Source organism: Helianthus annuus, chromosome 3, assembly GCF_002127325.2.
Source record: "Helianthus annuus cultivar XRQ/B chromosome 3, HanXRQr2.0-SUNRISE, whole genome shotgun sequence".
Taxonomy (NCBI): domain Eukaryota; kingdom Viridiplantae; phylum Streptophyta; class Magnoliopsida; order Asterales; family Asteraceae; genus Helianthus; species Helianthus annuus.
In genome coordinates, this window is record NC_035435.2 from 124,252,927 (window position 1) to 124,324,335 (window position 71,409).

The window sequence follows — 71,409 nt, forward strand, 5'->3', positions numbered from 1 at the left end:
TATATATATATATATAGAGAGAGAGAGAGAGAGAGAGAGATAGAGTAGTTGGCTAGAAAGTGTGTTTTTCCTAGAAAGTCTAGGAAGCAATAAGAATGCGACATGTGGCATTGAAGAATTTTAACTAAAAGGGCAATTGTGTAATTTGACATTCTATTTTATATTTGGAATTTATCTTCATTAACTAACTATGCACGTCCAGGAATGTAACCGATTTCTCCATGATTTTCTGAATATTTGTTTCGAAATCATATCAGACGTAAATATCAATCAATCGCACATTCATTTGTTCACAGGCTTCATCAATATTTCATCGCAAATCATTTTTTTTTTACGTGAGAGAAAAATCATGTATTCAAACACAATTGTTGATTGCGGAGATGGTAAATACAACTCTGTTTTTGTTTACTATTATATGTTGTGTGTCGATTCTTAACTTTTCACTGGAAACCACCAGCATGTTCTTGGTGTTGTGTTTTAACAGTTAGAGGGTTAAAATCAATGTTTTATAGATCCCATACTATAAACGATGTTTTGTAATATGCATATTACTGTTTTTTTAGATGTTGGTTGTTGTGTTTTAACTTCCATTTTGTGTTTCTTCAAAATTTACTAGTTATAATTTTTTAGCACGTAGTTTTAGAATTTTGTGTTTGTGATGTGTTTTATAAGGTCATTAGTAGTTATCATGATCAGTATGTGTTTTATTATGGTGGTTTTATTTTTTTTACATGTGGGAACTCTTTTTGGTTTTTGTTGTGTTTTTTGACATTGTGTTTTATGCTCATTGTTTAAGTTAATTCAATGTGTTTGTAATGCTGGTGAACATGTTTTGTGGTTCAACACAATGTGTTTTATGCTCATTAAATCAGTTGTGTGTTAAGTGTTAAAAAATCTCTTAAGTTTTTTATGTTAGTATGTGTTTTGTTTGTATTTAGATCAATGCTCATTGTTGTAAGATAACACAATGTGTTATAATGTTGGCAACATGTTTATGCATTTATTTATCTTTTTTTTTAATAAGATTAGTGTGTTTCAGTGTTTAAAAATCAGTTTTGTCTTTGTGTTTTATGTTTGTTTAAAAACATATTTTGTTTTTCTATCTTTTAGATCCAATGTGTTTTAAGCATCACTTTTGTGTAGATTTCTTTTATGTGTGTGGTAAACCTTTTAGTATACGTTAATGATGTGTATGCATTTTTTGTCATGTTTGTAGATGTTCCCAATTACCAACCACGTGGCGTGGAACAAGTTTCTCCTAACTCGGGAACAAAGACATATATTCCAGATTCATCATCTTCTTTGACTCCAGCAAAGGGCATGTTATTTGACACAGTTGATGTTGCGTGTAACTTTTATAAAGCTTATGCAGATGCTGGAGGTTGGAAAGTTAGGAAGGGCACACAGCATGAAAATCATGGTATTATAATAAATAAGTATTTTTCTTTTGTTCAAAAGGGGGCCACAAAGAGTTTCGACCGGTCGATACTTTAGCCGAACAGCCTTCTGACAGGTGGGTACGTAGGGTACCATCCAAAAGGAATGGATGCCAAGTGATGATCAGAATAACGCTGAATGATGCCAAGAAGTATGAGCTATATCATTTCACAGAGGCGCACAACCATGATTTTATGCACGAAGAAGATTTACATCTTCTTAAGGAAAACAGAGGTGTTAATCGTGCGCACGAAGAGATGATAAATAAGTTGTCAAATCTTAACATTGGTCCTGTTCGAGCATTTAATATTATGAAGGAGGTGTGTGGCGATTTGTTCATCGAAGAGTTTGATGCTGAAAGGTTTGTCAAGCGACTAATGAGGAAAAAGAGTTTTTACCGAACTTTTCTTACGAATATCAAACGACGGACGAAGGTGTGTTGAAGTGTATTTTCTGGGCTGACGAGGACATGAAGAGGAACAAGTAACGATGAGATTCATTTTTCAATATGCATTGTGTTTTAGCCCTGCTGTGTTGTAAATACATTCTTATATTTTGTGATTAACTGATTATTTTTGTAGGTATAACATGATGTTTGTCCCTTTCATTGGGATTGATAATCACAACAGGAACGTCACACTTGGTGCTGCAATTCTTGGTTCTGAAACGACAAAGACGTATAGTTGGTTACTTAAGGTGATCAAGGACGCATATGGGTATGCGCCCCCCGTAATCGTTACTGACCAAGACCATGCGATAAAAAGGGCTATTGCGGATGTTTGGCCTGAGTCGAAGCATCGGTTATGTATGTGGCACATCATGGATAAACTTACCACAAAGGTCTGTTTTTTTTTTATGTTGGTGTTTTCTTGTAGATGTGTTTTTTTCCTGTTATTTAATTTTTTTGCCCTACACGCTAAAATGTTGCTCAGGTCGGGGCTACCCTATGTTCAAATACCGATTTCAGGAAAAGATTGTCTACAGTTGTTTGGACTGATTCTTTATTGCCCGAAGTGGTTGAGACTGAATGGGCAACTATCTTAAATGATACAGGCTTGGGATACATTAAATTATTACCGCTTGGTCGGGTATGGGATCATATGTCAGATTGTGACTACAAAATCTCCATGACCCGTTTTAGTTTGTTTTATCTGATAACTTAAACGACGAGGGTTAAGTGACCCTGTCCTGAATATCCTCGGCTCATTTAAGTTACTAATGGCCACGACCGAGCACGGGGTGTAGGCATACACCTGACAAATGCTAATGATATTATAAAATGTTTTTCTTACCCATATTGGGGATACCCCTTTGTGGGTTAAAGTGGCGTGTTGATTAATCATGTTATTTGGTTTCTGCATCGGACCCCATATGTATTGACATATATGTAAAACTGTATACAAGATCATTTTGAATTGTCCCAAGTTATTTATGAAAAATCATGTGCCTTGTGCACTTAAAATGATTTTTGAAATGTTTTCAAAATGAGTCGGTTATTTGTATTTATCAGTGTAAACTGACGTATTTTCAAAAGACTAAGTTACAGGTTGCAAGGTTACGTAATAGGCTGGAAGTTGACTGGTAATGCTAGAAGAGGAATTTGCAACTCATTTGCATAAAGCCGAGAGTCTGTTATCTCATTTATGTATATTTTCGATCCGCCTGTGGATCTTTTATTACAAGCAGTCTGTATTATTATTTTGAACACTCAGACAATTATGTTTGTAATAATATTTTAAATCCAAGACTTCCGTTGTGCTATCTGTGTTTGTGTATCTTGATATTAATCGTCACGTGCTCCCCAACCGGGCCCACCGGGCGATGTTGAAATATCGGGGTGTGACAACAAACAACAAGAAAAGACGTAGAACAAGCTTTTGGTGTACTAAAAACTCAGTGAGATATAGTTCGTTCCAACACAGGTGATGTATCCTTCCAAAATTAGAAGAAAAAAATAAAGAATGCTTTCCTTATATCACACAATATGATTTTGAAAGATGAGGGTGCAACGAAATCCTAAACATAAACTCGATCTTCAAACTAAAGAAGAAGTAGATTATCGTATTCTTATAGAATTGCATTGTTAAGATACCCACAATGGCATTTCGAGCTGATCTTGTCGAACATACTACAAACACCTATATACCCAATCTAGATGACTAGTTGTGTTTTCTAATTTTTTTGTATTTACTTTTGTAATTCTTATTAATTAATGAAATGTTTTTAGTTTTACATTAATTGTTGGATTAGTTTTTTATTATTAATATTATTTTTTGATTTTTTATTTATTGTATTTTAGTTTTTATATAGTTTAGTTAAAAGATTGATACCATAGGTTTTCAGATAAGTGAGAAAAGATGAAAAAAATTGATATGATGCTAATTTGAAGGAGAAAAAGTTTAGAGTAAACTACAACTTAAGTCCCTATCATTTACACAAATTGGCATGCTGAGCACCTAATTTTTTTTTATTTTTTTTATTTTTTATTTTTTTTTTTTGTAATTTGAGTCCTCATGGTTGCTGTTTTAGGTCATCTAAGTTCGTGGACTAATTTTTTGTTTGTTGACCGCTAGTTGAATGAGTAAGTGACCAAAATGCCCTCAGGAACTAGATGTGTAAACTCGAAAGTTCTTCTTTTTCCTTATGTGTCTTCTCCACAAATCTTTTTCAACCCTACTTCTCAGTCATCATCTTCAAAATCGTCTAAATTGTATAGCAAATCTACTATTCTATGCTCATGTGGTGCTCCTACTTGCATTCGCACCTCATGGACTGATGCAAACCCACGTCGATGTTTTCTTTGTTATGTAAGTCTTCTGCATATTCTTACCTCTCTTTGTTGTTGAAGTTTTAAACGATTCCATTTTTTTGTTCTTACACATTGTATTTCATCATCAGAAGGCAAATTGTGGATAGTTTAGGTGAGTCAAAGCTCCGACGTGTTCCAAGTGTGAAAGACTCATTCCTGGTTTGTTGAGGTCGATTAACTAGAAAAAGGAAATGGCTCGGAACAAAGGGTTGGAAGTGAGAAGATTGAAGGAAGTGTCATCCTCTTCTTCAAGACCTCGAAACTTCCAAAACCTTTTGGCCATTGTATTCATCGTCGGTGTATTTATTGGTGGGTCAATTGGAGGTAATTTGGGAGATGGGCAATTTAATCGATGTTATGTAATCTTGTAAAATTTAATAGATTTTAAATAAAGTTTATATGTTTTTATTTTCTTTTTTTTCTAAGAATTTAATAGATTTTAAGAAATTAAATAAAGTTTATATGTTTTATTTTCTTTTTTTTCTAAGAATTTAATAGATTTTAAGAAATTATATGCATCTAGAAATATAAAAATTTGTAACGTGGAAATTATATTATAATTATAATATAATAAATGAAAAACAAATTAATTGAATAATAGAGATATTGGTGACGACTGACGTGACATGATATTAGGTGCAGGAAGAAGCATATGATTGCTAGTGCATACACGACACCAAATTAACGTTCCAAACGTATTAAAATGGTTTGATTCATTTATTTTATGATAAGCGTGTTTCAGGTTTATTTTGCTAAGACAAGATTAGGAAACTATTAATTTAATTAAATCAGGCCGGTTTCCACATTTCTTTTATGGTTGTTTGTAACTTTGTATTAACAATTTGCAGGCTACAAAATAAATTATTAATCTATGATTTATTAATTAATAAACTGATAAACAGCCAATAAGTAGAAGGTTTATGCGTTATCGTCTTATGGTACAGTAATGTCTTTTGGGAATATGGAAGCTACTGCCATCACAACAATTGCTTTCATATTTGCTGCCTCGGCAGTCACAGTGGTGATCACCCTATGTTATAAAGGCGGCAACGGCACCGGAAGCCGCTACCAAAAGAGACACCATGGGAAAGTAGTTGTTACAAGTAGAGAGAAAATCAGTTGTGACATAGAAACCGCGGATGGTGTGGGCCCTGATATAGCGGTCGCGCCTGTGGAGGCTTCTATTATCGTGTGTGGTGGTGGCGGCAGCGGTGGCGGTAGAGGTGGTGGTGGTGGAGGTGAAGCAGTTGGAAGAGGTGGTGGTGGTTGAGATGATAAGTTAAATAAATAATGTTGATTCTCTTTCTGTTTTGTTTGGTTGGTGAGGAGTCCATGTCTCGTCTTTGTTGGTTATATTGTTTCTTTCCACAAAATATTATTTGGATATATTGTAGTTTGGGCACAAAGTTTAAACAAACTTACAAATCTCTCATTTTCAAGTACCTTATGTACATAGGTTTATTCGGTATATATTTCGTGCGTTGTAGGGTTGTAAACGAACCGAACGAACACGAACAAGGCCTTGTTTGTGTTCGTTCGTTAAGGAAATAAACGTGTTTATGAACGGTTCATGAACACTTACCGAACGAGATTTTATGTTCGTGTTCGTTCATTAAGGAAATGAGAGTGTTCACGAACGGTTCACGAACACAAATAACTTTGGCCAACGCGACGAAGGATAAAGGTGGATAGCCCGTAGAGTAGCACTGGAACTTGAATCCCTTATTGTGGAACAGAGGTCGATCATATTCGTCGATGTAAATAATGAGAAAGGAAAAGAAAATAGTACATAAACAAAGTGAAATAAGGTTTCCTAATTTAATTGTTCAAACCCGAAACCTAACCACCCAAAAAGCTAAACTAAATATATGTTCAAATATACCGGAATGAAAGATAAGAAAATTTATGATCTTATGGGCAATTTTTTTATAAACAATAACATATGAAGAATATAGAAACGTTTGAATATATATATATATATATATATATATATATATATATATATATATATATATATATATATATATATATATATATATATATATATTTTCTAATTTACCCCTCTTTCACTAAAACTCATCTCACTTTTCTCTCTAATCTCTCATCTGAATCATCATGATGGGTCTGGTGTTCAAAGACCCCATCGCCGAAGACCCCCATCTCCTCTATGTGTTTTTTCATGTACGTATATATGTTTATGTCATTTTATGAGATTTTGACTTTTCAATGGGTTGGTTGGTTGTTGAGGTGTGTGTATTGTGGAAGAGTACGTGATGAAGAAAGGTGGAACGAAGCTCAATTTAGTAACTTCAGTGGAATTGGTAACTTGAAAAAAACCTAATGCTGTTTTGGATGTTTTGATTAATAATGATGAGTTAAAACGTGTAGTAACTAATTTAGTTGTTTGTTTTAGACTATACGGTATGGGAGGGCATGAAGAGGGGCATTAAGCGTCATGTGGTAGCCACGTCAGGGCGTGGTAAAAAAAGCACGGGGTGGGAGGAGCGTGAAAGTAGCGCTTTAATAAAAAAAATAAACATCAACCAATTAAAACCAACGCAAACAACACCCACCAATCAAGTGCCACCACGTCATCAAGTATTCCCCTTCCACGCCGGTGAAATTTCTACCGCCCCTATCACCACGCTAAGCCACGGGGTGGTGTGCCGGCGTGGTGGAGCCTTCCACGTCACTATAACGCTCACCACTATGTGTGGTCTTAGGAATTTTAGATAAGGCTTGTGATTGAACGCATTCTTTAGGGATTATACTTTGATACAATTTATTGAAATCATCGTATTTGATTACATGTACTTATAGGAGAACAAAGTATTATGATGGACTTGGATGGTTGCGATGCCTGACGATGGTCTTGATGGTGGTCAAAAGTTGGAGGTTGAAGGAGATGATCAGGGATGTCTCCGAAACTTTGGGGGCGCTCAGGGTCCTGTGCAAGTAAAAACAAATGGGCCTCTTGAAAGCCCTTTGCGAGTAGGAAAAATGAGCCCTAAACTTATTAGGGAAATTGGATTCTAATAACACCCAGTAGACACTATTGGCCATTGGCAGTTTCACTTTTTCTTATTCCCACTAGCAATCTCACCTTTCAAATATTTTCTCATAATTGCGTAAAAATGTGCGTTTTTGTGTAATCTATCGTTTATGAAAATAATTTTTATAAACAAATTAACGAGTTTTATTTTTATAGACTTGGATGTAGCATCCGTCAAAAATGGGTCATAGAAAGATTCGACTCATTTGCAAATCGGATCCTGAGTGAATAAAATAAAAATGTGAAAATTGATTGTTAATTATTTTAATGTGAACATGGAACGTCAACTAAATTCGGGATTTAAAAATATTAAGCTATACGCCTCGTGGTATAACCCCGTTAGTGGAATTTGAGGGTGTGACAAAAACCATACCTGGTGTACCCGGGTTCAGGTTTTCTATACCCAGGTATAAAAATACCCTATTTTTTATATAAAAAACCCGTTTTTGGCATTTTAATACCCTATACGGGTATTGGAAAACCTGGTGCGGGTATGGGAATACCTGGTTTTAAAGTTGTGAGTTTCTATGCAATTTTTTGTTATATATTGGTTTCCAACTTCATTTTTTTACAGAAACTTTAATTCTAATAACATAAAGGGGAATTGGCCTGTAATAATCTCAACTAGAGGTCATTGGCCATTGACATTCCCACCTTTGAATATTCTCCCTACCAGTCCCACCTTTCACCTATTTTTCCTACATCGGTCCCCCCTTAAAAAAACTTGACGGAGTTAAGTTTTTTTTCCAAATTACAAACAGATCTTTTAGGGCTTGTGATCAGAACGGCGATACAAGTCCATTGATGTAAAACTTAACTTGAAATGGTGCTCCAAATGACTTGATTTATTTTAATTGGAAATTTAAACACTCGAATTGAAGCGTCGTTTTCATCGTTTGGAGCACCGTTTTGAGGTAAGTTCTATACCAATAGACTCGTATCGTCGTTCTGATCAAAACCGTAAAAATTGTTTGTAATTTGGAAAAAAAAAATATAACTCCGTTAAGTTTTTTTTTAACGGGTGACCAGTATAGGAAAAATAGATGAAAGGTGCGACTGGTGGAGGGAAATATTTAAAGGTGGGACTATCAATGGCTAAATACCTTTAGTTGGGATTATTACTGGCCAATTCCCTTATTATTATTATTATTATTATTATTATTATTATTATTATTATTATTATTATTATTATTATTATTGTTATTGTTGTTGTTGTTGTTATTATTATTATTATTATTATTATTATTATTATTATTATTATTATTATTATTATTATTTAATATGATCATAATAAAAACAAACTTTTATCCTTATCTAAATATTTATTCTATCTAATCTTTTGTTTAAAATTATTATTATTTAATATGAGAAAGCACCAGAAAGCGACACGTGTCCAAAAAAGATTTTCATTTATTAGTGTAGGAAGATGACTGCCAAACTATACTCCAAACATACAGTAAAGTGCAGACGTACAACTGTGTAAGTATCATTATAAGTGAGTAGGTTGTTTAACATCGCTATTTGCACATCACTGGTGTAGGATTGTCAGTCTCCACCTAAATAGGTATGACACAACTTATATACATATCATTTAAAAAAAGAGTATGCTTTATAAAGAAGTTCTTCTAAGATAATTTATATTGGAATCTTTATATTAGTAAATTCTATATAATGTAGAAGAAGAAATAGAGAAAACAATAAAAACACCACTACATCGGAATCTCTATAATAGAGAAAGTTTTATAGATATTAAGGTAAACTTCAATATTTAAAGGCTCATGTCCATGCCTCTATATTTCTATTGTGAGTGTACAGGAAAGAGAAAGAAATAATAAAATAAGTGACTGTGAGTATTATAGAGAAACAGATAAAGAGTTGAATGTGAGAGGTTTTTGAAAAGTAAACTTAATTTAGAGAAAAATGTGTTGTTTTGATTAATTGATATAGATGGAAATAGAGACCCCAATATGAATGCTCTAAGGCATTAGCTACTTTACATAACTCATATGTTAGTTAAACTATTATTTAATAGAAAAAAGAAATCAAAAAATAAGATAAAAATAAAAATAAAAATAAAATAAGAAGGCATCATAGATTGACATGTGTCAAAAAAGATTTTCATTTGTTAATATTGAAAAATATTTGTTAAGAAGATAAAATCAAATAAATATATTGTTATTCTTATCATTCAGTTGGTTTTGTTCTTCACTTCACTAAAATAGGCATAGAATCTTCCTAACCAATGGCAGAGTTTAAACGAAAACTCGATAGAGACCAGACTGTCAAAATTCAAATTGATGACAGCCGAACTCTTAAAAATCAAATATTTTACACTATTTTTTGGGTAGATTACTTTTTAAGTCCCTGTGTTTTATAGGTTTTAACTAGTTGAGTCCAAAAACAAAAAGTTTAACGACCTGAGTCCCTATAAGCATTTTCTTTAATCATTTGAGTCCATATTTCTAACACTGTTATAATTTTTTGGTTAAGTATTGTTAAATGCCCAAAATACCCTTATAATTGAAAAATAAAAAAAAATCTCTGTCTCTCTTATATCCCCCTTATCTTTTTCTCTCTCTAAATTCTCACCTTCATCTCTCCCTCTCATCTTTCTTTCTCTTTCTAGACCACCATTAACACCACCATATAACCACCTTCATCTTCCTCACACTTTTCATCATCAATCTCCATTATCATCTTCATCTTCTTAATCATCATCAACCTTTCCGATCATGAAACTCACCGCAAAAATCAACCCTCAGAACCTCTTCAAATCCAAAAAACGCAACACACTTTCCAGATCTCAAACGTCGTCGTTCGATTCCTCCGTTACCACGTCGTCTGACTCGCCGGAGTCCAGTCACCGATTGAAATCCAAATCAAACAGAGCTGTCACTCCGACTAGCGTTTTACCGGAAAATTCACGTGAATTATCTTCGATAACTCTAACAAAACTAGCACAGTTTCCAGATCACAATCTTCATCGTTCGATTTGTCAAATACGACGTCGTCTGATTCGCCGGAGTCCAGTAACCACCACAAATTGGATTCAAAATCAAACGGAACTACAACCCCGACTAGCGTTTTACCAACGCAATCTCACAAAATATATTCCGACGAGTTACAGTACGAGTTAACTCAGGTGTTCCGTCTCATCGACACCGAAAACGATGGTAAAATAACCAAATCGGAGCTCGATTCTCTATTACTTCGTATCGGAGTAACTCAATCGAAACTTACAGGTGGTGATTGGTGGTTGACGGTCAACGAAAGGTGGTGATAGTGGTGGAGGTGCGATGGGGATGGTGGTGGTGTATAATAATATATATAATATATTTTATATATAATATTAAAATTTTTATGCATTAAAGACTTGTTCTCATACTCTTGTGCATATAAGACTTGTACTTTGTGTGTAAATAACCAAATTACCCTTGTAGTTAACAAACTTGGTGGATGGAGTTAGAAATTTGGACTCAAATGGTTATAAAATGCTTATGACTCAGATCGTTAAACTTTTTGCTTTTGAACTTTAATAGTTAAAACCCATAAAACACCGGAATTTACTTCTATTTTTTTTTTTTTCGAAAATTTTCGATAAAATAATTCTCACCGTAACAAAAAAATCAATTTATGTTCGTATTATCCCATTCTACTTCAAATCAAACCCTAAAAAAACCAAAATGATTCCTCGTTCAATCAGTACATTCACCATCAATCTTCGAACAATCCATCTGTTCTTCATTGAATCAACAGGGCATTATTGTTATCATTCAATAGCTCCACTTAATTCTTGCAAAAAACCAGATCCTCTCGACTTACGCAACCACAAAGACTGGTTAAGCCCAACCGAAGCAATCAAGATTTTCGAAACCCTAAAAGACCCCAATTCAACCCTCAACGTTCTCGATCAACTCTCCAAACGAAAAGATTACAAACCCACTGAAACCCTTTACACAACCGTCATAAACAACCTTTCAAAAGTCAAAAACTTTGATGGTGTTGAACAAGTAATGAAGAGGATCAAATTTGAAAAAAGTTGTAGACTTTCTGATGAGTTTTTCTACAATGTGATGAGGGTTTATGGGTTGGGTGCTGGGAGAATTAACAGAGTGATTGAAACGCTTTTGGGTATGCCGGGTTATGGCTGTTGGCCGACTGCAAAAACGTTTAATTTCGTGTTGAATTTGCTTGTGAATACTAGGAATTTTGATGTGATTCATGAGGTTTATGTGAGTGCTGGGAGGTTAGGTGTTGAGATTGATGTTTGTTGTTTGAATATTATGATTAAAGGGTTGTGTAAAAATGGGGATGTGGATGCTGCACGCCAAGTGTTTGATGAAATGCCTAAACAGGGGTGTCAGCCTAATGTGAGAACTTTTTCAGCTTTGCTTCATGGGTTATGTGAGAATAACCGCGTTGAAGAAGCGTTTTCGTTGTTGACGAAGATGGAATCAGAGGGAGTCGAGCCGGATACGATCTTGATGAATATACTGATTTCGGGTTTGAGGAAAAACGGTCGAGTTGAAGAGAGTATCGAGCTTTTCAAGACCATGTTGCTAAAAGGATGTGAACCCGTGACTAGTACCTACCAAGAGGTTTTGTATGCGTTGCTCGATAGCCGAAAGTACACCGAGGCTATGAAGTTGATACGAAAAATGTCATCCAAGAAGATGGTTCCAGGTTTTAACTCGTATAAGTCGATAATCAGCGGTCTTTGTGAAGAAAACCGCGCAGATGATATCGATTTGGTTTTGAAACAGATGATAGAAGACGGTTTTGTACCAAAATTAGCAATGTGGAAGCAGATGCTTCAGTGTATAATATCTGAGAACACATCTGTTGACAAACTAACATTAAAAATCAACAAAATTTGTTATTAACACTTCCCATTTACATATGTTTAAGAAAAAAGAAAGTACAACAAAGGGTAATCTTTTAATGTCAAGATTGAACTAATGGGCTTTCATGATTGTTATCAATAGGTGTTTCATTATCCCCTTGTAAACTGTTAACAAATTCCTCCATATCATCTTCATCTTCATCAACCGTCTCCTCAGTGACACGTGGACTCACTTCTCCGTAAACAGGGGATGGAATCGAACCATCAAACGAAGAATCCGATTCCACCGCCATGTCAGCGTCTCTCCTCATTCTAGACCCTTTACCCGAAAACACATGTTTCATACTTCGAGCTGAGTTTCCAGCGCGTTTCAGAATACGTTTCGCCACATCTTTCACTTTCCCGTTGTTCGCGCTTTCGGGCCCACTTTCATCCAGTTTCGGGTCCTGACCCGGTGACAACATGTTTTCTTCCATGACCAAGTTAACCGTGACCCCGTTTTCATTAACCGCCCTGACGTTTTGGCATGGAGATGGAGACTGCGATTCCCAGTTGTTATCGGTATCCGTTTTCTTAAAACCTTTAAGTCGATCATTATCCGTTTTAAGGGTTCGGTTCAATACTAACCCAATCTTACTCAACCCTCGCTTGACCCGGTTTCTTGCACTTGTTTTGTTACTACCTTCAAGGCTGTCGTCGGAGAAACTAAGATCATCTGGAAACGATCCCGATTTTGTGCTACTACCCACCGACTCGCTACCTTTTTGTACCCGCGTTTTCCCCTTTCGGGGCTCCCAAACTTGCGGGACTCCTGTGCCCGGATGGTGAACCCATATGCCAGTCGCTCGTTGACCTTCAACGTCAATGGGTTCAAAGTCATCCGCCACTGGACCAGGCCGGATTTCTTTCTGGGATGGGTCACTTGCGGGAGAATCTTCGTTCAACTCACTCGCCGATGCATCAGCGTCACATGGTTGTTCGGTTACCTTCGTGTCAACTTCGATTACTTGTATCGTGATATGTAATCTTCCTGTTTTGATGTTTTGAAGAGGTAACCACATGTCGTGTCTCTGGCCATCTCTAAGATCGTTGATCTTTATAGAACAGTCACTAACACATAAAAGGGAAGTTATATAAGCACCAAGATTAAATATGTGATACGAGTTTGATAAAGAAGATAACGAACCCTAGGATGTCATCAATAAAGTGATCTTTGTTACGGACTTGTATGATTAGAAGATTGGGTGATTCCCATGTAGTAATTGGGATCTTGAATTCTTCTTGCCATTTTGGAGATAGTGTTTTCCTTTGTGTTTTGGTTCGAAATCTGTAAGCACCAAGTTGACCCTTTACATAAGGGTCAGCTAGCCCTGCAAAGAGTTCACTTTTAGTCGGTTATTCAGTCATAGAAACACAATTAATTGCTTAAAAGTATGCAATATTGCAATGTATGTAAACTTCGTCAACTTACCATTCATGTCGGAAGGTTTCATGTCTGATGCGGCAACGATCTCCACTAAGGCGTAAGCCAGAGGCTCTTTCGCGTCAACAGAAAACCAAAATTCTGAAAATACAAGATTACTTAAAATGAAAGTAGACGTTTGGTGACTACAGGATGTTTGACCCATTCGACCCATTTGAAGGCGTATGGAATAAAATATAACCAAAATGGCGGACATGTTAACAAATAAATACGTCGAAATTGACAATCTAAATTCTCCATTGTTTATAAGTTGTGTATAAGTTACCTGGCTGAGGTGAAACAAGTTTTTCAACATCCACTACCAACATATTAGGCTGCAGAAACATTCAAAAGTTGAATAAGAATATACACACGTGAGCGCATAAGTCTTTACGTATATATATACACACATAACACATCAGAAAAGTCTATAACAAATCACCTCAACAAGCGTCTCCTCGAATGCAAGTGTAAGAAGTTTATCCTAAACAAGTAAAAAAGACATCAAACTCGGTCTCTGTGCATGTGAGATATATATATATATATATATATATATATATATATATATATATATATAGAGAGAGAGAGAGAGAGTTCCGGTGAATCTAGTATACTAACCAGCCATCCAGCAATCCCGGGTAGTTCAGTAACATCAAACCCGTGAGCAAATATAGGTTTGACGGTCACCTGAAAGTACGGTGGTTCAAGAAAGCACACCCTCAACCGCCCAAGAAAAGGCCATGTTGAAAGAAACTTAACTCCAACTAACACCTTTATGAATCACAAAACCAAAGTCCATAACAAACTGATTACTTCATATTTTAGTTTACGACAGCGTGTAACAAAATTTTAACTCGAGACTCACCTTTCCTTCAATATGCATTCCCGTCAAATGCATCTTCGTCCACATTCCAAACCCTAATCTTTTGGTCAATTTCACAGCAAGTATCGCGTTCATGTCATCTGCGGCCCGGAAATTCATCCCTAACTCGAGAACCTTAGAACAACATTAATTATTAGAAATAAATGGATTTTATTATCAAAATAGATGGATTTTTTATTAGAGATCCCATTTTTGAGACGAGATAATGTACCAAATGATCATCACCGGTGGATTGACGACAAACTCTCATTTCTGTAAACATCGGTGGAGATCTTCCAAGGTATAGATTCTGAAGCACAGCTTCTTTCTACAGTATTACAGTTACATATAAATACATTTTTACGAACGGGTCAAAACACATCATTTTTGTACTGATCAAAAAGGGTCTTGTTGACTTGACTTGAACATCAGTTTGACCCGAATAACTGCTAACCCAAATTGACCCATTCATAACCAAACGGGTCAAGAAAAAGCGCAACACAAATTCAAAAAAAAAAGGTAAAGAAAATCTAGAATCATACAACAGTCCATGGCTTATACTTCTGCAAGAACCAAGGTATAATTGGGGTCAGAATCTTCTGTGATAAAATATCTTCCATACATATAGGCCAGATCCTTTCAATAGCATGGTTCAACCACCGTACTGATTCGGAATCCGAAAGAACCCTCTTCTGGTTAGCCTGCTTTCTCTCCTCAAACTGCACCCTTCTTCTCAATCTCATACCACACCGATCATGAACCTTAAAATAATCAAATCAAACCCATGATCAAGAACCAACAAGAACATGTTCAAAATCAGACATTAATATCCGCTACCAACATTAGCGCTAACAATTCCTGACCTGTTTATGACACGATTAAACATGTTCAATAAAAAGTACACTGCGTAATTTTATATTATTTTTAAAGTAATTAAAATTAGACATTGGTATCCACTACCAACATTAGCGTTAGCAATTCCTGACCTGTTGACACGATTAAACATGTTTAATAAAAAGTACATTGCGTAAGTTTATATATTTTTTTAAAGTAATTTAAATTAGAACGCTAGCTCCATCATTTCTCCTTCTTGGTACATAAAAAATATAAACAAAACTATATACATGAGATATAAAGTACTTGTGTTAATCACGTCGTCTCCGACCTGTTTAACACGATTAGACCTGTTTTGTCAGCCCTAACCAACCTATTGGCGGATCTTTACTTGGGTCAGGGTGGGCCTCGGCCCCGCATGTTTTTTCGCATGTTTTTATCATATTTTTCTTTAAAAATTTCGGCCCCTTGTTTAAAAGTTCAAAATCCGCCACAATGACCTAAGCAACATAGAACTTACCATATACAGATAGATGAATGACAGGAAGTAAACCAATGGGTGACAGCAATCAAAAGAAGATAGCAACCAAATCAGAAACAAGACAATGCCCACATGATAAATAACTGAATCATGCTTCACATCCATCTGTTCTTGAACAAAGATTCAAACCTGAATTCAATCAAGAAAATCAAGATACAAACAATAAAGCATACCCACTTCATAAAGATCTGCAAAGATGCAATCTTTCTTGAAACCCAGATCACAAACACAAAATCCCAGTAAACAGGATCATAATCTTTGAAAAATGGCAAAGATAGATACACCGAGATAGAGACAGAGACAGAGGATTAGAATGTGGGTATTGTCAGTTGATTTTTGGGGGTTATTTATTAAAGAAAGTGAAAGGGATTGTTAAAGAAAGATTGATGAAACATGAAACAAAGAATGGAGTGGTTTAACTTTTTGATTATTTAATAATAATAATAATAGGATGTGGTGCCCTATGACAGATCTTCTTCTTCCTGCAACATTCGACGAGTCGGCAATTTTCAGTAATTGGACGTGTCATTCGTAGAATTAAAACGGTTACTTCAATTTGACGAAGTGCACTTTGCCTCCTTTCTTAAAATAGTTGGCATATTTAGGGTGTAAGGGGTGCTTACCTAAGAGGTGAGTCCCCTCTCTTACGCCCAACCAATCCTTGTGTGCCACGTCAACTTCCCTCTTAAAGTCCCCTAACACCCTAAATTGATAGCGGCACTCCCCTCTTAGGTGACTTGGTTTTTATTAAAAAAAAAAAGAAAGAAAGAAAAGCATTGATTGGACCGCCCCTCTCTCTCTCCTCCCCTCTCTTCGGTGAGCTGCCACCGGTTTCGTCCCCTCTCTGTTGGTCACCGATATGTTGGCGGTGTCTTACCGCTTGGTATTTTGAACCACCGAAGGGGGTTGCCGAAGGCACCCCGTATACCCTTATATTTAGTATAGATTATTTATTATTTCGTTGTTCCAAATAGTGGTCTTGAATTTGATCTCATGAAGATTATTATTAATTTGGAAATTAGCGTGTAGTAATCTCATATAGACTTTATTGCTCATTAATAACCCCACCTCAGATTACTCTCACCAGTCTCACCTTTCACCAATTTTTCCTACAATGTTCCCCCGTAAAAAAAACTTAAACGGTTAAGCTTTTTCCAAATTACAAACAGAATTTTTAGGGCTTTTGATTAAAACGACGATACAAGTCCATTAGTGTAAAACTTATCTCGAAACGGTGCTACAAACGATGAAAACGGTGCTTCAATTCGGGTGTTTAAATTTCCAATTAACCAAAATCAAGTCACTTGGAGCACCGTTTCGAGACAAGTTTTACATCAATGGACTCGTATCGTCGTTCTGATCAAAACCCCTAAAAAATCTGTTTGTGAAGGGGTATGGTCCCAAAAAGTCGCGCAAACCTCCACCCAGGTTGCGCGCGGAACCATACTCCTTATTCCAGAAAACTTAATAACAGTATCCGCGCGCGACTTACACGCGTTTGTAGTTGTCCCGCGCGAGGCAAGGCTCACAAGAGGCCCAGATATCAGCACTTAGCATAAAACAATGGAACAAATGAGCATGCTAACCCCGCGCGGGTTAGTTTGTTGTCCAACAAGAGCCACTCAGTAGGGAAGCGCACGGCTACCTACAGTGGTACATAAGGTACAAGTGGCAGTAAAAGGAGCCAATGAGCGTCTAGCAGGCTCTGGTCAATCGTGCGCCACGATCGCCTGACGAGAAGTACACAAGGACGCCTGCGTGGCACCAATCAGAGGACGGAGACAACTGTCCCACGATCTCCACTTGTCTGCTGATGACAGAAGGACAACGAGGCCGACAACAATGACACGTGGCTCCAATCAAGGTGCGCCAGCACCGACGAGCGTCTAGAAGCCACTAAGCGGTCGACGCCAGTGAGACAAAGAGCATATCCGTTTTGTTGTCCGCTTCTGGCCCAAGGCCCATCAGCCCATAACCCCTTACACCTCTCCGGCTATAAATAGAGACCTCATCCCACAGGTTAAACATTCTATTCCCTCGGCTCTCACTCTTTACACTTAATTACTCTCAAAGCAATCGCTTATTCTCACGCCGGAGCCTGGTTAAGAGGGAAACCCCCACATTCCCCTCTTAACGAGTAACGGTGTTCTGTTTTGCAGGATTGATTACCAAGTCGGAGCTCAAATATCCTTAAGAAGATTAACCATCATGAAAGGAACATAAACCAATCTAATTAACTCCCTAATTAGATCACTGTTTCTTCATTGGCGCCAACCGATTTTTTCTATAACCACCCTCATCTTCTTTTATTTGAGCCTTTGACACCTCTTTCTTCCTTCGACTATGACTGGTCAAGGAATCATCCCAGAGTTCGGTTTCGGAACCAACTCTAACACGGCGTTGGGCGAAGGAATCCAAAACTTCCAAGCCCAACAAATCGAAGAAATCGGCGAAGTTGAAATCAACAATACTGGGGGTCCGCGCGGGAGCTTCACCCGCATCACCCAAGTGGTCACCCCAGGGAACGGAGAAGGACCTTGGAACACAGCGCCACCTCAAAATGTATCTGCATTACTTGGCTTACCATAAGGCGAAACCCCAGCCTCGTGATATGCCAAGAACATCGCCACTATCAATGCAGCATACCAATCGCTCATCGCGCAGCAAGCAGTTTTGACGGCAGAACCGTCCTTGGTCACCCCTCAGAGTCAGGGGGTGCGCCAAATGCCCCCACCAGCCAATATACAAGGCAGAATCAACAGGCCTCCCCCTACAAGACGTTTAAGCGTACAAGACACGCGCGATACAAGAGGGGAAACGGATAGTTACTACGACTATCCGTCGAACCTTCAACGAGGCCCTGTTCACAGCCGGCTCACGCCGCGCAACATGAACAACGAATGGGAAGAAACGGACCCATATGATCCCACATGGGAAGGTGACGAAGAATCGTCAGTCTTTAATCGTTTACCAAAAAACCATGAGTACTACAAGCCAAGACAACACATTGGCTACACAGAAGAAGCTGAAAGAGATTTCCGCCTGGCATACAGACCAGCGGAAGCTGCGGAACACTCCAAGTTTATCCCGAAAATTGCACTCGCGCCGCTTTCACGAGAGAAGCTACCCCCAACTGTTGGGAAATTCAATGGGTTGACTGACCCAGACGATCACGTCAGAACATTCACGAGTGTGGGCTGCATGGGAGGTTGGAACATGCCCATGTGGTGCCACCTGTTCATTCAAACTCTTACCGGAGCGGCTCGCGCCTGGTTTGACAGCCTTCCGCCTGGGAAGATTAAATCATGGACAGATTTCAAGACGCAATTCTTAAGCTACTTTAGCCAACAACGTCGCTACCAACGTGACACAGCCGAAGTAGAAGATATTTGGCGAAGAGATGGTGAAGGTCTGGAGGACTTCATCACGCGTTTTAACAAAGAGTGTCTGGAAATAGGCGGCGTCAGTGAGCAACTCATGCGCTGTCACTTCAAAAAGGCTATACGCTGCGATAGTCTCATTAGAACCATCACAGGCAAAGATGGAATGCCAAAGGAGTGGGATAAACTAATGGAAGCCGCAAAAATCGTCGCGCAAACTGAGGAGTCCCTTGCTGGTGGAAAGGGCTACTACCCAGAAGATCGATTCTCAAGAGGAAGTACGCGCGATAACAACAACAAGCGTAACAAATATAAGAGTCATGACTGGAAGTCTGAGAGACCAAGAGGCCGTGACGACAGGCCGCGCTACAGAGAAGATGCGCGAGAAACGATTGACCGAATCGGTTACAAGAAGGCGGTCAGAGACGACAATTGTGACAAACACTGGACTCCGCTCACAAAAACTCCAAAGGAGGTATTGATGACGGAGAATGTCGATTTCAAGGCACCCAGACCAATGACAAACAAGAAAGGGCAAGACCCCAACTTGTACTGCGATTTTCACAAAGATTCAGGGCACCTGACCGACGACTGTTATAGCTTGCGCCAAGAAATCGAGAGAGCGCTCAAAAGCGGTAAGCTAAGCCATTTAGTGAAGAATGTACGCAAGGAAACCCGTCAACTCCAGCGCCACGATGAAGGGAACCACAAAAAGGTCCAACGACTAGAGACTCACATGGTCAACGGACCCAGGTATAGCGCGAAAGAGAAAGGCAAACGCCCTTATGAACCTTCTTGGCAAGAGCAGCAAGTTATATTTCCGGTAGTGCGCGGCGGACCTCGCGCCACACGTCCCGTGGTCATTACCGGCATAATCGGGCATTATGAAACTGACTACATATTCATAGACCCGGGAAGTACTGCCGACATCATTTACGAACAGTGTTTCAATCAGTTGGATGAAGAGGATAAAGCGCGACTCGAACCTGTCGATTATCCTTTGTCTGGATTTTGCAACGAGATGGTTTTTCCTCTCGGACAGATCAGTTTCCCCGTCACGCTCTCTGACGGGAAACACTCAAGAACAACAAATGTGAACTTCATGGTAATGCCAGTGAAATCGAGGCATGATGTGCTTATTGGTAGGGAAACACAAGGTGAGCTAAACATGGTGACTTCAACGCCTCATTCTGCGATAGGTTTCCCAACCAAGACAGGAGTAGCAATCATATATGCCAAGAAAGAAGCAATGTCAACTGAAGAGCTGCGCCCAACAAAGGCGGCAAAGGTCTCCACGACCGAGCCAGAGAAATGGGTTTTAAACCGAAAATACCCTGAGCAGACTGTGACAATTGGCCACGCCATTTCGTCAGACATCAGAACACGTCTAAAGCAACTGCTATTTCGAAACATGGATATATTTGCCTGGACACCGGCATACATGACCGGTGTCCCGCGCAACATCACCGAGCATTGCTTAAACACGTACCCATCTGTCGAGCCAAAGGTCCAAAGAAGGCGCAGCCTAGGGGCAGACAAGACAAAAGCAATGAACGAGCAGGTATGTGAGCTGCTCAAAGCCGGGATCTTGCGAGAAGTAAGATATCAGAGTTGGGTGGCGAACCCCGTGATGGTCGAAAAATCCAACGGCGGATGGCGCATGTGCGTAGACTACACTGATCTCAACAAGGCATGCCCAAAGGATTGTTATTCCTTGCCTGAGATCGATAAAAAAACAGATTCTCTCGCGCCATACCGATGGAAGTGCTTTCTGGATTGCTACAAAGGATACCATCAAGTGCAGATGAAGCTAGAAGATGAAGACAAGACAGCGTTCAGAACAGATCTTGGAATCTTCTGTTACACAAAGATGCCTTTTGGCCTGAAGAATGCAGGCACGACATATCAACGCTTGATGGACAAGACCTTTGCAGGTGACATCGGAAAGCATATTGAGGTTTATATCGATGATCTAGTGGTTAAAAGTCCGGAGGAGGACCAAATGTTGAAAGACATCGAGAAAACGTTCAACTCATTGCGCAGCGTAAACATGAAGCTAAATCCAGCCAAGTGTTCCTTTGGCATGGAAGAAGGGAAGTTTCTAGGCTTCATTGTCACAAACGGCGGTTTCAAGGTGAATCCAGAGAAAGTACAAGCTATTGAGCGAATGCCCTCACCGCGAAACATCAAAGAGATGTAACGACTGGCCGGCCGACTGGCCGCGCTTAATCGTTTTCTCTCCAATCACGCCGCAAAATCGTATCCCTTCATCAGCACATTGCGCAACTGCGTAAAGAAGCAAGAGTTCAAGTGGACACCGGAGGCAGAAACAGCTTTTCAACAAATGAAAGCATGTCTGATTGAACTGCCCACCCTAACGGCGCCATTTGAAAAAGAGCCCCTTGTGCTGTACTTGTCCTCCTCGGATAAGGCAGTAGGGTCAGTATTGTTGGTAGACAGGAACGGAGTGCAAACCCCGATCTATTACGTCAGCAAGGTACTCACAGACCCAGAAACAAGATATTCCACAATGGAAAAGCTGGTTCTTGCGCTACTACACGCCTCTCGAAGGCTGCGCCGATACTTCACAGGGCATGTGATAACTGTGTTGACAAACTTCCACATTGGTACTATATTACAGAAGCCTGAGACATCAGGAAGGTTGGCTAAGTGGGCCATCGAACTGGGAGGCCATAACATCTTGTATAGGCCACGCCCAGCCATCAAGGGTCAGGTCTTAGCCGACTTCATCACAGAAGTGCCGGCTGATAAAATCAAGGAATGCGAGATGATAGAGACTCCCAAGGAAAATACAACAGAGGAGACTTGGATGCTTTACACCGACGGGGCATCAAATGAAGATGGCGCGGGAGCAGGTTTACGCCTAGTGAGCCCAGAAAAGCACGAGTTTACTTACGCCATTAAGCTAGACTTCAAAAACACCAACAATGAAGCTGAGTACGAAGCTTTCCTGGCAGGCTTACGCCTCGCCATCAAGATGGGAGCAAAAAACTTGCGCGCACACGTTGACTCACTCCTGATAGCCAGTCAAGTAAATGGCATATACGACGCGAAGGGAGAAGTCATGGCTCTATATATGGAACAAGCGAAAGAATTGCTCCAACAATTCGAAACTCACAAGGTTATGCATATCAATCGCTCAGAAAACAAGCCTGCCGATGCCTTGAGCAAGCTTGCCTCGACTTCCTTTCAACATCTCGCCAAGGATGTAAGGATAGAGGTACTCAAGAATCCATCGGTATTACTGCGACAAGTGAACGTGATCGAAACAGGGCAACCATCGTGGATGACCCCAATCATCCAATACTTGCAAGAAGGGGTGCTCCCTGAAAACAAAGCGGAAGCAAGGAAGATCCAAAACAAAGCCCTACAATACGAAATGAACGGCGGTATTTTGTACCGAAAATCCTTCCTAGGGCCACTGCTACGCTGTGTGGACCCTCAGGATGCGAATTACCTGATAAGGGAGATCCACGAGGGGATCTGCGGCATTCACTCCGGACCACGGATGGTTGTCGCGAAGATCATGAGCGCCGGTTACTACTGGCCTGGTATGCATGTCGACGCAATGAAGGAGATCCGCAAATGTGACTCTTGCCAGAGGCATTCTCCAAAAACACTGCGCCCTAAAAATGATCTTATCCCTGTATCCACCGCATGGCCCTTTCAGCAATGGGGAATTGACATGGTGGGACCCTTCCCGGATGCTCCCGGCGCCGTAAAGTTTATCATAGTGGCTGTCGACTACTTCACCAAGTGGGTAGAGGCCAAAGCCCTTGCATCCACCACAGCTATGATTGTGCGCAAGTTCATCTGGGAGCACATCATATGCAGATTTGGCCTTCCGCTCAAGATCGTAACTGACAATGGCACCAACTTCGCATCAGATGATCTCAAGAAGTGGATGAAGGAGATGAACATTGAACACACTTTCACATCCGTTGCGCACCCCCAAGGCAACGGACAAGTGGAAAGCGTGAACAAATGCATCGTCGAGGGAATAAAGGCAAGATTGGGAACAAGGCGACGAGGATGGGTTGATGAGCTCCCAAGCATTTTATGGGCTCATCGAACCATGCCAAAGACGAGTACCGGCGAAACCCCCTTTAGCTTGGTATATGGCTCAGAGGCGGTTATCCCGGCGGAGATTGGCCTACCCTCACCACGCATGGCAGCGGTCAACTCAGTTGACAATGAAGCAGAAAGGCGCCTGGACTTGGACCTGTTAGAAGAAAGGCGCGAACTCGCGCGAATCAAAGAGGCCAAGTACAAAACCCAGCTGGAAAGGTACTACAACACAAAGGTCCGCATTTGTACCTTCACCCCAGGGGAATATGTCTTTCGCGACAATGAAGCGTCAAATGCGGAACGTCCAGGGAAGTTGGCACCTAAATGGGAAGGCCCATATCTGATACATGAGGTCTTGGGCAAAGGGGCCTACAAGTTACGCACCCTAGATGGCCACATCTTACCAAGGACATGGAATGCGCAGCAACTGCGCAAATGTTATATGTAATCTATTCCGGCCTTGCGCCCCATTTTAATTCCCTACGTCGGCTATAAGCCACTAGCAATTATGTACGAAGGCCTACGCGCCCACTTTTGACTTAATGAACGCATACGCCATGTTTTTCTATTACATTTTTTCGTTACAAATGCATGCTAAACTTCTGATTAGCGCGAAAACACTCCAGCATCTCAGAGTTTGTTCAAATCGCCTCCAAGGTCCTCCGCAAACAAAGCGCGAGACCGGGCGGTAACCTTTTATATAAAGGACACTTCCATTTATTCGAGCTAATTTAACCTAAGTTTTATAGCAATGCAATAATTGCAACGGAAAAAACGAAAATCTTTCATATCATTTAAAACTTGCGCAACAGCGCAGCATTGTACATTCAACTACCAAAAGAAAATTACAAGGGGCATAAAAGCCTATCAACAGCCCACCCTATTCAACATGACGGTCACCATCATCGTCGCCGTCATCATCGCCATCATCATCGCCATCATCATCATTGCCATCATCATCGCCATCGCCACCATCACCAGCTGGCTCTTCATCGGATAACTCGACAGTAACTGGTGGATCGAGGACCGCTTTAAGGCGCTGGCACCAGTCGTCTTTCTTCAAGGATTCCACAACCAGATCCATGATAGGCAAGGAAAGGTTGTCATACGAGTTTTCAGCTTGTGCAAGCGCAGCATCAGCACGATCAGTCACCGAGCAATGGCTTACATCAAATTCTTGCCCTAGTATCTGCTCAACGTGACTGGCACATTCTAAGTAACCACCTCGGTGACCCACCGCACGCGCCGCATCCGTAAGACCAGCAACGGCGCGATCTAGCTCACCAGCATTCAAGATGGAGTTGGCAACCTTCAACAAAAGAAAAGCGTTAAAGATAACCCTTAACAAGATAGAAGCATAAAAAGTACTCACCAGCACTACTCCACGAGTGCGCATCCATTCAGCTTCTGAGACAAGCGTATCGACGATGCCTTGAGCCTCGGAGTAGTTGGTTTGGGCCACATTCAGCGCAGCAGTGCTAACAGCACGCGCCTCATCAGCTGTAGCAGCCTTAACCCTCTCAGCTTCCAGGTCGATCTCCAACGACTCGCATCTGTCAATTTGCTCGTTTAAGCGACGTTTGAGCTCCGCAATCTCAGCGTCCTTGGCGTGGAGATCTCTGTCCTTGCTGGACAGCTGTAGTTTGACCTCAGACAATTCAACCTGAAGGCCGACAAAACAACTTAGGCCGATTTGTTAACAACACAGCAAGAATAAAGGAAAACAAATAAACTAACCTCCACCTGCTGTTTGGCAGCCTTCTCTCCCTGCGCCTCCTCTACCTTCGAGGTCAAGTCAGCAACTTTAGCCTCAAGATCAACTATCTTCTGTCGAGCCGCATAGGCGCGCTCGTTGTCTTGGGCACAAATACGTTTAAACTCGGCCTTCTCTTTGGCCAGTTGCTCTTCAACATTATGAAGTTTCTTTTGCAGGCCCTCGCGGCCCCATGCTTCGGCCTTCTTATCAGCTTCAAATTTGGCTCTCTCCTCACCAAGAGCAGCCTTAGACTTTTCAAACTCAGCAATACGTTTTAACGAGCGCTCACGATAAGCCTCCCAGTCGGCGCGCTCTCTAACCATCGTTCGCCATTCACGGACTATCTGGTGGTTGGCAGCACGAGCGTTGGCCTCTCCAAGTATAAAGGTGCGATATAACATTTCATGGGGTTTCGCCCTTTGCCGGTTAACTTCTGCAGGGGTAAACGAATTCAAGAACCACTCGCGGCAAGGGGCAAATTCATGAAATGTATCTTTCTGCTTTAAGCTCCAAGGGGCTTGGTGAGGAGCATCGCCGCGTTCTTCTTCATTATAAGTCTTATAATAGATATCGCCGACGGTATCCTTCGCCCCGATCACGTTCGGGTTAAAACCCCCTGCACCACCAGAGCTCGCGCTGCTTGAAGCATGTCGACCCGCACCCTTAGAAGTAATGACAGGAGCGGAGTGGGTAGGGTTTGTAACCTCAGGCCCTTGAACATTAACAGGCTGCTCCATAGCCTTCTTTTTTTCTAACTCCTCAAGGGCCCTCTTCTTCGCCGCTTCGGCCACCCTCTCCTCCTCCGCCTTCCTTTTCCTCTCCTCCTCTTTCTTTTTCTCCTCCTCCTCCTTCCTCTTCCTCTCTTCTTCATCCTTCCTCTTCTTCTCGGCAACCCTCTTCTTCTCTTCCTCTCTCTTCCGACCCTCCTCCACCTTTCGCTGTGCCTCAGCAACCTTCGCGGCATCCTGAGCAGCAGTGTCAGTGGACTTGATGGTGATCTTGGGCCTCTTCGCCGCAGCCTCACTGAACGTGACACCCTTCTCAGGGGTCTTCTTCTTGATTTCTGAAAAATAAAGCAAGTGCATTTAAACAAAGAGAAAAGTATTAAGAAGAGAAGCGAAGAACATACCAGGAGAAAATTTGTATAACGAGCGCAGCTTGCTCGTTTTCCCAACCGCGGGAATCACAACAGATGTAGGGGCAGAAGCCACACCAGTCGTGGCTTCGCTCCTACCCCTCTTCCGCCCAATAAGCTGGGCACCAGCATCTTCTTCTTCAGCTTCAGGGTTACGAGAACCCGCGCTCCCAGAGCTTTTCGACCCACCAGCACCAGTTTTTCCCTTAGCTACACGTGACAAGCCTTCAAATGAGTCACTGATGATCACATAATCATCTAAGTCACGTTGACGAAGGCGAAGAGTACCTTTGACAGCAGCAGTTGTCGCGCGACTAGGGCCAGTGCCCTTGCTGGTCACGTCAGGCTCCACCTTCTTCTTCTTCTTCACAGGTTTCTTTTTCTTCTCCTCAGGGTCAATCCCCAGGTCGCGCAACACACCTGCAAAGATTTTAGACCAGGAACTTAGCTCGCCGCTGGAAGAACCTACTGACTCCTCGCTGGAAAGATAGAGAGTCTGTTTCCCAGCGAAAGTCACAGAGCGCAAAGGACGAGGTTTAGGGTATTGCGCACCTTCAGTAGTGGTTGGCGGCGAAGCAAAGGCATCAGCAGCTGGGAACATGAAGTTGCCTCTAATCTGGTCATACCAGCTTTCCTCATCATCGCGCAACGGGCGAACGCCCATGGAGCCACCAAATGTCGAGAAGGCAGCTTGATAGAGTTGCGCTTCTACACATGGAAGTAAGTAAGTAACAATTAAAGCAAACTTACTTGGAAAAAGAACAAAGAAATAACTAACCTTGATCGCCAAGCTTCAACACCGGAACCTCCCTGCTGCTAGGTGACCACTGGTCACTCATCTTCGCTGCGACCAAAACGTTTTCCCCAAATACCCGATTCGGGGTTGGGGTTAACTGCTGGTACCACAGGGCGTTTTTGGGAATCGGTAGGTCTTCCTTCGGTATTGCCTCGGTCCAGTCCCTAAAGGGCATAGCAATCGGCAAAACCTCCTCCCGGATAAAGAAGAACTTAGGTTTCCAGTCGTGGAAACTCTTCGGTGGGTTTAACAAGATCTTCTTAGCCGCACCACGGCTCGCAAAGGAGAAGAAGCCCATCGTCCTTTGCAACTGATAAAAGGCCCGGAATTTATCCACCGACGGCTCAATGCCATGAGAATGGCACAAAAACTCGAAGTGTCGTATCCTAACCATCCCCGGTGGGCTCATCTGCGATAGATGGAAGTTGTAGTGATGGAGGATATTGCCCAGGAAGTTGGTCGCCGGCAGCCGGAAATTGCCCTGAAGAAAGAAGTCTTCATATAAAGTAATATATCCGGGTGGTGCATCAGCCGCGGTTTGGCCCTGAGCCGGATACCGGGCATCCCACTCCGACGGGAATCGAAAGCTTCGAACAATTTGCTCAAAAAGCCCTAGATCCCATCTGAGGACAGGAACTGGTCCTTCCTCAGTAACAACAGTTTCTTGATGTTCTTCACTCATATCTGAAAATTCTGGAAAAAATTTTGAAGATTTGAAGAAATCTTGAAGATATGAAGAACAGGTTTGAAGATTCAAAGAGAAGTTGAGAAGAAAATAGAGAAGAAACGAAAAGAAGTGTAGAGTCTCTCACCTCTCGTCGGATATATATACCCATCGCATTTAATGCGATGGGTAACCGTGCCGCGTTCGCCGCTAGGCTAACCAACGAGGGGCTGCCACGTCAAGCGGGAAACCAGGGGTGACGGTTACCACGCGCGCGTGGGCCTCACTCTCCTGACACGAAGTGCAACCGCCGCAGACGGCATGATGACACCCGTGCCAGAGGTCAACTCAAACGTCGCACTCAACGACTTACCCCACCAACTTGTCAGAAGTTCAAATTTCGAAGTTTCCCGCCATAAAAACTACAAGTAACTTCATGCAAAGGTTACATGAGCTGCGCAAGCTACATGTCACCTCCAATAAACCCGTGCGCCTGATCAGACAAACGACGAACCCTAAAGACCTGCATTGGTACTTGCGCAATTGAAAACAACATTTTCCACATGCGCCACACCAATCAGGATCAAAAGAACATTTCCCCTATTACACTTATTTCTCCTAATTTTATTAAGTCCAGAGCTCCAACCACTTGCGTTGCGCATGGTGCAGCACTGGACTGGGGGGACTTGAAGGGGTATGGTCCCAAAAAGTCGCGCAAACCTCCACCCAGGTTGCGCGCGGAACCATACTCCTTATTCCAGAAAACTTATTAACAGTATCCGCGCGCGACTTACACGCGTTTGTAGTTGTCCCGCGCGAGGCAAGGCTCACAAGAGGCCCAGATATCAGCACTTAGCATAAAACAATGGAACAAATGAGCATGCTAACCCCGCGTGGGTTAGTTTGTTGTCCAACAAGAGCCACTCAGTAGGGAAGCGCACGGCTACCTACAGTGGTACATAAGGTACAAGTGGCAGTAAAAGGAGCCAATGAGCGTCTAGCAGGCTCTGGTCAATCGTGCGCCACGATCGCCTGACGAGAAGTACACAAGGACGCCTGCGTGGCACCAATCAGAGGACGGAGACAACTGTCCCACGATCTCCACTTGTCTGCTGATGACAGAAGGACAACGAGGCCGACAACAATGACACGTGGCTCCAATCAAGGTGCGCCAGCACCGACGAGCGTCTAGAAGCCACTAAGCGGTCGACGCCAGTGAGACAAAGAGCATATCCGTTTTGTTGTCCGCTTCTGGCCCAAGGCCCATCAGCCCATAACCCCTTACACCTCTCCGGCTATAAATAGAGACCTCATCCCACAGGTTAAACATTCTATTCCCTCGGCTCTCACTCTTTACACTTAATTACTCTCAAAGCAATCGCTTATTCTCACGCCGGAGCCTGGTTAAGAGGGAAACCCCCACATTCCCCTCTTAACGAGTAACGGTGTTCTGTTTTGCAGGATTGATTACCAAGTCGGAGCTCAAATATCCTTAAGAAGATTAACCATCATGAAAGGAACATAAACCAATCTAATTAACTCCCTAATTAGATCACTGTTTCTTCAGTTTGTAATTTGGAAGTTCTGATCAAAAGCCCTAAAAAATCTGTTTGTAATCTGGAAAAAGCTTAACTCCGTTAAGTTTTTGTAACGGGGGACCATTGTAGGAAAAATAGGTGAAATGTGGGACTGGTGAGGGGAATATTCTGAGGTGAGATTATTAATGGCCAATAAGGTCTAGGTGGGATTATTACAGGCCAATTCCCCTTATTAATTTTGTCTAATTTAGAAGTGAGTAATAATATTTAATTTAATATAATTTAGGAGTGAATTTAGACTATCAAAAAATTGTTATTTATTGTGTTTTAGTGATGTTCACTCTGTTATTTGTGGGTTTTGAGTAGTTGGCTACAAAGTCTATTTTTCTTACACTCTATTATGCTATTGTGTTTTATTGATATTGATGAATAGGACAAATCAAACATGATGTCTCTTATGATAATCAAGAACTCTATAACATAAGTGATGTCACTAAAAGGTTATCCCAGATTAGGTCTTTCCTAAGACTAATCTATAATTGTGGAATAATCACTAGAACTCCTAAGATGCATGCCTTCATTTAAAATTATAAATTATAAAGCTAAGTGGTATATGTGAATACATAACAATGTACAATACCATGACTCACAAAGTTAAGGGCTTACACATGGAAATAAGTATATTTTTCCAGTACATTACATACTAAGATTTCCACTTGTACAATTTGATGCCTTATAAATCAACTATAACACTCAGAAATACCAAAGTATAACGAGTGTGTTGATAAGCAACATATGTACATAGAAATAAATGTTTGAAACTGGAAAATAGGATGTTATTCACCTTACAACCACTAAAACCTTAAGAGAGGATTGTTCTAAGGTCCATAGACAAATTACAAGTGCTAATCCCAACGTTAAGGTTCTTTAAGGGAAAATCTCACTGCATAATTATGTCATTAGACTAGGCATAAGCAACGAGACTATCCATTATTCTAAAGAACAGTTGGATAAATTAATTAGATAGTAACTTACTAATGATATTTAAGTCTGATAATTCTTTAATATTCCTATTAACACATGATTAGTTGACTCTAGTTTTAAACGTTTCCTTACCAGAAGTCAATAAATAACTAACATGAGAGTTAGTGACAAAATTAATTGTTAAGGCTATAAGAACCATAACAAGCAGTCTTCTAACAACGCCTTTCGATATCTTATATATTCTGAAGATTAATCAGAATATAGTATCATGATTAAGCAATGTTATGAAGGTTGTGAGGTTTGCATAGTCAACATAAAGTCACACTTATCTTAAACTCTCCTCTTATTTGTTCTAAATATCTGGATAGAAACATTACTAAGATGAAACTAGATGATACCTTACTTTTTCACAACTTTTGTCATCATGCAAATGAGAATTTGACAAAAGGAAAAGGAGACTTATAAATTTCATCCATTATAACCAAAATTCATGAGAAATCATAACATGGTTAATGAGGATGATTTTTTCATCTAATCTCATTTTAAGTGATTTTAAATCATGACGTTAAAGCCCTAAAATATGACTTGGCTTAAGAAATAAGCATGGGTCCATCATAAGTCATTCATTGACATTCGTGGAACTTATTCCAAACGGAATATTCAAACATAATTCATTTATCATTTAAAAGACTATCAACTTGTATCTAAATTTTGTCACATATGGCCCACTATCTTAGAAGAACTCTATTCATATATGTACTTAATAAGATTTCTATTAAATATGTCCCTAAAGTTTCTTATGATATCTGGACATTAAAGAAATCAAATAAAGTCTAACGTATATGTGATAGTTAATGAGGATGATTTTTTCATCTAATCTCATTTTAAGTGATTTTAAATCATGACGTTAAAGCCCTAAAATATGACTTGGCTTAAGAAATAAGCATGGGTCCATCATAAGTCATTCATTGACATTCGTGGAACTTATTCCAAACGGAATATTCAGACATAATTCATTTATCATTTAAAAGACTATCAACTTGTATCTAAATTTTGTCACATATGGCCGACTGTCTTAGAAGAACTCTATTCATATATGTACTTAATAAGATTTCTATTAAATATGTCCCTAAAGTTTCTTATGATATCTGGACATTAAAGAAATCAAATAAAGTCTAACATATATGTGATAGGTTCCCACATCACGTAGCTCATTGAAACTTCTCTTGTAGCATTCTAGAGATATTAAAGATCAGTGGGAGCATTAAGTGTCTTAGTAATAACTTGCAATAGTTGCAAGAGGTGGGGAGTGAAAATCTAACATTACCTAAATTTGCATCTCTTGTACAAGACACCGCTCCATCATGACACTGTTCCATCAATACTTGTCTCCTTAAAATCTAATGCTACTCTTACAAAAGTTTCATTGTTGCTTAATTGTGCGCACACTTAGATTTCTTACCTAAACTAACATAATCCTCAACAAGAGAAATCACAATGACTAACGTTATTAATTTGTTTTCTCTATTAGAATTTGTTGGTTGTTAAATATTGACCCTAAGCATGCTGAGTTCCTAAAGATTTCTAAGGTCAATGGGAGTAGTCAAAGTCCTTATCATGACTTGCAAGGAATACAAGAGGCGGGGGGAAGAGTGTCATTAAATTTCACTCCGAGTTTAACTCCGATTACACCTCTTGTACACCATACTGCACCAACTCTTACAAACTTAGACTGAAAATGATAGCAACCTAACCAAGAGCTAATCCATAAAACTGAAACTTCTAATGAACCCAATAATCAACTCAGGAGGTCATCTAGGTTTAAAAGCCTACTAACTTTGATGATTACATAACCTCCCTAATGAAGTTGAAATGGATTTTTGGAAATGTTTAATGATCCTATCTCTTAAAATCAAGCCGTTAGCGTAAATCAATCATTTGGATGGAATAAAACAGTTTTCTAGTAAAACAGATTTTATGTGTTCGTGTAACGTTTGGGATTTTTGAATTACCTAAGAGTGTTCATAACTAAACCAAATCCTGATATAAGCGTTAAGACACTAAGAAGCATGATTGATTGTCAAAGGTTATACTTAGGAAGAGATAAATTATCAAAGATTTCTTTGAGGATCATCACTGTTCTAGTAGCTTATAATGGTTTAAAGCTACATTAGATGAACATTAAAAACAAATTTCCCTAACAAATGGCTGACACATTTACATGTTCATCAGATAACAACCTAAAGTTTCAAACTGAAGGTTAAAGAACACTTTATTTGTAAGCCAATAATATCCATGTATGGGTTAATGCAAACATCATAATGTGATGAAAAGCTAACGTACTTATTTTCATCAAGAATCAAGTGGATTAATGAACCTACCTCAAAATGGGTAGGAGCAACTAAGATAAACTTGCCTATATAGATGATATTCTTTTGACAAGTATATGTTACATAAGTCAAAGCATTGTTAACACAAACTTTGATATAATAAATCTCAGAGATGTCTCTTATGTAATAGATATCATAACGTACCGAGATAGACCCAATGGGACATTAGTTTCGTTCCATAAATTTAACATTAAATGGGTCCTTACATATGTAACAAAATACTGCTCTCCTTTAAGAGGATAATATGATAAATGAGATTACTTTCCTTATGCTTCATTAATTGGAAGCCTTATGTAAGTTTAAGTCTATACTCGTTTAGATATTACTCACATTGCAACACACTAGATATGTCTAGATTAATGTGTAGCATCTAATGGAGTATTACAATATCTTTAAAAGAAACGAGAGACTACAATTTAAAGAAGAAGTGAGAATTAAAACCGGTTTATTACTCTAAATTGTGATATTTAAAGATGATAGAATGTAATTTTGGGTACATCTTTATGTCAGCAGACAAAACCTATCTCATGGAGGAGTCATAATGCACTGATATTAACAACCTAAGTTATAACGACATAATATAATCACTAAATGTTGTTGGAAATTTATCAGTGGACTCATAAGTTTATTAACTCCATATAATTAATGTTTTGAAGAATTAGTGTGATAAAGTCAGCTACCATGACTATTTGAACAGTAACAGTTCAAGAGGTGCTGCATTAAATTTCGATACGCAATTAATTATTCGTTTATGAACGAATTGAGGAAACTAAGTTTTGTATCAAATACATTCATGATATGCTTAAGGATCCTATAACTGAAGGGCTATTACCCATAAGTCTTATTAGGAGAGCTCATAGACGGGTATTAATTAATGGTCGTGCGTAATTGCATATCGTACTATGAATGACTAAGTATTAGTTAATTTTCCTCATCAGTTTGATTTTGTATGTCTCTAAGAATATGTCAAGCCGACATAAGGGCATATAGACAAATAAAGTTACAAATCAAACAAAGGGCTTATGCGTATTTTGATCATAACGATTAGGTTTTAAATTAAGGCTATAGTATGATTAATGGGGGTCCTTAGTCGCATAATGATTCAACGGCTGTATTTCTCTGCTATAGTACTTGTTTAAGGCTAAAATGAGTGTTAACTCCTCATCAGGCTTACCTAATACTCATAGTAAATGATTACTCGGCTAAGTGGGAGAATGTAAGATTAAATATATTTTTATATTATATTTAATCTAGTAGCCATTATAATCATTTACATTATATGGATCAAAATATATAACAATCCTATTAAATAATTAGTTGGTAATTGTTGATGGGCCTAATTACCCTTATTAACTAATTAGGGTTTCCTCCTGTGTGCATATATAAGGAGATAATTAGAGGGTTAAAGGGTTAGACTCTAATCACAATAACATCACTCATGAAATCGCCCCCTCTCTCCTAACCGATTCCCTTGTCGGTTTCTTATCATCACCATCATTAGATTGCACCCTAAGGAGGAACCAAACCAAGATGATAATCATGTCAAAACTTATTGCTGTGTCTCCATCTGGATTCTCTGTTGGCCTGTACTGCTGCAATCAGGTATGTTTTCATGTTTTCCATTATGCCTAAAACAGAAATGACCAAGTTTTGAGTGTGTTTTATAGCTGAAATTGTGGTGTTTTATGACTTTATACACTTTGTAGGAAAAATGGACTTTGTAGCCGAACCCCACCCATATATATATATATATGTGTGTGTGTGAGTGTGTGTGTGTGTGTGCGCGCGCGTATATATGTATGTATGTATTTTAAGAGAATTCGATGACATTAATTTAGATATACTTACACAACGGATCAAAACATGTTATCTTTGTAAAACTTGTTAACTTAAAAGTTAAAACAGTCTTAAATGGATTGGTACCACCCAAACTATACTGTATGTCCATTAGTTGCTCGTCATCACCACCATTGTCGTCACCACCACTCCCATTGCCACCGCTTACACCACCACAACCTGACGCCACCACGCTCTCTCTTGTCATGTTATATCTGTTATATATGTTTAACTTGTATGATAAAATTGGGAAGGACTTGAAGCTTTAATCAACCCGATATTGGGATAGATTTGTACTGTTTATGTTTATGACTAGATTATGAGCATATACCAAATTATTTTATTAGCTTCAAAATTTTATTAAAAGGAATAAGACAGAACGAGATAACATTACTAACCTACTCAGAAAAGCAACCTTCAAATGCAAATACATGACTAGAAAATATAAACACACGAAAACAAATCACGCAAACCAAAATAAAAAGGGGAAATGGACTGTATCACCCTTAACTATGCAAAATTGGTCAATATCACGCTCAACTTTCAAGTTGGCTCCCACCACCCTCTACTCAATAAGTTGGTGTCACTGTCACCCCTTCGTTAAATAATCATTAACTGAGTTAGTTTTTTAATCCTATGTGGCAATGAACTTGTGAGGTGGACACGCTACGTGGACTCACCATCATCTATCTCTGTAAACATAAATAAAAACCTTAAATCACTTGCCAGTTCAACCCAAACACAAATTGCAGAGAACCAACTCCGTCACCACCACTAACCATTCCCACAATCACCACCAACCACCATCACCTCCGCCAACATAGATCGAAGCACAAATCTCAACCACCATCCGAATTCGAATTCAAATCGCCATTGATGACTGCTTTTCGAGTCTTTTTCGGATCTTTTCTAAGCTCATAACCCAAATCATTCGAATTCGAAGACCCATTGATTACTACTTCTGTGTTGTTGACTGATGAAAGCTTCATCTTCTTCTGATGATGATTAACATGATGCTGGTCAGTTGAGTTGATCACGTGAGACCTAATGTGACCTCCCAAAGATCTACCACATGGGAAGCCCTTATTGCACAACTTGCAAACACAATCACCACCAACCACCACCGGCGAGGTCACAATTGACGTCGCCGGAGTCTTCCAACCGTAACCATACCGATCACCAAAAACACATCCTGATCCACCGAATCTCTTTAATTTGGCATCAAATCCGGCTCCCTTTCCTCTTCACATTGATATGTTTAAACAAGTTTTGATATAATTCGATACATTTCGATTCGATTTCAGTTTGTTCAGTTGATTTACCGTAGTGACAGATCTGACAAACGAGATGTGAACGCCGAGGCCGCTGTGCTTGCCGGAACATTATAGACACATGAAGATCTGGATCGACGCAAATTTTGTTGCCTGGTTGCGATTGGAGGTCCCGGAGCTGCCATGATTGGAGATTAAACTAATACAGAGGTATTGGGATATTAGTTCATCAATCAATTTGTGGAAAATTAAACTAATACAGATTCTTCGAGGAGGATGTGGACGTTAAGGGTCACGACTTCCGGCTACTGCCCTTTGGTGCTGGTAGACTTGTCTGCCCGGGTGCACAGCTTGCGATAAACCTGGTTACGTCTATGTTGGGCCATCTTTTGCACCATTTTGAGTGGACTCCACCGGCCGGTGTGAAGCCCGAAGAGGTGGATTTGACCGAGAACCCGGGAATGGTGACTTACATGAAGAACCCGCTACAGGCGGTGGCGACACCACGATTACCGAACAACTTGTACAAGCGGGTTCCAGTGTGATACTAAATCTGAACGTATTGAGATATTAGTTCATCAATCAATTTGTGGAAAATTAAACTAATACAGAGGTTATTTAATGGGTATTTAATGGGTGAGTCCACGTAGGCTGTCCATCTCATCATCCCCTTGCCACGTAGGATTAAAAACAAACAGAGTTAGTGATTATTTAACGAAGGGGTGACACTGCCACCTAAATGTCGAGTAGAGGGTGGTGGGAGCCAACTTGAAAGTTGAGCGTGGTATTGGCCAATTTTGCATAGTTTAGAGTGATACAGTCCATTTCCCCAAATAAAAAAGAAGATCTAAGGGGAACGAGACAAGAACAAACTCCCATGGATCTAAACACCTGTTGCACTATACCGTAGATGCAAAGCGACCAAACCCTCATCCCTCAACTTTAAACTCCATTGTAGTTTATCGATAGTAGAACCTTTTCTATCGATCCTAAACATCGATTAAAAGATTATTATTTTTTTGTTTTTAAATGCCATCTTTAAACCTATATGGAAGAATTCGATCCATTTACACAAATGAGTGAGAGAAAATGGGCCTTGAATTTTTCCCTAATGGATCTTTGTAAAGCCATTGATTTTCGGTTTCTAGAACATTATCTTTTGATGAACCAAAATAGTCTAGCGATGAAAAACTTGACTAAAATGTGTGTACGACCTTTAGAAATCATAGCCAATGAAGAATCACTATTACACCCGACAATGACTGACAAAAATTATACGTCCAACATCCTCAAATCATTCATTGTCATCGATTGAAAATGTAAATCAGTTATCAATAAGTAAGGCCAAGAGAATACACTTAGAATCATTGGCATGTTCGATCTGAGTATAATCCAATTGCTAAGTTATGGCTAGTCCTTTACTTAGGAGAGGATGCCCTATTGCCGATTAAAAGGGGAAAGAAAAAAACGTATCAAATAAGAAGTGTACTGTGAAAGAGGAGTTCTTTGAGTTGACTCGTCGGGCCAGAAAAAGATAAATCAATGCAACTGAAGTAAGTAATGGAAGCCCTTACATAACAACTACTGCAAGAGCCTTTACTTCCTATATAGATTGAGACTTTCACTATTGGCATTGGATTAGGTTGTATTAGTTGTTAGACCCGCTTAGGAATCAAGATGGTTAAATAAACTAGTCTAAAATGTGACTCTTTAATTAGCTGCTTTCATAAGAAGTATCGAAATCGAAAAAAAAGCTTCATCAAAAAAGAGAATGAACCTTATTAGGACATAGTAAGTATATTAGAAACAAAGTTCTACACATGGAATCTAAAGAACAACAACAAAAAGAACTATACATGACCAAAACTATTGTAGTAATAAGCTATCAATAAAAGACAATGGTTGAAAAGTATAATCATGCAGACTAAACGTTATAGAGACACGAATTCATGATGAAGGTAACATGCAAAGTCCCAAAAGTATAAGTAAAACTAAACCTCTAAGTTAAGGCTAAGAAAACTATGTGCCCTCCCCAATAATCATAAACAAGATGAAGGTAACATGCACAGTGACCTAAAATGTAAAATGAGTAAGTCACACACCCACTAATCCTACTATCAAATTTACATTTGTTTTTAATCTATTATGAGAGTGGATACCGGCTCAACCTCATGGAAGAGATATTTATTTTTCCAACACTTTTGTAATACTAGCTACTAAACCTTTTGCAAGAAAAACTTTTGATTAATGGTAAATTCAAAAGAAGTTGAGACAAATATGTACTGAATTCATATTTATATTTATATTTTGTCTTTAAAAAAGTTTGTACTGAACTGGACTTAAACAAAGCAAAAAGTTATCCATAACAAATATCAAAAATTAACTAAGTCACCTTGTTTTCTAAAACACTTGATCCTCTAGCTTTAGGCAATCATAGATTGTTAATCCCAACTGAAATTTATGGAACCCTAAAGATAGGGTTGTCCAAAGGGATGGAACCAAACCGACTCAGGCCCTCCAGAACAAAAAACCCTTTTATTCATGAAATTGGGAACCACAAATCGAACCTTAGAAGCTTATGTTGTTCCAGTCCTAAAGCCTAAAGGGTCTGATGGACTGGTTAAAGGGTCTGGTAGGTCAGAATTTTTTGTGTAATGGACCTCTGAAGGGCAAGTGGAACAAATCCAGAACCATACAAATATATATTCTTTTCTAGTTGAATAACCCTCTCTATCATATCATGTATGCTATTTAATTTATTTAATGGATAACAAGAGTTTAAAACTAAACAGAACACAAGGTCAGAAAGTAAACAAAGAACACAAGTTCAAAAACTAAATAGAACAATTCAAAAATCACTAAAACTAAACAAAGAAGGCGATTTGTTGGTTTATTGATCACACATGTACACACCGAGAAACTAAAGAAGACGAGTGGCAAACAATGACATACTTGGACGAAGAGTGGCAAACATGTACATAATAGGTTTACACATATTAGGTCCTGATTCATATGGTTTGTATAAATGCTGGGATATGCGACGTCGAAGTTGATGCTTATTGTTTGAATTTCAGTATTTCATGTTCAAAGACTTGTGCAAAAATGGAGATGTAATGCTGCACTCCAAGTGTTCGACAAAACTCCTAAACAACTGTAACCATAATATTAAAAAATTTTCAGCTTTAATGCATCGGGGTTGTGAATTTAACGCAACAGATTGCCATCCAAGAAGATCATTTCAAGTTTCAACTCATATATTTGTATACTACATAATCACCATACAATACTCACACACACAAAACACCAACACCTATATCTTTTGTAAAATTAATTGAGCACCAAATTGTGGTGGAAGACTGAACACTGCAGATGGAGAATGTTGGTAAGATGGAGACAACTCAAACGAGAACCGTTGCAAAATCTTAGCTATAGCTGTTTTAGCTTCTACCATGGCAAGGTTTTGCCCTATGCAAATCTTCGGACCACCACCAAATGGCATAAAACACACCGATCCTCTGCCCTTTGTTGCATTTCCTACTCCTTCCGAGAATCTTTCTGGTTTGAACTCTGTTGCATCTTCTCCCCATATTTCAGGGTCATGATGAACATTAATTATAGATATGATTATGTTCACACCCGATGGCAACATCATGTTTCCTAGCTTTGTTTCATTGGCAGTATTGCGTAGAATTTTGACTACTGTTGGGTATAGCCTAAGAACCTCGTTTAGTATCATTGTCACAATCTTGAGATGTTTCAGGCCTTCAAAATGTGGTTCTCCACCACCAAAAACTTGTGTAATCTCTTGTCGGGCTTTGTTTTGCCATTCTTGATGCATACTTAGACAAACCATGGTCCAAAGAATCAAATTTGAGGTTGTTTCGGATCCTGCAATGTAAAACAGTTTGCATTCTTCAATCACGTCTTCAATACTTAATCCAACTCCATTTTCTTTGATTTCCTTTGAATTTGATGCGAGCAAAATCCCTAGTAAGTCTTTGTTGCTATCAGCTCCCATCTCGATTGCTTTCTTCCTAGTTTCGACAATGTCCTTGGCAAGAACTTGTAGCTCCTTGCGGTTTTGTTTAAACTTCTTGTTTGCTTTTGTAGGTATAAGCCTACATATACAACAAACCATCTTAACAACTATAAACTAGCGGTGGCAAAATGGTATGTAGGGTGACAACATGAAATTTAAGTGCGAGCTAAGTCAAACTGAGACGGATAGGGTGAGTTGATTACCAATATATTATACTATTTTACTTAGGAACGTATCGGATTGGCGGGATGACAGTTTGAATTGTAGAACCTAAACATGGCTCCCATCTGTTCATTTGTGTAAAAAAAAAAAATCCGTCGTAACTCGTACACAGTTCAATTTTTTTAACCCGAAAAATACATGTTTAACATTTATCTAAAGAAGCAAACAAACTGATGAGTTGTAAACAAGTTAATGGATTGGCGGGGTTATAACAAATGGGTTAAAAGGGTTGTAAATGGGTTGACAAGTCAACCCATAAATGGAACTCAATTTTTTTTCCTATCATTATGTTTCGGGTCGGGTCGGGTTGGCTATTCGATTTAAGTCGGGTCAAATAATAATAGTTCCAAATAAAACAAATTGTATATTTATTAAACTACCCATCACTTATATACAAAGTTTATAAATAGAGTTAAATGCCATTTTAGTCCATGTGGTTTGAGTCATTTTGTCAGTTTAGTCCAAGGGTTTCATTTTTAGCATGTGGGTCCAAAAAGGTTTCATCGTTGCCTTTTTAGTCCACTGGGTTAAATTCGTCTATTTTTTCGGTTAACGAGAAGGCCAATTCGGTCATTTTATATGTAACTCTGTTCACTATTAGGGGAATTCGGCCATATAAAATGACCAAATTGGCCTTCTCATTAACAAAAAAAATGGATGAGATTAACCCAGTGGACTAAAATGGTAACGGTGAAACCTTTTTGAACCCAGAGGTGGAAAAATGAAACATTTGGACTAAACTGACAAAATGGCCCAAACCACAGGAACTAAAATGGCATTTAACTCTTATAAATATTTAGGATATACAATTTAGAAAAAATAATCGGTGGGACAATCCTATATAATTTTAAACTTTTCGGACAAAAAATCGGAACTTGTACACTTCTAACCGAAACATTGGGGTGGGCGGGTGCACCCCCGGGCACCCACAATACTTCGCCCATGGTTATATGACATTCCAAAACCGTGTAGTGTTTGTGCCATGTAATGATTATTATTAATATGCATGACTATCGACCTATTTGATTAATTTTCTTTTTGTTAAATACTTTAGCTTAATAAATTTAACGTGTTAAAAGTTTAGATACAATGCAAATCGACCCATATACATGTATATGAGAGCTTTATATTATACCTTCCTCCCGGAATATAAAAAGTGTATAGCAGTTGAACCACTAAATCGATTTGTTCCTTCTGGATATGGAATATTTTTTGTGCTTCTTCGTAATTACTGTTGAATGCTGCTCGCGAAATCACATCTCCAGACAAGTTATCGATATATGGCCACACGTCAACTTCCGCCACCCCATTTTCGGCCACCAACAGTTCCATTTTGTTAACCATTTCATTACAACTTAAACAAATATTCGAGAACATACCCTATGCATCCATCAAGCCCAAGGAACGATTCAGATTTTCATCATGAAAAATTGGTAAAAAGTAATCTAAAAATAAATAAATAAAAAACAAACCTTTATACTTTCAAGATGAAAGGCTGGGTTGATAATGCGACGATGTTTGGTCCATTTAGGACCCTCGGAGAGCAAAAGTCCACCAGTAATGCTATCCCTAACCGGCTCTTTTTGTGGCCTCTGAAAGTCGTTGGGTCTTGATAATATCTCTTTGATCAGTTCTGGGTCCATGACGTAGACCCGAGGGCTTGGCCCGAACCATATATAAGACTTTTTACCTGTTAGACGTGAAACGATATATAGCCACAATAGATAAAGCGTAACTTTTGCCGGACAACAGACTATTAACGGGTTAAGATAGAAAACACTAAAAGTTGGATTTTAACTTAACGGGGGAAAACATACTTGTTTGGACCTTACAGGAGTGTTGGGCATAGGGATAGTGAGTTTGTTGTTGGCCAGGCAGTGTTGAAGGCAGAATCAGGCAAAGTCGCTAAACACAAGAAAGCTGGTTTAAAGAATCAACATGTGTTTATCTCATCTGCTTTGATACATTTGGTTCTCTAGCCCCGAAGACCGTGGAACTCCTGAACAGGGTCTAGCGGGTCGTGAATAGTAATTTCTTGACCCTTAAGAGTCTTTCGTCTTAATTAGGATCGGTTTTGCAATTCAAAACGGGGTTGCGATGCAACTTGTTACTGTTTACCTACCGTTTGTTTGTAATTTGCTGTTTAATATGGTATTTTAATGATATTACTAATTTTTGTTGAATCAAAGGGTTTTTCAACCTAAGACCTCTATGGGTAAATGTGTCAATGGGTTCCTTAGTTGTTGAAGATATGGTGATCTAAAGGCAAAACATATAAAAACATATCAAGGAACTTTAGTTAAAAATATTTAATGGATCAAATTACCGTATTTGTTGAAGATGTAATGTTCAAAAGGCATAACATGTGAAATGATATCATGGGAGACAGGCATAGACTTTGATCTTGCTTCCTTCATGGTTCTTCCAAACTCTATGACGTCACCCTTGAGCAGCTTGTATGAATTACCTTTATACCCTTGTTCTCTCAACAATTTCTCTAGCTTCTTTGGCTTCAGCCATACCCAGTTTAGTATTTTCCATCCCCAGCTCACAATCACAGCTACAACAATGGTGAACACAAATTTACCAGCAGTTGCTTCCATTTTTTATTGTTCTTTATATGACAATAGAACAATATTGTCACTTGTTGATGCTTATATAGTTATATAACCTTGTGAAACCTTGTTGTAGTCTTTTAAAGATATTTCTTTATTTGGTTGATTTTGACTTGACGTTGAAAGGTCAGTCTTTTAATCAAAGTTGTATGCTATCTTGACTTTTATTTGTGACAATTTTGAAAAAAAATGACTTCCCTAGGCCCATTTTGCATTTTGGAGAAATCCGGGTACAAAATACCATATCGAATTTATCGGTTAGGTACTAGTATTTCTGTACATAACCATATTGATACCGCTTTGATGTTTGTTTTTGTTTTCTAACGTTGTTTGTTAATTCTTATTAGTTCTAAGTGAAGCGTCTTTATTGCAAATATATCAAAGTCTATTTTAAATACATAACATCTTCTAAGTTATTTTATTTAATGTTTAGTTATAATGCAATAATTTTTTTTATCATCCTACTTAATTAATGAATTAATTATTATTCCATATATAAATTAGCAACTTTTTAGTGCATTAGCACTTGTACCTCAAGCTTGAGGAGTTTTTCAAAAAAAAAAAAAATTGATATTTCACTTTCTAACCTAAAAGTTTTATCTTTTACATTTTAACCCATTTGAAATTTTTACTTTTAACTCAAAGTTTTTCATCTTTTGTAATTTAACGCAACACTTTATTATTTACAACTTTGGTCCCCCATACTTTTTATCTTTCGCAAGTTTTTCGTTTTGCATTTCATTCTAAATTTTGTGAGTTATCATGTCGTAGCGTGCATGTGAGGTTCAACGTTTTTGGCTCTATTTTTTCATATTTGACAGACCCGTCACAACACGTCCCCTTTTTCCCTTTTGAAAAGTTCACCGTAACGGGCGGGTCCTAGATCGACTAAGATATTATTTTCTACGTTTTACGTTTCTGGTTAATTTCTTCGCATTAACACACTGTAACGGGTGTGCGTGGTTCAACGATTTTAGTCTACTTTTCGTTTAGTGTAATTTTTACCATTTTATCTATTTTATTTTTACGATTTTGAGAGTCGATGTGGTTGTGGCATTGGTGCTACTTGGCATGGTTTTACGAACGTTTTTAACCTATTGAATTTTTTACTAATATTTTGTTTCGGTTTACCCCTATACTTCCTTTACTTAAAAACTATTTTTTACGTGCATATTTTATGTACGAGTATGTATAAATATGATTTGTTCTACATCCTGACGTATACTTTTTTTATAGACAAGTCAGGTCAAATATAAGACGTTTTCGTTTAAAAAAACCATTTTTACGTGCATATTTTTATGTACGTTTTCGTATAAATTCAAGTTGTTCTACGTTTCACCGTAAACTTTTTTGGGAAATGATTCATGTCAAATATAATGTGTTTTCGTGTTTATTTTATGTATGTTTCGTAAAGTATGTTTCGAACCGAGTGAAGTCAAATTATGGTTTCTTTTTCTCCTTTTTTTCGAAAGCTCTAATTAATCCCTTTCGATTACATGTGCATATTTTCCTTCACACCCGTTACGTTTTCTATGTATGAGTTGGGTCACATATAATACGTTATGATTGTTCGATATGAATTTGACTTACTTTACGTTTGATCCAATCACAATGCTTATACATGTTACATTGAGTTTAACTGGATACGTCGAAATGTGTGTTTTCATATGGTTAATGCATCATATAACGTTTGGACTAATCTATTCAATGTTTACGATGTACCCGCGCCGCAACGCGGGCGGGTCTTAACCCTAGTTATATATAAATTCACAAACACAAGCAATTCGTAATGACACTTGTTCATATCAAGTTGCTGCAAAAGGGGTCTAAAACCAAATTAAAGTGTTATGATCTGTTACTGATAAACTGAAAAAGGTTTAGAGATGACATATTTGACAATAGTTGTCACAACAGCATCAGTGTAGGAGAAGTACATCAAAGACAATGGAAATTTTGATTCTGAAGATTATTTCAAAGGTGTGTTGATTCCAAATCCTTCTATATCACTTTAAGATGGAACTTTTAATACTCTTTGATAATTCCATAAGGTGAAATAATCTTAAACCCTAAATGTGTCTATGGTGAAAAAACTGTTGGTCAAATTCAAGATTGATGGAAAACGGACAGCAGGATATCATTTTTTTTTGAACGGCCAACAAATCCTCTAAATGGCCGACTGGCGAAATTCACCACATCAGGATACACTCGCCTCCGAACCGGGGAAAACCCTCACCTAGGGCCGAAGCCCATGAACACTCGTCCGTAGGCACGATGGTGCGGTGAGGTAAAACCCGCTCAGTTCAAGGATCGAACTAACGATCTCCACCTATTCATCTAGTCTCCCACCATCACCAGGTGCCGCAGAAAATAATGGGGAGGGCATGAATCGAACTTGGGTCCCTTAGAACAATAACATCAAGGCTTTGTGAGTAGTATACAAAATCAATTTGATATCCTGCGCCAATGGGGTGGTGGTGGAGTGGTAAGGAGAAACTTAAGTGGTGCTTCGGGAAGCTAAGCTGGAAAGGACGCTCATCTCAAAGGAAAGCTCTAAGGTACGTAGCTACATTGTTACGATCGACTAAGTTGATATATAGAGTATGTGTAGGATTGAGGTAGTCCAATTCACACAAAAAAAAAAAAAAAAAAAAAAAAACCCTCTTAAACTTTTAAAATTTAATGTAACAGGACAATTCCATCTTCCCAAAATGTGTTATAATATAGTATAGATATATAGTTAATCACTTAGCCATATTTCTAGACAACAAAAGCCCAACCAAAAAATATATCAATGCACAAATCTGCAATTATCAACCAACCGAAATGTGTGATGATAAAATCATTCAGATACTAAACCAAACCCAAACTATTAAATGGCATGCAAAATCAAGTGAGCACCAAACTGTGGTGGAAGACTAAACACTGCGAATGGAGAATGTTTGTAAGATGGAGAAAGCTCAAATGAGAATCGTTGCAGAATCTTAGCTATTGTTACTTTCGCTTCTATCATGGCAAAGTTTTGCCCTATGCAAATCCTTGGACCTCCACCAAATGGCATAAAGGCACACGACCCTTTGCCTTGGGTTGCATTCGCTATTCCTTCTGAGAATCTTTCAGGCTTGAACTCGGTTGCATCTTCTCCCCATATTTCAGGGTCATGGTGAACACGAAGTATAGGTATGATTATGTTCACGCCTGATGGTAGCATCATAGCTCCTAGCTTTGTCTCCTTGTGGGTAGCTCGTAGAACAAGGGTTGCAGGCGGGTATAGCCTAAGAACCTCGTTTAGTATCATGGTAACAATCTTCAGATGTTTTAGGCCTTCAAAATGTAGTTCTTGAGTACCAAAAACTTCCAAAATCTCTTCTCGAGCTTTGTGTTGCCATTCTTGATGCAAGCTTAAACAAACCATGGTCCAAATAATCAAACTCGAGGTTGTTTCGGATCCCGCAAGGTAAAATAGTTTGCATTCTTCTATCACATCTTCAATACTCATTCCATCCCCTTGATCTTTGAATTCTTTTGAATTTGATTCCAGCAAAATCCCTAGTAAATCATTGTTGCTAGCTTCTCCGGTCTCGATTGCTTTCTTTCTCTTTTCAACTATACCCCTCGCAAGAGTTTGAAGCTTATGGTGGTTTTCGTTGAACCTTTTGTTTGCTTTTGTAGGTATAAACCTATGTATAAAATAAACCATCATAACAATTATATATTAGAGCTAGTTGGCTAGCGGTTAAAAAAAATGCTAAATGCAATTACTAGTTTTTGAAGTTTTAAACTGTTTTGTCCTTTTTCCGTCAAATATTTTATATTAATCCATTTAGTTTTTTATATTACAAATGTAGTAATTGGAGCATTGTTACTTACCTTCCTCCTGGAAGATAAAAAATAAACAACAACTGCAATGCAAGATCCATTTGTTCCTTTTGAATACTGAATATACTTTGTGCTTCTTCATAACTACTGCTGAATGCTGCTCGTGAAATCACATCTCCGGCCAAGTTATCAATATAAGGCCACACGTCGACTTCTGCAACGCCACTTTCTGTTGTGAGCACTTCCCATTTCTTGATCATTTCACTGCAACTTAAACAAATTGCCGAGAGCATACTCTATGCAACCATCAAAACACATCTATTTAGATCTTGATCATTCCAACAAAATTGATGATGTATATAAAATACAAAAGGAAAAGATTTTCTTTTGGTTCCTAGTTGGTTTAGAAAAGTCATATTTGTCTAGATACAGAATATTGTTTGTTAGATATGTGGTGTAATCAGGGATAACTTGCTGACTAAGGAGAATTATAATACATATTGAACAAGTTAGGAGGTGTGAGAGTTAGAGTTGTTATAATTCTAAACCTTCGGAGGGGTTTCAAGGGGGCAGCACCCCTAGAAGCAGGGTCCAAGGGGCAGAACCCCTGGCTGGGGTCGAGCTGTAAGGCAATTTAAAATTAAAAAAAAAAGTCATCATAATTTTGAAGGTAAAAAATAAAGACAGTTGTAAGCCAATTTAAGATTTAAAAAAAAAAAAACATTACCGTCTGTTGGCAATTACCTGCAAATCATCACCAAAATCCGTACTATCTTTTTGGTCTCATTCTACGGGTTCATTCACGAATTTGCAAAACACACATATTGTTGTTTAATTTCTCGAATCAAAGTTGTATCCGACTAAATTATTCGGGAAAACCACCAAAACAATTTGATCTGGGAGTGATCACACGTCTCTCTGATTAACCATGGTATACAAAATTCCTAACATTGTTTTATTTGCTTTTTTTTACATTCTGATATAAATTTTGTTATAATTTTTTTTACATTTTCTAGTTTGAAACCACTCGGATTATAATATTTCAGAATGTCCCAGGTTATTATTATTAACATATAAATTAGCAACTTGTATATGCATAATGAGTTGTAACATATGCTTTGGACGTTTTCCAAAAAAAAGTTGATTTTCTATTTTTCACCCAAAGCTTTATATCTTTTACAATTTTAACCTTACATAGTTTGGTTTTATAACTTTAACCCAAAACTTTTCATTATTTGCAATTTAACTTCACAACTTTTTTCACTAATAGTTTTCATCTTTCGCAAATTTTCGTTTTACGTATAGTTCTAATTTTTTCGAGTTAATACGACGCAACGTGCATGTGTGGTTCAACGTTTTTACCTCTATTTTTCCACGTTTGAAAGGTTCGTCGCAACACGCATATCCTAGGTCGAGTCAGTGTTGGTGATCGATGACGGTTGTGTGACATTAGTACTATTTGACACCGTTTTACGACCCGCCGCAACACGGGGTGTGCTTTGAGGGTTTGCTAGAGAAAAAATGGTTATGCATATGGTTGTCGTAACGTTGGCTTTGGGGGTTTTAAAAAAAAAACTGATTTTTTTACTTTTCACCAAAAAGCATGTCATAAATTACTTTTAACCCAAAACTATTTATTTTTTTTACTTTTAACCCAAAAATTTTTATGTTTTGCAATCTATCCTCAAAACTTTTTTTACTTTCAACTTTGGCCTTTTATAGTTTTCATTTTCTGCAAATTTTTCGCTTTATGCTTGGTTCTAAATTTTGTGACTTAAAACATTGCAACGCGCGTCTTTGGTTTAACGTTTTTACGTTTCATTCTAAATTTTGCGAGTTAACACGACGCAACGTGCGTGTGTGGGTGAACGTTTTTACATCGTCTATTTTTTCCCCGTTTGATAGGTTTAACATAATGTGCGTGTCCTAGATCCACTTTGTTATAACTAAAGAATCCCCGCCGCATTGCGGCGGGTCGCAATCCTAGTTAAAGTTAAATAGAGATAAAAAAATCAAAGAGTTAATTACTGTTTTCGTCCCTGAGGTTTGTCAAAAATAACGGTTTCAGTCCATTAGTTCAAAAATTGCGATTTCAGTCCATTAGTTTCATTTTCGTAACCATTTCAGTCCACTAACTTAACTCCATCCATTTATTTTGTTAACTTTGAGTTAACTAACTAATTCAGGGACGGTTTGCGTCAGTTTTAGAAACACAGGGACTTAAGTGTAAACTCTAAAACATTAAAACAAAAAAATAGTAAATTCCAAAAAATCAAAAAAATTACAAAAAAAACAAACAAATTCCAAAAAATTCTAAAAAATAATAAAAATTCTAAAAAATCATAAAAATTCTAAAAAATCCAAAAAATCCGTTACGGCGCGAATTGTTTCGAACATGAACCGTTTCGAGCTTAACCATTTCGACGCGAACCGTTTCGACCCGTACCGTTTCGACCCGAACCGTTTCGAGCTGAACAGTCCGTACCGTTTCGACCGGAACCGTTTCGAGCTGAACCGTTTTGACGCGAACCGTTTCGACCCGTACCGTTTCGAGTCGAACCGTTTCGACCCGTACCGTTTCGAAGTCGAACCGTTTCAAGCCGTACCGTTTCGAACCGAACCGTGCCGTTTCGAACCGAACCGTTTCAAGCTGAACCGTTTCGAACTGAACCGTGCCGTATCGAACCGAACCGTTTCAAGCTGTACCGTTTCGACACGAACCGTGCCGTATCGAACCGAAATGGTTCGGCTTCGAAACGGTACGGCTTCGAAACGGTTCGGGTCGAAACGGTACGGTTCGATACGGTTCAGCTCGAAACGGTTCGGTTCGATACGGCACGGTTCGGTTCGAAACGGTTCAGCTCGAAACGACACGGTTCGAAACGGTACGGCTTGAAACGGTTCGGCTTCGAAACGGTTGGGTTCGAAACGGTTCAGCTCGAAACGGTTCGGCTTCGAAACGGTACGGGTCAAAACGGTACGGGTCGAAACGGTTCGCATCGAAACGGTTCAGCTCGAAACGGTTCGGGTCGAAACGGTACGGACGGTTCAGCTCGAAACGGTTCGAGTTCGAAACAGTTTGCCCCGAAACGGATTTTTTGGATTTTTTAGAATTTTTTAGAATTTTTATGATTTTTTTGAATTTTTATTATTTTTTAGAATTTTTTGGAATTTGTTTGGTTTTTTGGAATTTTTTTGATTTTTTGGAATTTACTATTTTTTTTTGTTTTAATGTTTTAGAGTTTACACTTAAGTCCCTGTGTTTCTAAAACTGACGCAAACCGTCCCTGAATTAGTTAGTTAACTCAAAGTTAACAAAATAAATGGATGGAGTTAAGTTAGTGGACTGAAATGGTTACGAAAATGAAACTAATGGACTGAAATCGCAATTTTTAAACTAATGGACTGAAACCGTTATTTTTGACAAACCTCAGGGATGAAACAGTAATTAACTCAAAATCAAATTATAGAGTAAACTGCCAAAATGGTCCCTGAGGTTTAGTCACTTTTGCCACTTTAGTCCAAAACTCAAACCTTTTGAATCTGGGTTCCTGTGATTTCAATTTTGTTTTCATTTTCATCCAAAATCAAAATTTTGTCAGACTTTTCAGTTAACATCCAAAACAAAAAAAAAACTGGATGTTAACTGAAAAATCTGATCAAAACTCAAAGACCATTTTGGCAGTTCACTCCAAATTATATGTTAAACTCATCAGAGACAAAAAAAAAAAAAAAAATTAAAAAGAAAATCAATCAGTTATGATTAGAATTAGAGTCTACTCCCTCAACAATCAACAAGCGGATTGCGTAAAAACAAAACACTTTTAAAAAGTACATATAAGAACCAACCTTGATACTTTCAAGATGAAAGGCTGGGTTGATTATGTGTCGATGTTTGGCCCATTTGTGACCTTCAGAGACTACAAGTCCACCGATGATGCTATCCCTGAGTGGCTCATGTTGTGGCCTCCGAAACTCGTTGGGTCGCAATAAAATCTCCTTGATCAGTTCTGGGTCCGCAACATAGGCCCGTGGCGTTGGCCCGAACCATATGTAAGATTTTTTACCTACAAATCCAAAAAACTTCTTGATGATACAATGATCAAAACACATACAAATACATGTAACATGTTCAAAATTACCGTATTTATTGAAAATATGATGCTCATAGGGCAACACATGTGAACTGATATCATGGGAGATAGGCATAGGCTTTGATTATACTTCCTTCACCATTGTTGCAAGCTCTATGAGGTCTCCCTTCAACAGCTTGTATGAATTACCTTTATACCCTTGTTCTCTCAATGATTTCTCTAGCTTCTTTGGATTTAGCCATGCCCAGTTTAGTAGTTTCCATCCCCATCTCAGTATCACAACTACAATAATGGCTATCACAAGTTTACCCACAGCTGCTACCATTTTTCTCTAAATGAAAATAGTGCAAGTTGTTGACTTTATATGATCCTGAAGTTGTCACTTGGTCAATACAATATTTCAAAAGTAGTCCTTTATCTATTTAACAACTCGACATTAGTCCAAAGATTTTCTTTTCTGAAAATTACCTAAATAATCATGTTGTTTTCACCAAAGTAGTCAGCCTCATTTCCACCAATCAGAAGCTGTAGCTTTGTCAACTGTGACGGCTAGAATTTAGCGTACACTTTTAGTGAGACGGCTGAGACAGCTAGGGTTAAACCAACACTTTTTGCAAGGCGGTTGAGACAGCTAGCCTACACCTTTTGCAAGACGCCTAAGCCCCTGGTTTGTTAGCGAAAGCATCGGCTTAGCCCTTCTTTTAGATGACGGCCATGACTACTTTTGAAAAGGCAAAAAATCATTGTCTAGTTCTTTCATCAATGTCAATTTTTGTAATTTAGCCTTTTGTATTAGTCGAAATCCCAACTATGGTGTCCATTAACGTCAGTGGTGAAGTATAGAAGGGGCGGGGAGGGGTGCCCGACCCCCCGAACTTTTCGCTCAGTAGTGTTATATATGTAGTTTTCGTATACAAATTTTTGGGTATATACGTTTTCGACCCCCCGGTTCTATAGAATTTTTTTGGTATATACGTTTTCGACCACCCCCCTCGTCATTCGGGTCAAACTTCGCCACTGATTAACGTTATCAGGAGGTCATCAAAAAGGTTACCTGTCTAGGATGAGACATTGAGAATACTGGAAGGGTATATGTATTGTTAATGAAAGCAACGGTCAACAGGTGCTACATTAAATATACACACTATAACAAAACTTTGATAAGGTTGATATAACATTGCATCCCATTTTTCCATATTTTTAGTACCTTTTGAATAGTTTTATCATCTTGTAGTCTTCTTGGAAAGTTCAGGTATCCATATCAAAGTTGACACGTACTTCGTTTGACTATTAAAAATTAAATTCAGCGTTTATTTCCAAACACATCAGGTAGCCAATTTAAACATTATAAATCTATTTTTTTTTATTTGAACGACTTAAACAAGATAATCTTGAATACTCAAGTAGTCAAATAAAGTTTTGGTGTTCCTTATGACCAATGAGGTAGTGGTTGAGGAAAGACTTGGTGTTTCTTGTGACCCAGATTCGACTCTCGCTCTCCCCATTATTTTCTGTGGCATCCAAGTGAAGGGCGAATACTGGTGACGCCGGTTTTCTGTGGCATCCAAGTGAAGGGCGAATACGGGTGACGCCGGTTTGTCGTTGGGTTTTCGCACATCTGGGAGAGCCAAGGGGCTGGCGCCGGTCGAGTAGTCGACCTTGGCCACAGCGCCCGGTGTCACGGTGGTTGGCACGTCATTCCTTGCCGTTCAAAAAAAAGTCAAGGAAAGTTTTCTTTGTCATTTAGGTTTTGCCCTAGCGGTCAAAAGGAATTAACTTTTGTGAGGAAACTAAAGTTCAACTCTTAGAAGGTGTAATTTAGGAGTTTTTTTCCCAAACTAGTGTTGATGGAATAAATATTTACCAAAATGGTGTTTCTTGAAAACTATTTACCAAAATAGTGTTTTTTGTTAATTTTGTATTTATTAATCAAGTATCTATTTTTACTCTTTAATGATTTATATTTTTTCAATCAATCCAATATTTTTTTTAAGTCTTTGATTTCTCCAATATATTTTTTATAACTCGTTTCCGTTCGTAAACACATATATAATAAAAACGAAAGTGTTAAAATTTTAATTCGGAACGTTGATACAAACAAAGATGCCTCTACCTAAAATTCATAAAAAAAAATAGAAACGAAAAAACCATTTGAGAGATTATTACAATTCACAACTAAAATTTTGTTTACATATTGCAGCTTAAAATATTTTTTAAAAGTTCTTGGCATAGAAATTAAAGAATAAAGATGAACTTAAAAATACAAAGGTCAAATAAAATTTACTTAAACCTCTAAATTTTATAAAACTAAAATGCTGGTGACCTTATTGAAAAATGTCAAATAAAAAATCTTATCATAGGTACCAAGTTTGTAATTCATCTTCTACTCTTTTAAATTCGCTCCTAAGGACAAGTATTAGTTAGTTACCCTCATAATCTTAATTAAATAAATATTTTATTTCTACCAACATATTTCCTAGGTGCTCAACATATTTAAAAAATATGTAACGTTTTACAATTTTTTCTATCTCTACAACTCATAAATACTAAAAGTTGTAATCGATTGTTATGTGTTGCACACCAATGACGTTTTCTCTTTATAAAACTGATTTATATAAAGAATCTGTAAATTAATTTCTGTCTTAATTTATATAATTTAAAACATCCTTCACCTTAATAGAAAAAATAAACTGAGTTAGTGATTTGGAAGAAAGTTTATAAAAATTATGTGACAAAACTATTAATTATTTTTCTAAAAACTCCATATATATTCTTTTTTATTTTATATGTAACAAAAATAATTAAATAAAAAAATTAAAAAGGGTTTGAGTAAATTGCCAAAATCATCCCTGTGGTTTTATATTTGCCAGTTTCATCCAAATATCCTCAACTTAACAGAAAAAATAAACTAAGTTAGTGGTTTGGATGAAAATGGCAAAAAGTTACAAACCTTGGGGGCAATTTGGTACAAAAGTGTCATTTTAGACGAAAATGGCAAACGTGCCCAAACCTCAGGGACGATTTTGGCAATTAACTCAAATACAAAGTCAAATGATTCGATTATGGTTGTTTCATCAGTTGGTGCGTAACCCAACAAATAAATATGCATATTTATTGTTGATTGTGGTATTATCAATAACAAACGTATCTGGTAAAATTTGAACATTATTAAAGAATTCTTGGGTATGTAGTAAGTTTTATTTTAATATTATTAGTAATAATAACTTGGATTAATCTTAAAATGTTAAAGATGATGTTAAAGATGAAGATAAATAAAAGATCAATTCTTATTTCGTAAAAAACAAATAAATAAAAACAGTTGTTGGATCAATTTACTATAAACATAAGTGTAATATAAAAATAAAGAAATAGATAATGATTTAATTGTATAGGAAAAAAAAAGCTAATATGTTTTTTAAAAAAGTTATTGCTAAAAAAATATAAAGAGTTAACCGAAGAAATTGAAGAAATCAAAGAACTAAAAAAATATTGGATTGGTTGAAAAAATATAAATCATTGAAGAATAAAAAATTAGATACTTGATTTATTTAAAAAAAATATTATAAAAGTTTAATATGTTATTTAAATAGAAAAGAAAATAAATAATAAACAATAAACACCATTTTGGTAAATAGTTTTCAAGGAACACTATTTTGGTAAATATTTTTTCCACCAACACTAGTTTAGGAAAAAAAACTCTGTAATTTAATATACTCCCTCCGTCCCATTTTAGATGTCATGGGACCCATATTCACACAATTTAAGAAATATTTGAGTATTTTATTTTTTGAGTTGTAAAATGACAATAATGTCCTTAGAAATGACAATTAAATTGGGACAACAAAAAATGGAAGTTTGTAATGGTAAGAGCAAAACTGGAAATTATATTTACATTTTTGGAAATGACAATTAAATTAGGACAACCAAAAGTGGAAATTTGGACATTTAAAATGGGACGGAGGGAGTAGTATTTAAGGGGAAAAAAGCTTTACTGTTTAAAAAAAAGGTGGTCTAAGTAAACAATTAAGTGTCCATGGCTTTATAGCCTAGTGGCATTTTGGGGTTGGGATAAAACTTTGGGACCAATAGGTCCTGAGTTCGATTCTCACAAGGGGGGTTTTCCCATATTTATTGGGTTTCCTCCTGAATTGGTGTATAGGCATTAGACTACATGGTATGGTGATGGACCATCCTTGGAGGATGATCCGCCACGTAGGCGACACGTCACATTCCTCTCTAAGATGGTCCATCCTCCAAAACTAGAAGGCATGGTAGGATGATCCTAGTCATAGTCCTCCACCACTTTTTATGTTTTTTTTTTATTTTTTTTAGTATTCTATTTTTTTTTAACATTTAACAAATATACTAATAAAATATTTTCATTAATATTAAACCCACATTACATAAATATAAAAAAAAACATAAACTTAAAAAAAAAGACTTAATAAAAATAAACATAAAGTTAAATAATTTGATGTTTTTTCATGATGTCGTGTTGTAATTTTTTCAACATCGAACGTTTCGGCTCGGGTTCGTCCTCGACATTCATCGTCATTATTTCCCATTCCTTAAGCCGAATTTTTTCATCGGAAATTCGGATTTTCTCATTCGACAATCGGACCTTCTCTTTTAACTTTTCGTCCGATGCACGACTTTTTTCTTCGACGGCCCGCTCCTTCGCCTTCGTCTTTTGGGCCGAGATGTCGTTGTACATTTTTAGGTCTTCCATAAACTCAACCATGTTCGGGTCCACCTTTTCCTTTTCTTTTCCCTTGGCCCGCTCCTTCTTTGTTTTGTCTCGGCCCGGTGGACGCTCGGGTTCACGTACGTTATACTCGTCTTCGTCATAGTCGGCGTCATCATTTAAGTTTATGTGACACCTCGCGTCCGATCCACCGGCGCTTAAACTACCCGTTTCCGATGTTTTTTGGCGTTTCGCCATCGCCACCTCGTTAGGAATGGGCGCCCATTTTGGGTCGTCTTTTACAACCATCCACGCGCGAACGTGAGGAAAGTTGGAACCATGATTTTGCTTATACTTTTCCAATGCCATTTTGAACACATCCTCGTCGTTCCACCCGCTACGACGGTCACTTGTATATAATTTGTTATACTCCTCGCAAAACCGATTAATGGCCGAGTTCAATTTTCGCCACTTCGAGGAAACCGAGTCGTTATCTCTATACGGGCCTTGGTCCATCATGACGAGAAACTTGGCCAATACCTTGGACCAAAACCCGTCACCCGGTTGGTTATTACCTATAAAAAAACAAACAAAGAAAATTAAAAAAACAAAACAAACTTTAAAACAAACAAAATTAAAAAGAAAACATACTGTTAAGAAAAAAAAAATAAAAACTTTAAAACTGTTAAACCTAATAAAAAAATAAACTTAAAAACTAATAAACCTAAACAAAAAATAAACTTTAAAACTAAAATATAAACCCACTGTTAAGAAAAAAATAAACTTTTAAAAATTTAAACTTTAAAAATTTAAACTTTAAAAAAGGTAAACTTTAAAAAGATGTAAACTTTAAAACGAACCTTTTACCGGGTTGTCGGAAGTGCCAATGAAAGCCTTGGCTAAGGCTTCTTCTTCGATTGGGGTCCACTTAATCGCCTTCGGTTTCGACGTTTGATCACCCACCACTTGTTTGCCTTTGTTTCGTTTTCCTTTCCCTTTAGGCGGTTGGGTTTCGGGCACAATCTCCACATCGTCTTCGGGTTCGGATTGGGTCGGGATCGGTTGAGGTTGAACGGATGGAAAGTTCCAAGCACCCCGCATCATCATTTGTTGAAGGGCTTGATTTTGGGAGATTTGAGTGAGGTTTGGCGAGTGTTGGAATGAAGCAAACGCGTTCGATGAATATTGGGAGAATTGGTTCGGTTCTAGCGTTGGATAATATCCCGGAACCGAAAAAACATTTGGTTGGGTCGGATTGTTGGGAGTATTCGGGTTGTTCGAAGTGTTCGGGTTCTCCGGGTTGTTGAACGGATCCATGAAAATTATGTGGAAGAAGGTTGAGAGAATAGTGGAAGGAGTATAAAAATTATATGAGAAAGAGGTGAATTTTTAAGATTAATTTGGTGTTTGATAGTGAAAATGGAAGTTATATTTATATATTTTTAACAAGTGACCGTTTGGCATTTTTCAATTTATGGTTATTTTGTTTTTTTTTTAACGGTCAAAAAATAGCTGGGCCCCACTCTTTTTGCATCGTCGCAAACGGCTAGATAGGGACGGAGAGGACGGGGACGGTAGGGGGCGGCACGGTATTTGGACCGTCGCTGACCCGCGACGGGCCGGGGCCGACCCCCATACCGTGTAGCCTTATGCCTAGTAGAGATGGATATAATCGGGTGGTTCCGCTGGTGGCACGATGATACTCCAGTGGTCCGTCAGTGATCCAAATTTGCCGTTAAAAAAAAAGTAAACAATTAAGTGATGAAGATGGATGCATTGAACAAACCTCGTTATCGGAAACATGTCCAAATGATATAACATTGAACAGAAGCATGGAAATACATGAAGAGAAATTCTTAAAAGACCTAAATATTACCGATTGAAATACATGAAGAGAAATTCTTAAAAGACCTAAATATTACCGAGTATTTGCCACATTACCCTTTTTTTCTCGAACGGCCAACTTTATAAAGACGGCAAACTAGCAAGAAACTTGCAGCCAAACAGTGGCGGAACTAGAAGAAAAATTCAGGAGTATCCTAATTTTTTTTATCTCAACCCATCTATGAGAATTCGAGGGCCGCTAAGCAGCCCTGTGCGACTAGTAAAAATGGGTCTTTAAAAATTTCTTTTACCTAAGGTCATCCTGAAAATTCGAGAGCCCTTAGGAACCTTAAACAACCCGTATATTGATATCAAGTAAAGTTTGTGAAAATTGTGGGGGGTACATATCGTTAAGGATCATGTATGTTAGTAAAATGATATATAAATAAACAACTTGAAAACAAATAAATAACGTTTATAATAATAAATTAAATAAATAAACAAACTAAATTTATTTATTTATTTATTTTTGAACGGCAAATTTGGATCACTGACGGACCACTGGAGTATCATCGTGCCACCAGTAGAACCACCCGATCATATCCATCTCCACTAGGCAATAATGCCTATATACCAATTCAGGAGGAAACCCGATAAATCCGGGAAAACCCCCTTTGTGGGAATCGAACCCATAACCTAATGGTCATAAGCATTATCTCACCCCAAGATATCACTAGGCTATAATGCCATGGGTAATAAACAAACTAAATGGTTAAATATTATTGAAGTTTGACTAAAACGTGAGTTCTACTTTTACTTTGAGTTAAATGCTTGGTTGGTCCCTGTAGTTTGCAAAAATTTCACTCTTGGTCCTAGTGGTTTACTAATTACACGCGTGGTCCCAAAACTTGTCAAAAATGAACTCGGTTGGTCCCTAGCCCTAACATCAGTTAAATTTCTCAGTTAATTATATATGAAATGACTATATTACCCTTGAACAATTAAAAGAAATAAAAAAATATATAAAGCCCATTGATCATCATCATCTTCAACCTCATAATCTTCAACCTCAGTCCCTAAAAAAAAACTCAAACACCACCACCTCCTCCACCATCACAACCCACCAGGGGACATTATCGTCATTAATTTCAACAATCAATAAAAAACATAACATTTCACACAGAACAAACTAAATAAAACTCATTTTTTCTTATTCAATTACAAAACCCATAAATCCCCAAATAATTAGAACTCAATCTAAACAAAATACACTCCAATTTCAACAATCAAATAAACACAACAGTTCACACAAAACAAATAAAACAAAACTCAATGTTTCAAAACCAGTAAATCCCCAAATATGCAACAAGAATCAACCATGAATCGAGATCAAAAAAAGGGAAAGATTACCGAGAGAAAAAGGGGCCGATTCCGAGACCAGGACGAAGATCAAGAACGATGACAGCCATGGCTGTGCCCTCGCACCTTCTACGGGGTCTCTGCAACATAATAATAACTGGATAATAACAAACAGGATTATCCTTTCAGAGATTTCAAATTCCCGATTATCTTGTTGTGCGGTGATGATAAGCCTACGAAGCCCGTATTTTTGGCGATCGGGTTTTTTTTTCGATTTAGAGGATGCGTAAGTGGTTCAGTTGTCGCCTACTACACGGCATGAATGAATGAATGGAAGGATGGATGCTTTACGGTTTGTACTTTGTTGGTATTTGGTTATGTTAACGAGAGACGCTAGTGCTCGATTTTAAAATTGTGGCATATGTTTTTGTCTATTTGGTTAGTGGTTTTAAAATTGTGGCATACGTTTTGTCTATTTGGTTAGGTGTTTGTTTGTGGTGGGTTATGATGGTGGAGGAGGTGGTGGGTGTTTGAGTTTTTTTAGGGACTGAGGTTGAAGATGATAAGGATAAAGATGATGATGATGATCAGTGGGCTTTATATATATTTTTTTATTTTTTTTTAATTGCTTAAGGGTAATATAGTCATTTCACACATAATTAACTGAGAAATTTAACTGATGTTAGGGCTGGGGACCAACCGAGTTCATTTTTGACAAGTTTTGGGACCACGCGTGTAATTAGTAAACCACTAGGACCAAGAGTGAAATTTTTGCAAACCACAGGGACCAACCAAGCATTTAACTCTTTTACTTTTGAAGGCTAGTATGTCTTTTCATTCATTATTCTATTTATTCTACCAATGCTTCTATTATTATATAATATAATATCCAATCTTCATCTTCTTCTTTCTTTTAACAAGGTGCCATTGCAGCCTGCAAGTTTCGTCAACCACAATTTTGTTTCAATCGAACATAAAATTTCATTCTATTTTATTTTCACTACACTCAGGGGTATCCTAGCATCTGTATAGGGGTATTCCTGATAAATAAAACAGATATTAAAAAGAAAACTACATTTCGCTAAGAAAGTTGAGGGGTATCCCGAGCAACCCCTCGCTACCATATAGATCCGCCCCTGCAGCCAAAGATCAAAACATACAATTAAAAAGAGAAATTACGCCAATTACTCCACCTTAAAGCTTTAAAGGAGGATCTATTTTTAATCCATAAAACGTATAGGGACTTTATATCTTCAACCACCTTTGATCATGTTGACTCTTGGCTCCAGAATATCGCCTCATTTCTCGCCTTTTAAATACACCAACAAGCTATCATTATAATCCCTTGAAAACTTTGCGTTACTTCTTATCAAATTGGCTGAGCTTATGAAAATTCAAGAGATCCAGAATTGACAAAACATAAATAGAAGTCACATTGCACCAAGTTGAATGTAAGGCCCCCAAACCGGGTGCCCTATAGTCGGGTCACATCACAGTGTACTGTTTAGAAATAAGACTTTACTCGAAATACGCAGCAGAAAATTTTAATTAAAACAGTACATGATTAAATAAAAACTCAAAATGTTATTTAGGTTCTAACAAATCAAATGCCTTCCACCCTAACACAAGTAATCTCATCTGCTGGCCAAGAGCAACACTGACTCGAATCACACACCTGTTCATATCAAGTTGCTGCAAAAGGGGTCTAAAACCAAATTAAAGTGTTATGATCTGTTACTGATAAACTGAAAAAGGTTTAGAGATGACATATTTGACAATAGTTGTCACAACAGCATTAGTGTAGATGGAGCTTTTAATACTCTTTCAAAGGTGTGTTGGTTCCATAAGGTGAAATAATCTTAAACCCTAAATGTGTCTATGGTGAAAAATGGACTGCAGGATATCAATTTTTGTTTGAACGGCCAACAAATCCTTCAAATGGCCAAATGGCCTACTGACAAAATTCACCACATTAGGATACACTTGCATCCGGAAAACCCTCACCTAGGGGCCGAAGCCCGTGAACACTCGCCCGTAGGCACGACAGTGCGGTGAGGTAAAACCCGCTCAGTTCAAGGATCGAACTAACGATCTCCACCTATTCATCTAGTCTCCCATCATCACCAGGTGCCACAGAAAATAATGGGGAGAGCAGGAATCAAACTTGGGTCACTTAGAACACCAAGTCTCTCCTTTACCGCTCCATTGTTACCGAATGCCAAAAAATTCTACAGCCGATACCGGTACTGATTAGGCTCCATTGTTACAGTGCTGGTATTTAGAAAAAAAAATTTCATCCTTAGCAGTGGCGGACATAGCATATTACAAGGGGTAGCCTCCGCTACCCCTTGACGCTCCGGCGGTAGTGTAGATTTTGGAAAATTTTGACGTTTTTTCGATTTCGCTGCCCCTATAGAAAAGAAATTTTTGAAACGTTGCCCCTTGACGTTTTTTCTAGATCCGCCACTGATCCTTAGCATGGCTTAATTGTTAGACCTTAATTAATCATTTAAGACTCTGATTTCTTCACTCAAAATTTCCCTCCTATTTATTTGATCTTCAATCCTTTACCTTTTTAGCTTACAACACAAAAGTAATTGATCAATATACTTTACATGCCTATTTATGATTTTCATTTCAAGAATTAGTCTTTTTGTAATTTCTTTTATTTGACAATTGACAAACCTGTCAAATTTAGGATTCCTTGTAAAAGGGCGTCTCTTATATTGGTTTGATCATTCGTTTTTTAATCAAAATTTCTTGAGAATCCGATCATTGTGTTTTATTTGCTTTTACACTGTGTCATCGGGTCACCTTTGGTTTTTTCCATATCTTATGTACAAGTAACACCAAAGGGCCAAAAATCTTGTATGTTTAATTAAACTAGCGCCGTATTCTATATCTCATGTTTTTTATAATCAACTAATTGTCTACTCTAGCTACGCATAAATATACTAGAGTGGTGTTCATATGATGCATCGTAAAACACAACACATGCATTAACACAGACGCCAGTAAAGCAAAGCTATTGAACAGTTAATTGGTGAAGTATTGTAACACCCCAAAATGATAATATGAATTTACGTGCTATCACGACCTTCTATCATCGCACCACCACCACCTCCCACCACCCATCCCATCACAACCTTCTATCATCGCCACCACCTGCCTGCACCGTCACCACCCACCCACCGACCCCACCACCTGCCTGCACCGTCACCACCCACCCACCCCACCACCATCACCACCCACCATTTCCACCATCACTGGCCACTTTTCCGCCACCCACGTCATCAACCAACACCATCGCCGTCATCGTAAAACCAACAACCACCGCCATCATCTTCACTGTAAACCGGCACAACACCATCCCCATACCATCGCACCTGCAAAAAAAGAAAGAAAAATGTGGTTTGACCAAAATTCACCTAAGTTAACTAAATTTTTTGAATGGAGTTAGTGGGTTGGATGAAAATGGTAAAAAATAACAAAAGTCAGGGACTAAAATGACAAAGAATAAAACTACTTGGATTAAAATGGCAAGAAAAAAAATTATTTGGATTAAAGTGACAAATTTAGTCAAACCTCAAGGACTAAAATGGGAATATATTCAAAAAAGAAAGAAAAAGCAAGTGTGTGTGTGTTGTGAGTGAGAAGTGAGAAAGAGGGAGAACCTTCTTCTATAGAAACAACATAATTTCTTCAAATCAAAGGTGAAATCAAAGTGGTTCTCTTGCATGTTGGAGGATTTAGATCTCTTGCATGCAAATCAAAGGTGAAATCAAGGTGGTTCTTTTGGTGGGATTTTCTAGTTTAGAGAGTGCATGAAATAGGAAGGTCTAGTGACGTAGTAATCATAAGAATGTAAATTGAAAATTGATGTTGTATAGATGCTGATGATTATCACACTTGTTTGATTATGTGAAGTATATGACTAAATAAGATGTTAGGATGATTGTCTATGTATGTGATGAAGTGGGTTTTAACTTTTAACCTAAGTAGAAAAAGCCCCAAATTCTTGTATGACTGTTTGATGAAATAGTTGATAACTGAATTTACATGTTAATTTGATTGCTAATGAATGTATGAACTTTATGAGTTGAGATAAAGTGGCAAGTAGTTGGTAAATTAAGCAAATAGAATAGCTTGAAAATAATGCCCATCAAGTGTTTGATAAAATGCCTAAGTGATAACTTATTGATAATAATTCATGAAAAACCATGGTGAAAATCTCATGATTGATTGTTAGTGAGCATTAATAAAGAGGGCATGAATGATTATGCATTCTAATGGCCACTTGGGTTGAAAACTCTAGGCAACTTAAGTGGGGCTTTGGAAAGTTAAGCCGGAAAGGACGCTCATCTCAAAGGAAAGCTCTAAGGTACGTAGCTATATTGTTACGATCTACTAAGTTGATATATATAGTATGTGTAGGATTGAGGTAGTCCAATTCACACAAAAAAAATACCTCTTAAACTTTTAAAATTTAATGTAACAGGACAATTCCATCTTCCCAAAATGTATTATAATATAGTATAGATATATAGTTAATCACTTAGCCATATTCCTAGACGACAAAGCCCAACCAAAAAATATATCAATGCACAAATCTGCAATTATCAACCAACCAAAATGTGTGATGATCAAATCATTCAGATACATAGTAACTAAACCAAACCCGAACTATTAAATGGCATGCAAAATCAAGTGAGCACCAAACTGCGGTGGAAGACTAAACACTGCGAATGGAGAATGTTTGTAAGATGGAGAAAGCTCAAATGAGAATCGTTGCAGAATCTTAGCTATTGTTACTTTCGCTTCTATCATGGCAAAGTTTTGCCCTATGCAAATCCTTGGACCTCCACCAAATGGCATAAAGGCACACGATCCTTTGCCTTGGGTCGCATTCGCTATTCCTTCTGAGAATCTTTCAGGCTTGAACTCGGTTGCATCTTCTCCCCATATTTCAGGGTCATGGTGAACACGAAGTACAGGTATGATTATGTTCACGCCTGATGGTAGCATCATAGCTCCTAGCTTTGTCTCCTTGTGGGTAGCTCGTAGAACAAGGGTTGCAGGCGGGTATAGCCTAAGAACCTCGTTTAGTATCATGGTAACAATCTTGAGATGTTTTAGGCCTTCAAAATGTAGTTCTTGAGTACCAAAAACTTCCAAAATCTCTTCTCGAGCTTTGTGTTGCCATTCTTGATGCAAACTTAAACAAACCATGGTCCAAATAATCAAACTCGAGGTTGTTTCAGATCCCGCAATGTAAAATAGTTTGCATTCTTCTATCACATCTTCAATACTCATTCCATCCCCTTGATCTTTGAATTCTTTTGAATTTGATTCCAGCAAAATCCCTAGTAAATCATTGTTGCTAGCTTCTCCGGTCTCGATTGCTTTCTTTCTCTTTTCAACTATACCCCTCGCTAGAGTTTGAAGCTTATGGCGGTTTTCGTTGAACCTTTTATTTGCTTTTGTAGGTATAAACCTATGTATAAAATAAACCATCATAAAAATTATATATTATAGCTAGTTGGGTAGTGGTTAAAAAAATGCCAAATGTGATTACAAGTGTAGTAATTGGAGCGTTGTTTGTTACCTTCCTCCTGGAAGATAAAAAATAAATAACAACTGCAACGCAAGATCCATTTGTTCCTTTTGAATACTGAATATACTTTGTGCTTCCTCATAACTACTGCTGAATGCTGCTCGTGAAATCACATCTCCGGCTAAGTTATCAATATAAGGCCACACGTCGACTTCTGCCATGCCACTTCCGGCGGTGAGCACTTCCCATTTCTTGATCATTTCACTACAACTTAAACAAATTGCGGAGAGCATACCCTATGCAAGCATCAGAATCCATAAATTCATCTATTTGATGATTCCAACAAAACTGATGTATATAAAACAGAAAAGGAAAAGTTTTTCTTTTGGTTTCTAGTTGGTTTAGAAAACTCATATTTGTCTAAATACATAGTATTGTTTTATTTATTTATTTTTTGACATTGTGATATCAATTTTGTTGAAATGTAACATTTTCTTGTTTGAAACAACTCGGATTATAATATTTCAGAATGTCTAAGTTAAATATTACACATAATTAGATAAAATCAAATTATATGTTAAACTAATTATTGACAAAAAATTATAAAGAAAATCAATGAGTTATAGTTGGAATCTACTCCCTCACCAATCAACAAGCGGATTGCCTAGAAACCAAAACACTTTTAAAAGTACCTATAAGCGCTTATTATTTTCCTTAACTGGTTCCGAAGACACCAGTCAACACACAAAAGACCCGTTTGATCCGTGGCGGGCCTGAAAGAGGCAACCGCGTGCCAGGAGTTACCCAACGGCCCGGATTCGAACTCGGGACCAACCCGGGCAGGAACCCCAAAGAGGGTAAACCTTCTCACCTCCGACCAGTTGGACTGGCCATCATTGGCTATTTTTCTAAACCATCTACAAATAAAAAAAAAAAAAAAAAAAAAAAAAAAAACTGAAAAAGAACCAACCTTGATACTTTCAAGATGAAAGGCTGGGTTGATTATGTGTCGATGTTTGGCCCATTTGTGACCTTCAGAGACTACAAGTCCACCGATGACGCTATCCCTGAGTGGCTCATGTTGTGGCCTCTGGAACTCATTTGGTCTTGATAAAATCTCCTTGATCAGTTCTGGGTCCGCAACATAGACCCGTGGCGTTGGCCCAAACCATATGTAAGTTTTTTTACCTATATATCCAAAAACTCCTTGATGATACAATGATCAAAACACATACAAATACATGTAACATGTTCAAAATTACCGTATTTGTTGAAAATATGATGATCATAGGGCAACACATGTGAACTGATATCATGGGAGATAGGCATAGGCTTTGATCTAACTTCCTTAACCATTGTTGCAAGCTCTATGAGGTCTCCCTTCAACAGCTTGTATGAATTACCTTTATACCCTTGTTCTCTCAAAGCTTTCTCTAGCTTCTTTGGATTTAGCCATGCCCAGTTTAGTAGTTTCCATCCCCATCTGAGTAGTTTCCATCCCCATCTGAGTATCACTACTACAATAATGGCGATCACAAGTTTACCCACAGCTGCTACCATTTTTCTCTAAATGAAAATAGTGTAACTTGGTGACTTTATATGATCCTGCTGTCACTTGGTCAATATAATATTTCAAAAGTAGTCCTTTATCTATTTAACAACTCGACATTAGTCCAAAGAGTACCTAAATAATTATGTTGTTTTCACCGAAATAGTCAGCCTCATTTCCACCAATCAGAAGCTGTCACATCAGCTTTATCAACTGTGACGCCTAGAATTTTTTTTTTGAACGGCCAACATAATCAATCCCGAGCACTCTCGGGGCACCCACTGGACCAAACGGAGTACTCCGAGAGTAACCGGGTCCACCACCAATTCCGGGGGAAACCCGGTAACCCACCCGCCCGTAGGCATGACAATGAAGTTACCGGTAAAACCCGTTTGGCTCAAGGATCCAACCCAGGTTACCCTGGGTCTCCTATCATTGCCCACCAATGCTTCACTCTGCACCAAGTAAGAGTTGAACTTGCATCTCCCAAGAGAAATGCAAGTCTTCTACCACTTGATCTAGAGATCATTGGCAAAAAACACGCATCAACCAGCTGGGCTATCAGCCAAGATAACGCCTAGAATTTAGCGTACACTTTTAGTAAAACGGCTGAGACAACTAGGATTAAACCAACACTTTTTGCAAGACGGTTGAGACAGCCAAGCCTACACCTTTTGCAAGACGTCTAAGCCACTAGTTTGTTGGCGAAAGCATAGGCTTAGCCCTTCTTTTAGATGACGGCCATGACTACTTTTGAAAACGCAAAAAAATATTATCTAGTCCATGACTTTATAGCCTAGTGGCATCTTGGGGTGAGATAAGACTTTAGGACCAATAGGTCTTGGGTTCGATTCCCACAAGAGGGGTTTTCCCATATTTATTGGGTATCATCCTGAATTGGTGTATAGGTCTTATGCCTAATGGAGATGGATATGATCGGGTGATTCTACTAGTGGCACAATAATACTCCAATGATCTATTAGTGATCCATATTTGCTGTTAAAAAAAAGTTCTTTGATCAATGTCTATTTTTGTAATTTAGCCTTTTGTTTTAGTCCAAATCCCAACTGTGGTGTCCATTAACTTTATCAGGAGGTCATCAAAAAGGTTACGTGTCTAGGGTGAGAGATATCGAGAATACTAGAAGAGTCTGTGTATAGGATTAATGAAAGCAACGGTCAACACGTGTTACTTTAAATATATATATACACTAGGAATAGGAATAATGGATTTTAATAACTAGAAGTGGTCTCACCTTTTTACATATTGTAAACTAGTGGGAACCTTAATTTTTTTTTTTGTCCCTTTATCCTTTTCGGTTTAGTAAAGATTCATTGGTTTACAATATGTGAAAATGTACGACCACCACTGGTTATTTTTTAAATTAAAATCGTTACCGGCCAACGACTAATAGTTAAAATTATTAAAATCCATAATTTCTACACTATAACAAAACTTTGGCAAGGTTGATATAACATTGCATCCCATTTTTCCCTATTCTTAGTACCTTTTGAATAGCTTTATTATCTTGTAGTCTTCTTGGAAAGTTCAGGTATCGATATCAAAGTTGACACGTACTTTGTTTGACTATTAAAAATTAGAGTAAACTAGAATTACGACCCGCCGCAGTGCGGCGGGAATTCTTTAGTTATAACTAAGTCGATTTAGGATGCGCACGTTATGTTAAACCTGTCAAACGGGAAAAAATAGACGATGTAAAAACGTTCACCCACACACGCGCGTTGCGTCGTGTTAACTCGCGTTAGAACGAAATGTAAAAACGTTAAACCAAAGACGCACGTTGCGATGTGTTAAGTCACAAAATTTCGAATGAGCTATAAAGCGAAAAAATTTGAAAAATCCCCAAAGCCAAGGTTACAACAACGGAACAACCATATGAATAACCATTTTTTCTTTGAAAACCCCCCAAAAGCCAAGATTACAACACATAAGTAAAAAAAAATCAAAGTGGTTAAATCGCAAAAGATTGAAATTTTTGAATTAGAAGTGAAAAATCAAATTAATTAAAGGGGTTAAATTACCAAAGATTAAACTTTAAACTTAAATTGTCAAAGATTAAAACTCTAGGGTTAAAAAGGAAACAAAGATTAAAACTTTAAGCTTAAATTGTCAAGGATTAAAACTTGAAGGTTAAAATGGAAAATTCCATTTTTTTTTGAAACTCTCCCAAAGCCAAAGTTACAACCACCTTATGCTTAAAGTAGTTGATTATTTATAGGTTACTAATTACAAGTTTTGTCCTTTATGTTTGTACCAAATTACAGGCGGTGTTTTTTGCTTTTAAAATTGACGAGTTTTGTTCTTAACGTTTCAAAATCCTGCACGTTATGTCCTTTACGCCTAACTCAGTCAGATTTTTTAGTTAAATATGGTCATGTGCATTGCACATGAGGGTATAATTGTCATTTTACTTCTTCAAGGGCTATCAAGTAAATAACTTATATATAAGGGACTATATATGTAAAAATATTATAGAATAGAATATAAATAAAAAAAACCTAATTAAAAAACTCTCTTTCTCTCCCAATCATACGCCTCTCCATTTTCTCTTCTCTCAAAACCTAAAAACCTGCAACAACCCTGATTCATCTTTAAACTCAATTTTTCATCAACATTCATTCACCACAATTCTCAAACATCTCAATTTATGTCTCTCTTTCTCAATCGTTGCATTTTCCCACGACGGAGAGACATCCGCGTCGCCGCTCGGGAGGCCGCCGACCCATCTTCACCTCTCCTCTCTGATCGATAGCTGTAGATTGTTCAGATCAGAAATTGCTGAAGAAGATCGAACACAATTCGCCACTGTCATCTCCGTCATGTTCGGCCACCGCGGCGGTTTTCTCCACTCCCACCACCGCCACCGCCACCGTTGCCATCGCCGCGTCTCCGCGTCTCCGCGCCAACTCCACCTCCACCAGATCTTCACTTGGGTAAACAGGTGCCTAATTTTCATTTGGTTAAACAGGTCACTTATTTTGAATTCGAGTGAACTTGATTAATAAGATCGATTTATATGGGAATCTATTGTAGCTCTGTTCTTTTTTGTTTTTTTTAGCAATTTGGGTGGTGGTGGCCGTAGGTATTGCGGTTGAGAGAAATAGAGAGGGAGGGGGTAGAGAGACAGTTTGTGGTGGTGCTGGATAAAGGAGGTGGTGGTCGTGGTTATTTGGAAGGAAGGTGTGGTGGTGGTATGAGAGAGAGAGTATAGAAAGAAGTGTTCATATATATTATTTTAGTTTTTTTAAGATTTTTTTTAATTAACAGGGTAAAAAGACAATTTTATCCTCATGTGCAAGGCACATGACCATATTTAACAAAAAAAAATCTGACTAAGTTAGGCCTAAAGGACATAACGTGCATAATTCTGAAACGTTAAGGACAAAACTCGTCAAATTTAAAGGCAAAAGACACCACCTGCAATTTGGTACAAACATAAAGGACAAAACTTATAATTTACTCTAAAAATTAAATTCAGCGTTTATTTCCAAACATATCAGGTAGCCAACTTAAACATTATAAATCTATTTTCTTTATTTGAACCACTTAAACATGATAATCTTGAATACTCAAGTAGTCAAGTAAAGTTTTATTTGTAATTTAGGCTTTGGCTTAGCCGTAAAGGAATTAACTTTAAGGAAATCAAAGTCCCAACTCTTAGAAGGTGTAATTTAGTATAGTATTTAAGGGGAAAAAAGCTTTACTATTTAAAAAAAGGTAGTCTAAGTAAACAATTAAGTGATGAAGATGGATGCATTGAACAAACCTCGTTATCGGAAACATGTCCAAATGATATAACATTGAACAGAAGCATGGAAATACATGAAGAGAAATTCTCAAAAGACCTAAATATTTCCGAGTGTTTGCCACATTACATTTTTTTTCGAACGGCCAACTTTATAAAGACGGCAAACTAGCAAGAAACTTGCAGCCAAAGATCAAAACATACAATTAAAAAGAGAAATTACATTAATTACTCCACCTTAAAGCTTTAAAGGAGGATCTATTTTTAATTCATAAAAACTATAGGGACTTTATATCTTCAACCACCTTTGATCCTGTGGACTCTTGGCTCCAGAATATCGTCTCGTTTCTTGCCTTCCAAATGCACCAAAAAGCTATCATTATAATCCCTTGAAAAACTGGCTGGCTGAGCTTATGAAAATTCAAGAGATCCAGAATCAAAAAAACACATAAATAGGAGTCATATCGCACCAAGTTGAAATTGCATGCCAAACATAAGAAGCCAAATAACGTGAGATAAGCAAATGTGAGGTAGATTCCTAATCATAGTTGCAAATACCACAAAGATCCGAGTCCAAATTGATGTTCCCACGGGCGAGATTCTCCCTTGTCGGGATGCGGTCCAAGCTAGCTCTCCAAGAAAAAATGTTAGTCTTTTTAGGCACCCAATTGATAAAACATAAATAGGAGTCGCGTTGCACCAAGTTGAAACTGCATGCCAAACATAAGAAGAAGCCAAAGAAAATGAGATAAGCAAATGTGAGCTAGATTCCGAATCATAGTTGCAAAAACCACAAAGATCCGAGTCCAAATTAATGTTCCCACGGGCGAGATTCTCCCTTGTCAGGATGCGGTCCAAGCTAGCTCTCCAAGAAAAAATGTTAATCTTTTTAGGCACCCAATTGTTCCTGAGTGTGAGATGCCTACTACCCAAACTTGTTACAGCCGCCTTGTTGTGAAGAATTTTTTTCATAGACGCAACTGTAAAGATACCATTCCTATCCTCGGTCCAAATCCAACTATCAATGTCCCCTGTTAACTGAACCGTTTGCACCAAATCCACCAACGAATGAAATTCGGAAGACAAAGAGGGATCTGGTACATTAGGTTTCCATCTCCAAGACGAAGAACCAGCATTAGAGTTAAAAAATCAGTCATCGTTTCATTTTTATAGGAGGCGCTAGAGAAAAGATTAGGATAAACATCCTTGAGTGGTTGAGAACCTACCCAAGTATCCAACCAGAAACGAACCGAAACACCATTACCAACCTTACCTTTAATAAGAAGCCCGAGGTTAATGTTAAGAGAAGAAAGATAATACCCCATCCTAACAATAGAACCCCACACACTTGGAAACCTGCTAGAATATGGTAACAGATTAAAAACCCGAGGGAACTATGAATAGCCACAATAAGTAGGTGTTTGGGATTCCTTCTCAAAAAGGACTTTTGAGCTCAAAAGGACTTCTTAACCTACTAAAAGTCAAAAGGAATGCCAAACATCATCTAGAAAAGGACTTGTATATCTAAAAGGAATGCCAAACACTATGTGAAAAGGACTTATATGCATTTTTTTGCCTTCAAGAAGGAGAAGTCAATAAGTAAGAATTTCTTACTTTAACTTTATTCGAAAGAGCTTGTTTCTTTAATTTGAAATGCTACCACCATTTTACTAAAAGTGCTAAATTAGCTTCTTTTAGAAGTGAATTTCAAACCACCCTCTTCCATAGTAGATGTGACTTTAGACCAACTGGCCCAATTGATTTTATCATTATCCGAGCAACCGTTCCAAAAAATACCTTCGTCTTTTCGCTTCGAGTTGATCTAAGATACTAATAGGAGCTTTATAAAGAGAAAATAAATAAGTTGGCAAAGTTTCCATTACCGACTTAAGAAGTGTTAACCGATCACCTATCGAGAGAATAGCCGATTTCCAAATGGAAAGCTTGTCATCAAACTTTTTAATAATTGGAGCCCAATTAGCAATGCAGTTCATTTTTGCACCCACGGGGAGACCTAAATAAGAGAAAGGTAAAGATCCCGGAGCACAACCTAAAAGATTTACGGTTCTATCCATTTTCACTTGCCCAATTCCAATACCCAACAAATTGGATTTATTAAAATTCATTTGAAGCGCCGAGACTAAATAGAAACATTTCAAGAGACGAGATATGTTAAGTATATTGGCAATGTTGAGACCCCTTTATAGA

At 38.0% G+C, this 71,409-nt stretch overlaps 7 protein-coding genes across 7 annotated transcripts; 2 read left to right on the forward strand and 5 right to left on the reverse strand.

Moving 5' to 3' along the window:
* The first annotated feature begins 3,874 nt into the window (after positions 1-3,874).
* Positions 3,875-5,663, forward strand: LOC110927874. The gene is made up of 3 exons (XM_022171225.2): positions 3,875-4,244; positions 4,336-4,570; positions 5,191-5,663. Exons 2-3 carry the CDS (start codon positions 4,438-4,440, stop codon positions 5,514-5,516), a joined length of 459 nt encoding a protein of 152 aa, XP_022026917.1. The 5' UTR covers positions 3,875-4,244; positions 4,336-4,437; the 3' UTR covers positions 5,517-5,663.
* Positions 5,664-10,926: 5,263 nt separating this feature from the next.
* On the forward strand, positions 10,927-12,280 carry LOC110929421 (pentatricopeptide repeat-containing protein At3g14580, mitochondrial-like). Its single transcript, XM_022172579.2, has one exon. It carries the CDS (start codon positions 10,982-10,984, stop codon positions 12,179-12,181), a length of 1,200 nt encoding a protein of 399 aa, XP_022028271.1. The 5' UTR covers positions 10,927-10,981; the 3' UTR covers positions 12,182-12,280.
* Positions 12,155-16,372, reverse strand: LOC110929420 (C2 domain-containing protein At1g53590). Its single transcript, XM_022172577.2, has 10 exons — positions 15,820-16,372; positions 15,008-15,226; positions 14,698-14,793; positions 14,469-14,600; positions 14,222-14,374; positions 14,046-14,087; positions 13,890-13,938; positions 13,613-13,705; positions 13,328-13,511; positions 12,155-13,251 (listed from the first exon to the last, which is right to left on the reverse strand). The coding sequence occupies exons 1-10, from the start codon at positions 15,943-15,945 to the stop codon at positions 12,243-12,245; spliced, it is 2,103 nt and encodes a 700-aa protein (XP_022028269.1). The 5' UTR covers positions 15,946-16,372; the 3' UTR covers positions 12,155-12,242.
* Positions 16,373-38,809: 22,437 nt separating this feature from the next.
* LOC110929422 (cytochrome P450 CYP72A219) lies at positions 38,810-42,583 on the reverse strand. Its single transcript, XM_022172580.2, has 4 exons — positions 42,267-42,583; positions 41,413-41,630; positions 41,076-41,320; positions 38,810-39,797 (listed from the first exon to the last, which is right to left on the reverse strand). The coding sequence occupies exons 1-4, from the start codon at positions 42,541-42,543 to the stop codon at positions 38,990-38,992; spliced, it is 1,548 nt and encodes a 515-aa protein (XP_022028272.1). The 5' UTR covers positions 42,544-42,583; the 3' UTR covers positions 38,810-38,989.
* Positions 42,584-45,255: 2,672 nt separating this feature from the next.
* On the reverse strand, positions 45,256-50,803 carry LOC110929425 (cytochrome P450 CYP72A219-like). The gene is made up of 4 exons (XM_022172583.2): positions 50,514-50,803; positions 50,221-50,438; positions 46,423-46,667; positions 45,256-46,232 (listed from the first exon to the last, which is right to left on the reverse strand). Exons 1-4 carry the CDS (start codon positions 50,578-50,580, stop codon positions 45,425-45,427), a joined length of 1,338 nt encoding a protein of 445 aa, XP_022028275.1. The 5' UTR covers positions 50,581-50,803; the 3' UTR covers positions 45,256-45,424.
* A 3,978-nt stretch (positions 50,804-54,781) lies between these two features.
* On the reverse strand, positions 54,782-57,471 carry LOC110929426 (glutathione S-transferase T3-like). Its single transcript, XM_022172584.2, has 2 exons — positions 56,010-57,471; positions 54,782-55,724 (listed from the first exon to the last, which is right to left on the reverse strand). The coding sequence occupies exons 1-2, from the start codon at positions 56,464-56,466 to the stop codon at positions 54,928-54,930; spliced, it is 1,254 nt and encodes a 417-aa protein (XP_022028276.1). The 5' UTR covers positions 56,467-57,471; the 3' UTR covers positions 54,782-54,927.
* Positions 57,472-62,921: 5,450 nt separating this feature from the next.
* On the reverse strand, positions 62,922-65,467 carry LOC110929423 (cytochrome P450 CYP72A219). The gene is made up of 4 exons (XM_022172581.2): positions 65,149-65,467; positions 64,857-65,074; positions 63,938-64,182; positions 62,922-63,826 (listed from the first exon to the last, which is right to left on the reverse strand). Exons 1-4 carry the CDS (start codon positions 65,444-65,446, stop codon positions 63,019-63,021), a joined length of 1,569 nt encoding a protein of 522 aa, XP_022028273.1. The 5' UTR covers positions 65,447-65,467; the 3' UTR covers positions 62,922-63,018.
* Positions 65,468-71,409: the final 5,942 nt, after the last annotated feature.

Coding starts and splice junctions, on each gene's coding strand:
- LOC110927874 (XM_022171225.2), top strand. CDS start 4,438: ATGGCTCGGAACAAAGGGTTGGAAGTGAGAAGATTGAAGGAAGTGTCA. Junction 4,571..5,190: donor TATTGGTGGGTCAATTGGAG/GTAATTTGGGAG, acceptor CTTATGGTACAG/TAATGTCTTTTGGGAATATG.
- LOC110929421 (XM_022172579.2), top strand. CDS start 10,982: ATGATTCCTCGTTCAATCAGTACATTCACCATCAATCTTCGAACAATC.
- LOC110929422 (XM_022172580.2), bottom strand. CDS start 42,543: ATGGAAGCAACTGCTGGTAAATTTGTGTTCACCATTGTTGTAGCTGTG. Junction 41,631..42,266: donor TTACATCTTCAACAAATACG/GTAATTTGATCC, acceptor CACGTCTAACAG/GTAAAAAGTCTTATATATGG. Junction 41,321..41,412: donor TTCATCTTGAAAGTATAAAG/GTTTGTTTTTTA, acceptor ATGGATGCATAG/GGTATGTTCTCGAATATTTG.
- LOC110929423 (XM_022172581.2), bottom strand. CDS start 65,446: ATGGTAGCAGCTGTGGGTAAACTTGTGATCGCCATTATTGTAGTAGTG. Junction 65,075..65,148: donor TCATATTTTCAACAAATACG/GTAATTTTGAAC, acceptor TTGGATATATAG/GTAAAAAAACTTACATATGG. Junction 64,183..64,856: donor TTCATCTTGAAAGTATCAAG/GTTGGTTCTTTT, acceptor ATGCTTGCATAG/GGTATGCTCTCCGCAATTTG.
- LOC110929426 (XM_022172584.2), bottom strand. CDS start 56,466: ATGGATCCGTTCAACAACCCGGAGAACCCGAACACTTCGAACAACCCG. Junction 55,725..56,009: donor TTCCGACAACCCGGTAAAAG/GTTCGTTTTAAA, acceptor GTTTTTTTATAG/GTAATAACCAACCGGGTGAC.
- LOC110929420 (XM_022172577.2), bottom strand. CDS start 15,945: ATGGATGTGAAGCATGATTCAGTTATTTATCATGTGGGCATTGTCTTG. Junction 14,601..14,697: donor CCACCGGTGATGATCATTTG/GTACATTATCTC, acceptor TGTTGTTCTAAG/GTTCTCGAGTTAGGGATGAA. Junction 13,252..13,327: donor TTTATTGATGACATCCTAGG/GTTCGTTATCTT, acceptor TTTATGTGTTAG/TGACTGTTCTATAAAGATCA.
- LOC110929425 (XM_022172583.2), bottom strand. CDS start 50,580: ATGCCTATCTCCCATGATATCAGTTCACATGTGTTGCCCTATGAGCAT. Junction 50,439..50,513: donor TCATATTTTCAATAAATACG/GTAATTTTGAAC, acceptor TTGGATTTGTAG/GTAAAAAATCTTACATATGG. Junction 46,233..46,422: donor TTTTATCTTCCAGGAGGAAG/GTAAGTAACAAT, acceptor TTTTATACATAG/GTTTATACCTACAAAAGCAA.